At 36.9% G+C, this 70,364-nt stretch overlaps 8 protein-coding genes and 1 long non-coding RNA gene across 12 annotated transcripts in view; 4 read left to right on the forward strand and 5 right to left on the reverse strand.

The window, feature by feature from the left end:
- Window positions 1–8,245, reverse strand: part of RnrL (Ribonucleoside diphosphate reductase large subunit) — a 9,815-nt gene extending 1,570 nt beyond the window's left edge. The window contains exons 1-5 of the mRNA XM_028300481.1: window positions 8,031–8,245; window positions 7,662–7,750; window positions 6,898–7,075; window positions 6,542–6,741; window positions 1–499 (exon numbers count right to left, since the gene is read on the reverse strand). The exon at window positions 1–499 is cut by the window's left edge and continues 1,570 nt beyond it. Of these exons, the coding sequence (XP_028156282.1) occupies window positions 1–499; window positions 6,542–6,741; window positions 6,898–7,075; window positions 7,662–7,750; window positions 8,031–8,070 (1,006 nt within the window). The 5' untranslated portion in view covers window positions 8,071–8,245. The remainder of the gene's footprint in view (window positions 500–6,541; window positions 6,742–6,897; window positions 7,076–7,661; window positions 7,751–8,030) is intronic.
- A 3,460-nt stretch (window positions 8,246–11,705) lies between these two features.
- CCT4 (chaperonin containing TCP1 subunit 4) lies at window positions 11,706–18,248 on the forward strand. Its single transcript, XM_028300370.1, has 11 exons — window positions 11,706–11,932; window positions 12,176–12,228; window positions 12,557–12,646; window positions 12,756–12,923; window positions 13,201–13,342; window positions 13,559–13,767; window positions 13,868–14,007; window positions 14,194–14,398; window positions 15,065–15,347; window positions 17,175–17,386; window positions 17,953–18,248. The coding sequence occupies exons 1-11, from the start codon at window positions 11,827–11,829 to the stop codon at window positions 17,968–17,970; spliced, it is 1,626 nt and encodes a 541-aa protein (XP_028156171.1). The 5' UTR covers window positions 11,706–11,826; the 3' UTR covers window positions 17,971–18,248.
- A 357-nt stretch (window positions 18,249–18,605) lies between these two features.
- MED8 (mediator complex subunit 8) lies at window positions 18,606–20,464 on the reverse strand. Its single transcript, XM_028300369.1, has 4 exons — window positions 20,069–20,464; window positions 19,739–19,984; window positions 19,424–19,520; window positions 18,606–18,873 (listed from the first exon to the last, which is right to left on the reverse strand). Exons 1-4 carry the CDS (start codon window positions 20,252–20,254, stop codon window positions 18,632–18,634), a joined length of 771 nt encoding a protein of 256 aa, XP_028156170.1. The 5' UTR covers window positions 20,255–20,464; the 3' UTR covers window positions 18,606–18,631.
- Window positions 20,465–20,871: 407 nt separating this feature from the next.
- On the forward strand, window positions 20,872–30,252 carry Sec6 (Exocyst complex component Sec6). Its single transcript, XM_028300212.1, has 11 exons — window positions 20,872–21,075; window positions 21,487–21,635; window positions 22,029–22,224; window positions 22,432–22,686; window positions 22,934–23,215; window positions 23,420–23,602; window positions 23,682–23,840; window positions 24,024–24,131; window positions 24,217–24,396; window positions 27,429–27,821; window positions 28,299–30,252. Exons 1-11 carry the CDS (start codon window positions 20,992–20,994, stop codon window positions 28,551–28,553), a joined length of 2,244 nt encoding a protein of 747 aa, XP_028156013.1. The 5' UTR covers window positions 20,872–20,991; the 3' UTR covers window positions 28,554–30,252.
- LOC114349739 (uncharacterized) lies at window positions 29,344–32,680 on the reverse strand. The gene is made up of 2 exons (XR_003655654.1): window positions 32,006–32,680; window positions 29,344–29,731 (listed from the first exon to the last, which is right to left on the reverse strand). It is a non-coding gene; the product is annotated as an uncharacterized LOC114349739 (long non-coding RNA).
- Window positions 30,607–39,554, forward strand: LOC114349737 (V-set and immunoglobulin domain-containing protein 1). 4 transcript variants are annotated; one of them, XM_028300213.1, is made up of 7 exons: window positions 30,608–31,248; window positions 35,141–35,356; window positions 35,586–35,705; window positions 35,952–36,090; window positions 36,973–37,154; window positions 38,360–38,431; window positions 39,387–39,554. In XM_028300213.1, the coding sequence occupies exons 1-7, from the start codon at window positions 31,209–31,211 to the stop codon at window positions 39,467–39,469; spliced, it is 852 nt and encodes a 283-aa protein (XP_028156014.1). In that variant the 5' UTR covers window positions 30,608–31,208; the 3' UTR covers window positions 39,470–39,554. The 4 variants fall into 4 exon arrangements, with proteins under 4 accessions (XP_028156016.1, XP_028156014.1, XP_028156015.1 ...); XM_028300214.1 differs by lacking the exon at window positions 30,608–31,248 and adding an exon at window positions 33,438–33,689; XM_028300215.1 differs by lacking the exon at window positions 38,360–38,431 and having other exon boundaries at window positions 30,607–31,248.
- Window positions 39,555–39,713: 159 nt separating this feature from the next.
- On the reverse strand, window positions 39,714–43,722 carry LOC114349738 (uncharacterized). The gene is made up of 6 exons (XM_028300218.1): window positions 43,221–43,722; window positions 42,888–43,115; window positions 42,579–42,707; window positions 40,700–40,814; window positions 40,151–40,326; window positions 39,714–39,857 (listed from the first exon to the last, which is right to left on the reverse strand). Exons 1-6 carry the CDS (start codon window positions 43,294–43,296, stop codon window positions 39,766–39,768), a joined length of 816 nt encoding a protein of 271 aa, XP_028156019.1. The 5' UTR covers window positions 43,297–43,722; the 3' UTR covers window positions 39,714–39,765.
- Window positions 43,723–45,088: 1,366 nt separating this feature from the next.
- On the reverse strand, window positions 45,089–48,478 carry LOC114349845 (fibroblast growth factor receptor substrate 2). Its single transcript, XM_028300422.1, has 2 exons — window positions 48,063–48,478; window positions 45,089–47,910 (listed from the first exon to the last, which is right to left on the reverse strand). The coding sequence occupies exons 1-2, from the start codon at window positions 48,280–48,282 to the stop codon at window positions 46,583–46,585; spliced, it is 1,548 nt and encodes a 515-aa protein (XP_028156223.1). The 5' UTR covers window positions 48,283–48,478; the 3' UTR covers window positions 45,089–46,582.
- A 557-nt stretch (window positions 48,479–49,035) lies between these two features.
- Rab3-GAP (Rab3 GTPase activating protein) lies at window positions 49,036–58,044 on the forward strand. The gene is made up of 9 exons (XM_028300367.1): window positions 49,036–49,235; window positions 49,597–49,808; window positions 50,058–50,307; window positions 50,556–50,727; window positions 51,088–51,237; window positions 53,833–54,085; window positions 54,169–56,682; window positions 56,784–56,981; window positions 57,337–58,044. The coding sequence occupies exons 1-9, from the start codon at window positions 49,154–49,156 to the stop codon at window positions 57,511–57,513; spliced, it is 4,008 nt and encodes a 1,335-aa protein (XP_028156168.1). The 5' UTR covers window positions 49,036–49,153; the 3' UTR covers window positions 57,514–58,044.
- The last annotated feature ends 12,320 nt before the right edge of the window (window positions 58,045–70,364 follow it).

Below are 70,364 nucleotides of genomic sequence, written 5' to 3' on the forward strand. Positions count from 1 at the left end.
ATAGTTCCCTAGCACGTGTTTCTTCCTTTCCAGTATTCTTTTTCAAGTCTAAAAATTCGAATATGTCTGCGTGCCACGGTTCTAAGTACACAGCAAAAGCACCAGGACGTTTGTTACCACCCTGATCGACGTACCGAGCAGTGTTGTTGTAAACTCTAAGCATCGGAACAAGTCCGTTTGACACACCATTTGTTCCAGCAATATATGATCCTTTTGCCCTTATACAGTGAACATGAACTCCAATACCACCAGCAGATTTCGATATTAAAGCACACTGTTTCAAAGTATCATAGATTCCTTCAATGCTATCATCTCTCATGGCTACAAGGAAACAAGAAGACAACTGAGGACGAGGTGTCGCAGCAGCGAACAAAGTAGGGCTTGCATGGGTGAAATATTTTTCCGACAGTAAATTATAAGTGTTTATAGTGGCATCGATGTCTTCACCGTGAATACCAATAGCACATCTCATCAGCATATGTTGTGGTCGTTCAGCTACCTGAAAAAGAAATTCCAAAATAAATCAAGTTTTATGTCTAGGAAACTGGACTTAATTTGCTTAGCCCTAATTAGTAGGTAATTCAGCAAAAACTTGCAGATGCTGCTGTGATTACTTGCTCAGTGGATGCTGCGACGATTTTAATACAGTATGTTACTTAAATGTTTTGCATATTTCCTAATAAACTTGGGGGAATTATTGTCTTTCTATTTATCAGTATGATTATTTTTAGGAGCGACTCGGTAAATCGATTTACGTAAAGTATTTTTTTTTTCATATTTAATTATTTTCATCAGCTGCATGCGGTTTCAAAATCACTGCGTGTGCCATACATTTAGATTAAGCGCAGACCACCGATTTTTAGTTGGCCGATAGTTGGGCCCGATTTTAATTTGTACTAGCGGCCGCCCGGCCGGCCGGACTTCGTACGCGTGGATCCTGTTTTACCCCCTTTTCCCGAATTTTCTTTGCTATAAACCTCACGGAGCCCGAGACCTTACCAACGAATGCAAAACTGTGGAAACCGGTTCGTGCGTTCTGGAGTTATAGCGTCAGGGAGGAAACCCCGACTTATTTTTATACAGTGTGAGTCACGTTAAAGTGTACATATGAAAATAGATGAAACTAGACCTATTTTTATCGACAAAAAAGAGGTCAAAAAATTTTTGAGATTTTTTTTTAATTTTTTATTGATTTTTTTTTCTTCCAATTACTTATTGTAAAGAAAACATAATAACTTTTAAACTAAGCGGTATATCTTGATAAAATAAAAACAGTAATAATGCTAAATAACAGGCAATACTTAAAAAATACATAAAATACACAAAAAAGGCCAACAAATAATAAAAAAATTATAGTTTTTGAAAAAAATCCGCTTAAAAATTCGTGTTTTTTTTGGTTATTTGATAAATTTCTCCAAAAAATGCCCCTATAACCGGTAGTTTTTATTACTTTGTATTATTTTCTATCGTATTACCTTCGTAAAACGATAAATCGCATGTCTCTATCCCTATCACAACGTTTGCAATGATCGTTTGAACTAAGCTTCTCCGGGCGTGCCATTCAACGCTTCGTTAACAACAAAACTGAAAATGGCTCTAGATTTGTAATTTTGATAAAGACAAGTTAGATTTCAAATAAAAACAAAAGATTTCGAAGTAAAATAAGCATTTTAGTTAAAATTAAAATTGTCTCTACCTGTAGCGGAGAATAATGTTGTGGCAGGCCTTTGTTCAAACGATCATAGCAAATGTTGTGATAGGGATAGAGACATGCGATTTTTGGTTTTACAAAGATAATACGATAGAAAATAATACAAAGTAATAAAAACCACCGGTTATAGGGGCATTTTTTGGAAAAATTGATAAAATAACCAAAAAAACGCGAATTTTTAAGCAGATTTTTTTCAAAAAGTATCTATTTTTATTATTTGTTGGCATTTATGGTGTATTTTATGTATTTTTTTAGTATTGCCTGTTATTTAGCATTATTACTGTTTTTATTTTATCAGGATATACCGCTTAGTTTAAAAGTTATTACGTTTTCTTTACAATAGGTAATTTGAAGAAAAAAAATTCAATAAAAAATAAAAAAAAAATCTCAAAAATTTTTTGACCTCTTTTTTGTCGATAAAAATAGGTCTAGTTTCATCTATTTTCATATTTACACTTTAACGTGACTCACACTGTATNTCATGACGCTGTGAGTTTTAAAATCTCCAACCAACTCTCAACATGTTCACATTAGAAAAGGATCAAGAACTGCAACAGGTAAGTACACTTTTTTTACATTTCAACATCAGCACTAAAGTTTTCAGATTGGCATGCAACTAACTAACACAACCCATAGCCTTCTGTATCACTACTGATGTTCTTACCCGTCGCGTTTCTCAAGCGTATCTTTTTTTATTTTTAACCTTTCTTTTTGTTTCAGGTTTCTCGAAGGTCTGCACGTCGACCTTATTGCGGATCACATCTTCACTGCAGTTCCCGGTGATACCGTCAACTTTCCTTATTTCATCAGTTTTTCTTTTCAGCCCTTCTTCGTTTCCTTTCCGTTGACTTACTTTACCACCCTCTTTCGTTGTCTTTACCAAATCTTCATTGTTAGTAGTCAAATTTTGCAACACACATTCTTCTTTATCTAACATCATATTCATTTCTCTGTAAAGTTGACTCCCTTGATCGACAGTTCCGCAACCCATCATGAGATCGTCCACATTAAAGTCTGACAGTATCTTCTCAGCCGCCGTTGAAGAATCTTCACCGAGATCCAAATTCATGTCAACATATTCACTAACAACCTCTGTGTACTTCTGTTTCAGATCGCCATTTTTCAGTCTACGTGTTAATGAATACATTCTTTTTTCAGGTGTTTGCCGGGAATTCTTCTCTTCGGGATCTTCATTCTTCACCGGAAGACGACGCACAATGTATCGATCAGTGTCATCTGTACGAGAAGTTTTGGTAAAGTATTCTTCGCAAGTCTCTTCATTTTTTGTAGACGTTCTTTCTTTTGGCAACGGAACGTCATCTTCTAGCTTCCTAAAACTTTTTAGAAGCTGATTATCCTCCACGCTACAATGCATCACATTTATTGTTTCAGAGGGCTTCGTGGTCGTGGGCGTGTTAACGACACCAGACAGAATCCACCCCAATGACGAACACTGAGCGAGTGGTGAACCAAGTGGTCCCTTGATGACTCCGTTTTGAATTATCCGGCTATATACTTCTGACCCCAACAACAAATCTACACTGTTAGAAGTATAATAGCTCGGATCCGCGAGGACAATGCCCTCAAGCTCCTTCCATTCCTCCGCTCTTATTTTCCGGTTAGGTAAAAGCGTTGTGATGGACCCTAGTACGTAAGCTTTCACTGTTGCAATAAAGTTCGGATCGACCCGTGATGCTATTTTAATTTCCACCATAGACCTCGTCGTAAGCCCGTTCGTGCCACCTACTCCTATGATCTGCCCTTTAACTGGTATCTTTTTCAACCCCAACAATTGACTGGGCTCCGGGACTTCCTCCTTAGGGCTCCGAGCGTGTCTCCACCAGATGGCGCCACTTCAGCGCAGCACCACCATCATCATCTGATGTTCCTCAACCAGTTGGTTGCCCTGACAGCACCACAGCTGGTACTGTCAAACTGGTGTCAGCAGCTCCTAGCTGACCCAGCTTCTTCACCTGTCCTGTTTGCGACAGCAATCCACTGTCCAGGACGTCACCCCCCTCCAAAAATGCACAAAGTGTGATCGCGGCACCTGCACCGTTACCAGTGCCCAATGGACATCAGCTTCCTGATGATATCCGACTCGACAGGACCATGAATAAACCACGGATACTCTCGGCGCACTTAAGGGACTCTTATCTAAGTATAAATAAGACGTCAATATGTAGGTGACAATTTATTGCTTGACACAGGTTGTCAATGGTTCACCAAGGTTGTCAAAGGTTCTCAAAGGTTAACAGATGTCAAAATACTCCAGGTATATAAAGCCAGGGAAAAAAATCTGGACACCGCGGTACAACTTTTCGCATCTCAGAGTACAGTGACATCTCTCGGCAAATAATACAATCAAGTTTCATGGAAGGTTTATACAAAGTTTTCAGCGATTGCCATCGCGATCGCGCCATATTNTATAGTAGATGAAGAATCGGTCAAATGAAATCGGTGTAATGTGCGCACTTCCATACATGCCCATACTGATCAACTGCCCGACCCATGTGCCCGACTAAACTATCGGCCGACGAAAAATCGATGGTTTGCGCCTAGGCTAACTTTGTTAAAAATACGTCAGTTAACTGTAACTGCAAAGTTTATTAGACATTATGGTGCGCGAAAATAAGCCTTAAAGGCTTCCACAGACCAAACGCGGGTCAGAAGCAGTGCGGGTCAGTTGTAGCGCGGCTGAGGCACACTGAAAGCAGGCCAGTTTCAAAGCAGTTGCAACGCGGGCGGTTGTCAAAAATTTAAATATTCGAAAACCGCTTTCAACGCGCTGCTACCGCCCTGCGTCCGGTGTGTCATGCCAGTCATGCTAATATGGCCGCCATAGTACCACCTACAACAGCGCGGGTCCGCGCTCGCGCCGCTTCTGTCCCGCACCCGCGCCGCCTCGTTTGTCGTTCGGCAGTTGCAGTGCGGCGCAGTTGGAGCGCGGGCCCGCGTTCAAATTTGGTGTGACACACTTCAAAGAGTTTCTTGTATTACAACTTGCGCGGGCCCGCACTCAAACTGCGCTGCTACTGCCCCGCGTTTGGTCTGTGGAAGCCTTAAAACTTAAGATTCACCCGTGGCACCAGCACCTGCGACAGTATCTTAAAATTTTATTTTTTTCGAAAAATACTACATAAATTAAACATTTTGACATCACTAACTGTTTGCAAAATCACCCTATGAATGTTTCTTTAAGACTAGGTAATAGGTACTTAAAATAAAGATGATGAAGGTGGTCTCTTGAGTTACTGACTTTATCGCGAATTATTATCTTATTAAGTGTGAATATCTATGTATAGTATAATCATGAATTCTATTTGTCTATGGAAAAATCTTATCTATACAGTGAGAGTCACGTTAAAGTGTACATATGAAAATAGATGAAACTAGACCTATTTTTATCGACAAAAAAGAGGTCAAAAAATATTTGAGATTTTTTTTTAATTTTTAATAGATTTTTTTTTCTTCCAATTACTTATTGTAAAGAAAACGTAATAACTTTTAACCGCTTAGAGGTATATCCTTAAAAATAAAAACAGTAATAATGCTAAATAACAGGCAATACTAAAAAAATACATAAGATACACAAAAAAGCCCAACAAATAATAAAAAATGACACTTTTTGAAAAAAAATCTGCTTTTAAATTCGTGTTTTTTTGGTTATTTGATAAATTTCTCCAAAAAATGCCCCTATAACCAGTGGTTTTTATTACTTTGTATTATTCTCTATCGTATTACCTTCGTAAAACCAAAAATCGCATGTCTCTATCCCTATCACAATGTTTGCAATGATCGTTTGAATTAAGCCTCTCCGGGCGCGCTATTCAACCCTTCGATAACAACGAAACTAAAAATGGCTCTAGATTTGTAATTTTGATAAAGACAAGTTAGATTTCAAATAAAATCAAAAGATTTTGAAGTAAAATAAGCATTTTAGTTAAAATTAAAATTGTCTCTACCTGTAGCGGAGAATAATGTTGTGGAAGGCCTTTGTTCAAACGATCATAGCAAATGTTGTGGTAGGGATAGAGACATGCTATTTTTGGTTTTACAAAGATAATACTATAGAAAATAATACAAAGTAATAAAAACCACCTGTTATAGGGGCAATTTTTGGAGAAATTTATCAAATAACCAAAAAATCACGAATTTAAAAGCAGATTTTATTCAAAAAGTATCATTTTTTATTATTTGTTGGCATTTTTTGTGTAATTTATGTATTTTTTTAGTATCGCCTCTTATTTAACTTTATTACTGTTTTTATTTTATCAGGATATACCGCTTAGTTTAAAAGTTATTACGTTTTCTTTACAATAAATAATGGGAAGAAAAAAAATTGTATAAAAAAAAAAATTGACCTCTTTTTTGTCAATAGTTTCATCTATTTTCATATGTACACTTTAACGTGACTCACACTGTATACCAATGTGGAAAGGGAATATTTATAATTTCAGGGAATAAATGTGTAAAGAAAAGAAGGGAAAGTAAGGAAACTTTCGTAAACAAGTTACACTGCCAAGAATTTTGACATTGATATAATTAATTAGCTAGTTGAATAAGTTTATACAGCTGAGTTGCACCACCAAACTTTAACTGATATGTTATACACGGTAGCATAGCATCATAAATCATCAAGTAACAAAGAAAAATGTAGTCTGATGTGCTGTTGACTTACCTATATATTTTTTATTATTGTATGAAAATAAACTCTTACCAAAGCTTGGCATCATGAACTACTAAGGCAACTAAAACTTTACCTGTAAAATTTAAAATAGTTTCTTGCTGATAATAAAGTAACACCAGATTATTTTAGCTGTTAGTTACCTTATTATTTATCTTCAATAGATAAGACCGTTCTAAAGTTTTGAAGCCGAAGTAGTTGTATTTAAAATCTCTGTCATATACAATAGCCGAATCCAATCTTTCCTTGTTTTTCATAATGATGTCATAGTGAAAATCCGATATCATAGGAGCTCTTTTTTTTGTATGTGGATTTACAATGTTGTATAAATCTGTCATTACATCTACAAAAAAGAACATAAATGTTATACAGACCATCATGAGTATCAGATAAACATATACATATAAGGGCCCTTACACATTGTGATTTTTTGCAGCAATATTTAAAAGCATATTCTTTGCTGTCATAGGCTAACAATTTTCTAATGAATTAAACTAACCTGAAAAGTGTTTTTTTGTTTCTTTGTGCAAGTTAGATATAGCTAAACGTGCAGCTAACAGGGCATAATCTGGGTGATCCGTAGTCATTGTTGCTGCAGTTTCAGCAGCTAAGTTGTCTAATTCAACGGTGGTTACCCCGGAATATATTCCATTAATGACTTTTAATGTTATGGATACCTGTAAAACAAAAAGTTCATTTTGTTCAAGATAAAAACCTGGGAACTTTTAAGTAGAGAAACAAGGGTTAAAATCTTATAAAAAAACCTGGAAACTAGGCTGCTTTATGTTTGGAAAATCTTGAATCTGCAATCTTTTATAAGCATTTTAGATGTTTTATAAGCATTGTATAAAAAAGCAAGGGGAAAAACAAAAGGAAGCTAAGTACTGCCTGAATGATTGCAGCAGTTATAATTTCGCTATTTTATCTCACATTCAGGTATAACATGGGGATTCCCCAGCTCGTGGGGTTTATATGATGAATAGTAAAGGCTTTTGTTCCCATATCATAAATGTTGTATAGGTAGGTATTGCTATATTTTATGATACAACTAGCTGTGCCTGTGACTTTGTACCTGTCTAATCATCGTTATCTAATTAAGTCAGATTATAGGCTGACAAGAGTTCACAATTTTATGGTCATATACAAACTACTATGTGCCTTCATAATTAGGGAATATGCATCAGGAATAAAGTTTATAAAAGATTCTTATAAGTATTACTTTGCATTCAGTGAAATCAGACTTGATATAAAAGAAATACTCACAGGATCCACAAAATCCATATTTAATCCATAGCAAAGCTTTTTGATTCTTGATGTAATCTTGTCTATATGAACCTCCTCCATTCTACCTCCTGAAAATTAGATTTTACATTTTGTTGTTTCTAACCACTATTAATCTAAAACACTTCTTTAAACTCACTCAGAATTATATTATGTCCGGTTTCGGGCTATACAAAATACAAATAGAACCCACTTTTTATTTCTGGCCCCGTAGGTAATCATTAAAGTTATTATGCTTGTAACGGATTGAAGTCAAGTAAAAAGTGGTTTAGATAATATTTTAATGAAATTTTCTACAGATAGAAGTAGTAACAAAAAACTATTTCATTTGGTTACATCAGCTTTGCTTACCTCTCTTCAGAACGTAAAGTTTATTTGTCTTTCCCACCATAATTATAACGTGTCAATTACTTGAAGACTTTATAATTAAACTTAAATCAAATGCAAGCGTCTTTTTTCAGGAACAAAGCCTAGAAGACAAGATTTCAATCCAGTTCGTCGAGCACCTGCCTGCTGTTCTTCTTTGGTTCCGCCGTCGGATTGACATTAAAATAAGCGGGAAAAATTACCGAACTCAACCAATGGGAGCGTTTGGGCGAAAATAGAATTTGTTAAAAAAATGTTAGGAAAATGGCGATCGCCATGGCGCCACATAAAGGAATTAACGACAATTCCTCTATGCGACGCCATGGCAACCGCCGAAAACTTTAGCATGTTTTCGGCGAGGACATTGACGTTTTTCCTTTTTTTAGCAGTGATAGCACATAAAATATAGTTCCAAAATACTGGACTGTCCTGTCGATGACAGTGACAGCGGGGCGCCACCGTCAATACCGGATCGCTGGTTCAGATTTTTGCCATGTTGGAAACCATATAGTTGAACGATGGTAGCGCCCCCCTGTCATTGAGTTTGGTGGGACAGTTCAGCGTGGGTCATCTATACCACTAAAAGAACGCCATTTTGGTGGATTTTACTGCGACTGCGCGAAAGTTATCCAAGTCAAGTCAAAGAACAGTGGGGTTGTGGGGATGAAATAGGTATGAATGATTTTCATCCCCACTCCACTGTTTTTTTTGAAAATGTGCCCTTTCTCTTAATAGCGCTAACAATGCTATTTTCGGCCAAACGCCTCCAACCAATGAGATAGTAATACCAATAGACTGAACCAATGTGCTATAGTTTCATGGTTGTGCTTCTGAAGCTATAGATAAAAATGGAGACCACACTCCGAATACCTACTTGAAGCACAACCTTTGTATCACTATCTCGCTCTCTGTGGACAGACTCTCTCTTTCAAAATAAACAAAAAATAAAAATTTGCTAAAAGTCAATGAAACTCAATGTAAAATCTTTATTTCTGGACATAGGTTAGGTATCATTAAATGATAAGTGCAAATACTGGTAAAACGTTTTAGGAAGAAATTACTGTGAAAAATGTTTACAATGATCCAATGTCGGAAATCACGAAATTTACACTTACGCGTGGAATCTTAAGTCATTTCCAGGACACCACGTATGTTAAAAAAAATGTTGCAACATTTCTTGTGATAAAACAATGATGATGTCCTGTAAAAAATCTCAAACGAAATTAACTGCATAATAAACAAAATAGTAAACAACGCCATGATGGGCCGGATTGGGCCGATGTTGCCACATGGTACCGATTTCCCAGGAATTGGGATTGTAATTTCCTGATTCGCCAACTCATTAAGCCTAAACGGCCGACAATTTTGTGATTTTTAATTTAACTAGGTAATCGTAGTGCAAATATTTAATTATTTATTTGTTTAACTTCTGATTTGGTTAGTGAATTGGCTATTTCGAAGAATTTACTAGGTGATTTCAATAAGAAGATAGCAATACATTAAAAAGAGAGGTCGGCCCACAGAGAGCGAGATAGAGATAAGTAGGTATTTGACTCAAGTTGTTGTTCCAAGTGTGGCCTCCTTTTTATCTTTAGCTTCATGGCTTCAAGTAGGTATTCGGAGTGTGGCCTCCATTTTTGTAGCTTCATGTGTGCTTCGTTTATTACATTTTTTGCATTTTCCGTTCATTTTGATTAAGCGGTAGCCGTTGTGGGTAGAGATGNGGGAATAGAGCAACAAAGAACTGAGCGAGCGAGATGTCACTAGTAGCAACACTGTAAAACAGAACTTTTTGGAACTATTTGAAGTTTAATAACTTTACGGATATCATTGATTGTTTTACTGTCCAGTTTGTTTTTTGATTACATCTGTGCATAGAGTTTGTTTCATGTTCTCGAAAATTTCATAATCAGTTCACATTCAATGTTGCGACTTTGTTGCATATTTTTAGTATTTTGACGATCACCCGGCGATGATACGCAAGTATGTATTACAATAATTTCACTTCGCGATTAACGAGAGGTTTTTTCGCATCACTAGTTCACAGACAAAAAATATTTTTATGTCAGTTGGCCATGTTTGATGACATTTCTGCTGATTTCTAAAAAATTTAACGACAATTCCTCTATGCGGCGCCATGGCAACCGCCGAAAACTTTAGCATGTTTTCGGCGAGGACATTGACGTTTTCCCTTTTTTTAGCAGTGATAGCACATAAAATACCACTAAACGAACGCCATTTTGGTGGATTTTATTGCGACTGCGCGAAAGTTAACCAAGTCAAGTCAAAGAACAGTGGGGTTGTGGGGATGAAATAGGTATGAATGATTTTCATCCCCACTCCACTGTTTTTTTTGAAAATGTGCCCTTTCTCTTAATAGCGCTAACAATGCTATTTTCGGCCAAACGCCTCCAACCAATGAGATAGTAATACCAATATAGTTCCAAAATACTGAACTGTCCTATCGATGACATTGACAGCGGGGCGCCACCGTCAATACCGAATCGCTGGTTCCGATTTTTGCCATGTTGGAAACCATAAAGTTGAACGATGTCATTGAGTTTGGCGGGACAGTTCAGCGTGGGTCATCACCAATGTGCTATAGTTTCATGGTTGTGCTTCAAGCATGAAGCTATAGATAAAAATGGAGGCCACACTCCAAATACCTACTTGAAGCACAACCTTTGTATCACTATCTCGCTCTCTGTGGGCAGACTCTCTCTTTCAAAATAAACAAAAAATAAAAATTTTCAATGAAACTCAATGTAAAATCTTTATTTCTTGACATAGGTATCATTAAATGATAAGTGTAAATACTGGTAAAACGTTTTAGGAAGAAATTACTGTGAAAATTTTTTACAATGATCCAATGTCGGAAATCACGAAATTTACACTTACGCGTGGAATCTTAAGTCATTTCCAGGACACCACGTACTACCGCAACCACGCACTAAAAAATTTTGCAACATTTCTTGTGATAAAACAATGATGATGTCCTGTAAAAAATCTCAAACGAAATTAACTGCATAATAAACAAAATAGTAAACAACCGCCATGATGGGCTGGATTGGGCCGATGTTGCCACATGGTACCGATTTCCCAGGAATTGGGATTGTAATTTCCTGATTCGCCAACTCATTAAGCCTAAACGGCCGACAATTTTGTGATTTTTAATTTAACTAGGTAATCGTAGTGCAAATATTTAATTAAGTATTTATTTGTTTAACTTCTGATTTGGTTAGTGAATTGGCTATTTCGAAGAATTTACTAGGTGATTTAATTCAATAAGAAGATAGCAATACTACAGTCCACATTAAAAAGAGAGGTCGGCCCACAGAGAGCGAGATAGAGATAAGTAGGTATTTGACTCAAGTTGTTGTTCCAAGTGTGGCCTCCATTTTTGTAGCTTCATGTGTGCTTCGTTTATTTTACATTTTTTGCATTTTCCGTTCATTTTGATTAAGCGGTAGCCGTTGTGGGTTGCCATTTTTGCTAAAAAAATTTGTTATGCTATTTTCCGCCACACGCAGCCAAATACTTGAACAATATAAACTGAATACTTGGCTGTATACCATAATAACTTTGCCTTTTCCTAAAAACGAAAGAATCGAAAAAGAAACTCGTTCTGTTCTGTCAAAGTGACAATAGATGTCAACTTGTCAAGTGTCAACTGTCAAGTTAAAAAAATAGAAATTCGTCTATTTCTTTTGTGTCTGCCTGTGAATAATCCAATTTAATCCCCATTAATAAAAGCGGTTTCAAAAAATTTAAGATACAAAAAATGGCACCAAAAGCTGGTGGTGATTCTGCGAAGGTTAATTCTGCTGTCTACAAAGATAAAAGTAAACCGACAGATATACGCCAGAGTAATATCAATGCCGCTAAAGGTATCAAAACATCTGTTTCTTTTTATCGAAATTAATAATTGTATAGGCTCTTAAAAGTGTATACTAATTACCTATTCAATAGCATTCAATCTAAACTTTATTTTTCATAAAAATAAAACTAATATCATTTTTATAAACTTATCTTTTGTCGTATTACGATGACTAATAAACTTAACATCGATCTAGTTTTTCTTTACTAATTATCTGTTATATCATAAAATAACCCTGTAACCTTTTTTCCAGCCGTATCAGATGCCATTCGAACTAGTTTGGGACCCCGTGGTATGGATAAGATGGTTAGTATTTTGTCTAATTATTATGATAGTAATCTATATATATAAAAATGAAACCCGTTTCGCGTTGTCACGGCATCACGTGTGAACGGCTGAACCGATTTCGATAATTCTTTTTTTTAAATGTTTGTGGAAGTCCAAGGATGGTTCTTACGGAAAAAAATATTAAGAAAATCTCTACGCTAAGGCGGTACGAAGTTCGCCGGGTCAGCTAGTTTTCAATAAATAGTTAGGTATACAATCATGACTTACTGATGATTATCATGACTTTCTATTCAAAAATTAACAATATAAAGGTAATTGATAAAATTAATCCTCAATTCATTTACAGATCCAAGCAGCCAATGGGGAAGTGACTATTACTAATGATGGAGCTACTATCTTGAAGCAAATTAGTGTTGTCCATCCTGCAGCCAAAATGGTAATAAATTAATTAATTTAACAGCCATAATAGTTTTTGTTTTTTTATTTAATATTCTCATCAGATGTCCCATCTTTTCTCCATAATAATGTTTTGGTTTGTGTTCAAGCTGGTTGAGCTGTCCCGTGCACAAGACATAGAAGCTGGAGATGGGACTACATCAGTTGTTGTGATTGCTGGAGCTTTACTGGATGCTGCTGAGAAGTTACTGCAGAAGGGTATACACCCTACAGTGATATCTGATGGCTTCCAAAAAGCCTTGCAACTAGCTTTACAGGTAAACAATTCAGTTGTGACTGTGCATAATAATAATACTTAATAATTTTATATGAACTGCTTTCTATTTATTTATTATGGTAAAATAGCATAATAACTTTAATTTTTCTGATACATTTTCTTTTTAAATATTATTTTCATAAATTTTAATGCCACTTGTGGTCTAAACTGAATAAATATTTTTGATTTTGATTAGATTTTTTATTATTATATTTTATTATAACACAAGTTTTCTTAGAGATGTGTGAATTATTTCAATTTCATTAATGTTTATGTAGGTGGTGGAAGGCATGTCTACTCCTGTGGATCTGGCAAATGAAGATGCTTTACTAAAAGCTGCTGCAACATCCCTTAATTCAAAAGTTGTGTCACAACACTCAACTATTCTAGCACCAATAGCTGTACAAGCGATCCGTGCAGGTATGTACAGTTATTTAAGCCTTGTAAACATTTCATACATTCATAAGCCAGCATATTATGTCCAATATTGGACATAAGCTCATAATTGAATCAGTATCTTTGTATCAAGAAAAGTTACATTTGCTGATATAGTAACCATAAACGCAGGCAACAATTTGATGCATGTCCCTCATGAACGCCCTTTTTATTGTTTTTACATAAAACAATTATCAACAGTTATGGACCCTATACCTGGAGGTGTTGGTGCGCGAGTAGACTTGCGTGATGTGAAAGTTATTGAGCGGATTGGTGGAACCATAGAAGACACTGAACTGATCCAAGGGCTGGTCATCCCTCATCGTGCTTCTAATGTAAATGGTCCTCATCGCATAGAAAAGGCTAAAGTTGGACTTATCCAGTTTTGCATTTCACCGCCTAAAACTGACGTAAGTGTTTGTGTACACTTTTTTAAAAGCATATTTAATCATAGAAACCTGTTATCAAGTTATCAGAATACAAATTAAATAAAAATAATATACATTTCAGATGGATCACAATGTTATTGTATCAGACTATGCTGCAATGGACCGTGTGCTAAAAGAGGAACGTCAGTACATTTTAAATATTGTCAAGCAGATTAAAAAAGCTGGTTGTAATGTTCTGTTAGTGCAGAAATCAATCTTAAGGTAATTTCACCAATTAATATTAGAATAGTTTTCTTTCTGTATACCTTTATTTACGCCCAGTGAGCTCACTATCCAATACTTATACTTAGCACCCACCACCACCACCACAAGCACCTTGGCTAGATAATATTTGCTTTCCAATTTATTACTGCTTTTGTAATATTTTTGTTTGTTGTTTAATTTCAGAGATGCTCTTAGTGATTTGGCTATTCATTTCCTTGATAAGATAAAAACCATGGTCATCAAGGACATTGAACGTGAAGACATTGAGTTCGTTTGCAAGACTTTGGGATGTCGTCCGATAGCCTCACTTGACCACTTTACAGCAGAAAATTTGGTAAACGTGGACTTGGTTGAAGAAATCAATGAACCTGTTGGAAAGTACATCAAGGTAAACTTCTATAATCATTTGTTCATTCATGATTAAATAGAAAACATTTCATTTGCATCAGTAACATTAGAAGCCCCGAACATTATTTTCATATCCTTTGAAACACCACACCAACAGTCTAGTGTGTCATGAACCCACTGCAGTTCAACGGCAAGAGCATAGTATCAGTTAGGGCTTGCAATATCGGATAGTTTTCAACTCCGGAACTGATTTCCGATATTGGGCACTCAGCTCCGGAATTCCGGTTCTAGTTCCGGAGTTGGTTAAAAAAAGAAAGCGCTTCCCGACAAACACGTACACGTATGTGACCTCCACTTTAGAACCTTGCCCCATCGGCCGTCTCTGTTCTACGTACTATGTGCCCTGCCCATTGCCACTTTAGCTTGGTAATCCGATCGCTATAATAATATGTCAGGCAACTTTAGTTCGTTTACGAATCTCCTCATTTCTGGTTCGATCTCGAAAAAAAACACCGAGCATAGCACTCTCCATACCATGGTGTGCAACTTTGAGCTTATTATAAGGCCTTATAGTAAGAGGCCACGTTTCCGAACAGTGTGTCATCACTACTGGTAACACACACTGATTGTAGACTTTCGTCTTTAGGCACTGAAGTGTTTTGGTCGAAAAGATGTTATGTAGTTTCCCGAACGCTGCCCAGCCGAGTTGAATTCGACGTATTATTACATCTCCCTGCCTCACAGCTCGCTGCAGAGNTCCAGCGGCGCCGTGGTGGCGGAGGCGGCGCGCTCGCTGCACGACGCGCTGTGCGCCGTGCGCTGCGTGGCGCGCCGGCCCGCGCTGCTGCCCGGCGGCGGCGCGCCAGAGGCGGCGGCCGCGGCCAGCCTCGCGCGCGCCGCCATCGCCGCGCCCGGCGCCGACCACTACTGCCTGCGCGCCTACGCTGACGCGCTCGAGGTCGTGCCGTCGACCCTCGCCGAGAATGCTGGTGAGTGCTATTTTATTCAGTTTATAATATACTGGCCTTTGTAGCCAGTCTCTACTCCACTTTGTAGGTAGAGACACCAAGTTTTGCCAACATGTTTAAAAGACAATGCCGGAAATTGGCGTCTTTTTTTTTTCGCGCGGCCATCGACCAAACTTTGTTTTTTGATTACAAAATAGTGTAATAAACCAAACTTACTATGACATGTATACCTCTAAACTCAGTCTGAACTGAGTTACAAGCATTAGAAGTTTGATGATTTTCATACTAGATTTGCTTTTTGCGCGCAAAGTTTTGTAAGAAATGGCAATGCCAGATTTTGTATGGAAGGTGGCGTCTTTTTTTTTCGCGCGGCCATCGACCAAACTTTGTTTTTTGATTACAAAATAGTGTAATAAACCAAACTTACTATGACATGTATACCTCTAAACTTAGTCTGAACTGAGTTATGAGCGTTAGAAGTTTGATGATTTACATACTAGATTTGCTTTTTGCGCGCAAGTTTTGGTAAGAAATTGCAACAAAATATTCCGCTATTTTTTTATTGCGCTGATGCTACTCCACACTGACGTCTGGAGCTTTTAATGGATGGTATTGTTTGTTTACACATACAATGTCACTATTTTGTTGCAATGTCATACAAAACTTGCGCGTAAAAAGCCAATCTAGTATGTAAAATTATCAAACTTCTAATGCTCGTAACTCAGTTCAGACTGAGTTTAGAGGTATACATGTCATAGTAAGTTTGGTTTATTACACTATTTTGTAATAAAAAAATAAGGTTTGGTCGATGGCCGCGCGAAAAAAAAAAGACGCCATTTTCCGGCATTGTCTTTGCAACAAAATAGTGAGATTGTATGTGTAAACAAACAATACCATCCATTAAAGGCTCCAGACATCAATATGGAGCAGAATCAGCGCAATAAAAAAATAGCGCAATATTTTGTTGCAATTTCTTACAAAACTTGCGCACAAAAAGCAAATCTAAATCGCGCGAAAAAAAAAGACGCCACTTTCCATACTAAATCTGGCATTGCCATTTTATCCTTGCAAAGCTTTTGGCACGAGTCCCGACTGGGACAATTTGGAAACGAAAAATATGATACAAATGCGGATTACAACACCTATCGTGATAAGCCGTCTTCAGGTTTATCTGTGGCTGTAGTCAGTTCATTGATTGATTTGAGAGATAATCCTATTCGGACCGTTCGTTATCTGCCAGCACTATTGTCGCCACTGCATTCCACTCGTTGTTTCTATTATGATTTCAGAATTCTATTAACCTTTTGATGGAATAAGAACATGTAGTCTCATGAGTGGCGTAATTATGCCATCCGAGGCCCGTGGCAAATTCTGTGCATGGGGCCCTTGGCGTATGTAGGTCCAAGGACCTTGGGTTATTTTTCAGGGGGGGGGCCGGGATCATCGCCCTAAGCATCGCGGTTGGGTTTACGCTTAGGGTCTTGGGCCGGGGCCCCTTCGAGTCGGGGGCCCGTAGCATTTTGCCAGCCCTGCCACCCTATAGTTATGCCACTGAGTCTGATTGGCTACCTAAGTAAACTCCGACAAACGTTACTTCGACACTACTGAATATCGACATGACTGTACTTTGATACTACACTACTCGGACAAAGGATATTCGCCTTAATACTTAATCTTGAAAAAAAAAAAAATATATTCGCCTTTGTCTAGAGTAGTGTAGTGTCGAAGTAAAGTCATGTCGATATTCAGTTGTGTCAGAGTTCAGTTTATGAGCCAGTCTGATTAACTTATCTATCACCATTGAAATTCTCTTATTCATTAATCACACTCATGTTCATCGATGCACAGGGCTGAGCCCCATCGAGACGGTGACGGAGTTGCGCGCGGCGCACGCGGCGGGCGCGGAGAGCGGCGCGTGGTCGGGCGCGGGCGTCAACGTGCGGCGCGGCCGCGTCACCGACATGCGCCACGAGCACGTGCTGCAGCCGCTGCACGTCACCGCCTCCGCGCTCGCGCTCGCCACCGAGACCGTGCGCGCCATACTCAAGATCGATGACATCGTAAGTCACGGACTGCCACTTACACCTAACACCACTATAGTACTTTACTGCCTTTTTAGTGTAGGTTGCACGAGAAGGAAATGGATGAATTTTGAGTCATGCATGAGTGGACTTGCACTTGTCTGAATGTCAAATGTATTTCTTCTACATTTAACTATTGGAGATGATTATGTATTGTTTCTGTATTGTTTCATTCAAATATTTTCTAAAACGGCTTCCCTACATTTTTTTTACTGTGACGCCCCCACAAATCTTTTTGGGCTCAAGTTTGGAAATTTCGACACATCTCTCTCTGCATTTATTTTCGATCGCCTCCCAACGCCCGCGTCCTTGGGATAAGGTCGAGAAGCCCTGTTCTAATAATTTTATTATTAGCTAAGAAATAATAATTAATTTGTAGTGATTAACATTTCTTAGCATTTAGAGTTGCTACTCAAACTAATTAAAAATAACTTGAAAAAATCGAACTACCTAAGGCGAGAAATTATTATAGAATTATAATTAAAATTATAGAATATATAGAAATTATGATTGCAACATACTTATTGTTTTCTTTTTTGTTTCAGGTGAATACATTGAATTAACAACTTGATGACCATTATTCTTCTTTTAGCTGATAGAAATTTGAAACAGCATTTATTGTGTCTTAATGCTTCCGTCTAATACTATCAATGTAATATCTATAGATGGATAGGTGACTGTCTACCAAGGAACATTATTAATTTAATATATTAATGTCACAATGTAAGATAAATACATTAATTTTGTGCTTTTATTTGATTATATTTCGCACGTATATTATCTGCGGGCTTAAACCTTCACTAATTATTAGTTTGTTCGAAATAAAGTATTAATATCCAAATATTGTCACTTATTTTATTATCCTACTAATATTATAATTGCGAAAGTTTGGATATCTGGATGTTTGTTACTCTAACGCAAAAACTGCTGAACGGATTTTGATGAAACTTTACTGTATTATTGTTTGTAACCCAGAATCGTGGGTCTGAAGTGTAGTAGTTTAACGAGACCCACGTCACCAGGGGTATCATGGGTCTGCAGTACGAAAAAGCGTGCGGTGCGCCCGCGCAGGCCCTTTACCGGCGCTATACCTGTAGGTTCCTCTTCTTGACAGTTTGTTGTAGGTACATCAAACTATTAGAGATGAATTCTTATGGATATTTATTTCAAAATATATTTTGTGAAATAAAAAGCTATCTTTAACTACAAGTTGTACATATTTATTTATCGTTGATAAGGATGTATCTGGTTAGCAGATTTTATGTTGGTCTTGATGGCTGATGGTGCTTTAGGCAACGTCGGTGCTGCCGGTCCGGGTTGCGGGGTAGGCCCGCGCGATGGACCCATGCCCATAGGACCAACACCAGCCGGGACTATTGCAGGCATTCCAGGTCGCAGCCCTTTGCCAGTCCCTACAGCTGTCACCAATGCATGCGTGTCGGCGAGGATATGAGTAGGTTGCATACCTGTCAACAAGAACAAATCAAATAGATACTCAGGTGTAATAAATTAAAAATAATCTAACCCAAATATTATCTCAATAGAATTAGGTTATAGGACATCACAATGAAACAACCTTAAGCCAAATTGGGTAGGTCCCCCATAGGTGATAGTTTTAAAGAAAATTACAACATACCTACATTAAAATTTGAAGAATAACAACAAAAGAACAATAATTCCTTTCATTAGTCGGCCGTTTGGTGTAGTGGTTCAGAACGGACTACTATGCCGAGAGGTCCCGGGTTCGATTCCCGGCCGGGCAGAAATTGAAATGATGAATTTTAATTTCTGTGACAGGTCTGGGTGTGACTATGTATAATATGTATGTATTTAAAAAAAAAAAAGTATATAAGTAGTATATCCGTTAAGCTAGCACCCATAACAAGCATTAAGTTGCTTACTTTGGGGCTAGCTGGCGCTGTGTGAAATTGTCCAAAGATTTATTTATTAGGTAATAACTAGAAATTAGATTACTGAACTGTTTTTGTATGTGTATATCAATGTGTGCGCAATTACCTGCTGCTCTCATGGATTCTCCTTCCCAGTCCTCGCGACCCTTGGATATAATTTCCCATACATGACTAACCACTTTAGCAAATTGAGCCACTTGTTTCTGTAATTAAATAAAATTGACAAAAAAAATACATAATCATCTATAGACTCACATTATTTTTCATAAATTAAATGCTCAATCTATATTAGATAGGTGAATATTCCAACATTGACACATACATTTACAATTTGGTCAAAACAGTGTTTATGAAAGTGATAACCTGATGATTGTTTTATTTAAAAAATTGTTGTGGTTTTAATATCTTTTTGTAACTTTACCTGTGCTGTGTCATAGCTAAGTGTGCTAGCTTTATGATTAAATTGCTGAAGCCTTTGCTCAGCTTGTGGTTCAGGCTTTGTTCGTAGTAAATCTGGAACTAGATCATGGGTACATGCTGGCACCCTCCCTTCTGTCAGTCTAGCCAATGCCTCATCTCGTTCACAGCCCAGTTGAAGTGGTAAAACAATACGAGAACGCAAGGACATTGCTATTTCTGCTTGTAAAATTTTACTCAATCCAGTAAGCTAGAAATAAACAGTAGTAACTAGTTAACATAAAAATATATAGTTTTTATAAGAAAATAATAACAGAATCTTTTATTTACTTACATGTCCAGATAGAATAGCATAATTATCTAGGAAAGTAGGCCAGTTTATAGTTTCATATTCAGTTTCTAATTTTGTAATGAGAGCCTGTATTGCACCTTTCAAATCATTCACTCTATTTAATATAGCTTGTATAGTAGCCTCTAATTGTTTTTCTTCTCGTTGTTGCATATTCATGTTCATGTTCATTGTGGGAGCCTTAGGTGGGAGCAAACTAAATATAATTATTGTATATTTTATTTGTTAGTGTTAATGTGACATGAAATAACCAAAAGATATTATTTATCACAATCCAATCGAGAATATAGAATAATTTAATAACAATTCCATAAAATTCACAAAACTAAAATGCTGATGATAGTGCCTGCTGCCTGACGCTTTTTTTGATAATAAAAATGACAGACAGACAGACATGTTTTTTTTATTTGTCAGTTTGATAGTGATGTGCACACTAAAGTCTAATCAAATTAGATATCGATAATCGATTTTTAGATTATCAAGACAATTTTACATTGACATAGTAATGTAGAGAGAAAGCAAAACTGCAAAGTATATAGCTGTAAGTATGCAATCGGCTGACAAATATTTCGAGTAGTCAATCATTTTTCAGCTGATTGCCTTACGATTTGGGAAAGGAACATGGCGGCAATGCCTGTTGCGGCCATGTTCCTTTCCCAAATCGTATATGTACCAAACCAAGCACGTTTATTTTAAAGGTTTGCCCGGTCCATAGAGTATACGTCAATACTGTCGACTGTCAACCACAGCTGTCCTACTGTCCTGTCAATAGTGTCATTGTCAATCAATTTTAGGAGGAGGAAGGAAAGGAACTTTTCTCTATGAAAGGAACGAACTTGTAAAATTTTTGGAGTTCAAGTGGAAATAGTGATTAATAAATTGATTTAATTGAATTTATTACGAGCACCATGGACGAGATCGAAGAAGAGGCCAAGGCAGCTGCAGAAAAAATGGTTATGAATATGATGCAAAGGCCTGGACAACTTGAAAAAGTACGTTTAAAGTACTTCTAAACACAGATTTAATATTATTTAAACCTTATCAGTAATAAATAATTGCAGTGGAAACTATTATCACTTACATTCTTTTGAATTTTATAATTTTTTTGTGTAATTGGGGATGTACTGTAGGTAATTTGCGCCACTTTATACATGTACTTACTTTCTGACTGAAGTTTTAGAGTTGCTTTGAGTTTTCTTTAGTTGCCGCTCCACACATTGATTGCCTATTACGTACTTACTGTCCTATGGTCTTGAGACTAGTTGAGTTGAGTTCTATTTTGATCTATGTCATAATAATTCAATTGACCTTAAATAGGTATGTGAGATAATTAAAGCTGTCTCATCATGATTTGGGTTCACAAAACATGCACTCTCAATTATTATGCTGTTTGTTTGTTTTAGGTTGAGCACTATAAAAAGAGAATTACCCATAAAAAAGCTTCAATTGAAGCTCAGTTGAAGTCAGCAGTCCAAGGAAAGCTGGATGGCGTCAGTGTTGGTCTTAAACAGTTGCAGGAATGTCTGGACGATGTTCAGGAAATTAGTGTAAAGTAAGACTTCTCAGTAGTTAAGTTATTTTTTAGTCTTTATCATAATAATATTGTATCATTACCAACATTGATCTGGAATTCTTCTATCATCCTGAAAATAAAATGTTTTAGTCGAATTTGTTTAAAACATACAGATTATGGATCAACAATAATATTTATATTTTGTATAGGTAGTATAGGACCTTCCATTTTTTTTTTATGTTTGATATTGAGTATAATATAATATAGTAAACCCTGTAAATGTTTAATTTGATGTTTCTATAATAACTGTTACTCATAACAAAGATAAAAGTATAGAATACAGCTTAAAATGGTCACTTTGTAAATTAAAATAGTATTACATGACAACTACCGACTAATGAATTATTAATTTAGTAATCATTCATAATTTAGGATGGATGAATTAGAGGAGCTGTTAAAAGGAGTTCCTCCTCTTGTTGCGTCCCTGCAAGCTGTGAGGGAGGAGGACTCCCGGCACTCGCAGTACGTCACTGCCATGGACAGCTTGAAGCACATCTTCACAGTCCCTGAAAGTGTTGCCAAAACAAAGCAATGGATTGGAGAAGGAAAACTGTTACATGCCCACCAGGTAATAAAGTTGCATGTGACTCAATGTAAATGTTTTGTTTCAGAGCCATTCTTTGATCCATAAATTGGTTTTCAAAATATTAATTTGTTCAAGGTGTTCAAAGCATCCATCCAAGAATAATGTGTTTATATCTTCATGTTCACCTATAAGTATACTTTATTTACTTTATACATAGACATTAGTTTTATTAAAAGTTTTTATTTTTAGTGCTTGAATGATTTGGAGAACTCTAGAGATGATTTGTTATATGAATTACATAGATTGCCAAACCAGTCATCACATGACAAAATTATGTTGAAAGCATACTTTGAAGATGTAGAAATGGTTTCAAATCTACTTGAAAAACAAATAAAGCTTATTTTGGCAAGAACTTTGAATACTGTTCGTAAAGAGCCCACTGTTATTGTGACTGCATTAAGAATTATTGAGAGGGAGGAGAAAAGAGATCAAATGGCTTTACAGGTTTGTATCATTTTAAAACTAAGTCTATTAGTTATGTGCATTGCTTTCTTCAATAAAAATAAACAAAAAAGTAGGACTACATGGTTTTTTATGCACATTTTATCCATTGTGTGTATTTTTGTAATGGCATATTGTTTTTCAACTCTGTAGTTTATTTGTCATCCTTTACCCCAAATAATTACTGATTATTGTGCAGTTTCAATAATGTTGTATGTTTTTGTATTTTATAATGATTTTGTATTTACAGCAACAGTCTCAAACTGGTTTTATGCCGCCTGGTCGCCCTAAGAACTGGCGCACCAAGGCTTTTGAGGTGTTAGAATGTGCCGTCGCCCAACGTATAGAGGGAACCCGGGTGGACGAGCGAGAGGACAATAAGCTGTGGCTGGTTCGCTACCTCGAGTTGACGAGACAACTCATTTTAGAAGACTTGAGAGTCGTTAAAACGCTCTGTGTACCGTGCTTCCCGCCGCACTATGACATAGTCAATAAATATGTAAACATGTACCACACATGTCTGTCGTCCAGTGTAAGTGTTTAGTAATTTAAAAAATAATTTAAAATAGGGAATTAACTAGACAGTTTGGCCATCACGCGTCGTCGCGTTGCGCCCTTTCTCCAGTAGAGTCTTTCTCCTTTATCAAAACTACTCTACTACTATAAAACGAAACAGTTAGTATTAAGATTATGGCGTAACATAATAATATGTTAAATTATACATTTTCGTTTGCAGCTACAAGATGTAGTTCAGACTGGTATAGAGGGCAATGAATATGTTACTTTGCTATCTTGGATTCTGAACACATATCCTGGGCACGAGTTGATGGGAAGCTTGCAACTTAACATTGATGTTTCCAAACTGCCTCCTTTGCTCAGTGAAGAAATTATGCAAAAACTACAAGATGAATACTTGCAGGTACTTATTGTATGATGTGATGATTGTAATAAAATTGTAAGTTAACTTAAAAACTTATTGTTATGCAATATGTGTACAGAAAATGGAATCAAACTACATGGAATGGATGGAGAAAACTCTCGAGTCGGAGCGAGCAGAATGGAGCGGACAAAGGGCCCCCGAAGTGGAGCCGCACTCTAACGCCTACCACACGCATGCACCCGTCATTATTTTCCAAATGATTGATCAAAACTTGCAGGTAAATATGGAATCAAAAATAGCTTTTTTGTTATGAAAAAAATTATAGTTACATACTCATGTTATGTTAGACAGGGACAGACAGAATCTAATAGGTACTACGTCGTTTCTTTGAATTTTCAAATATCAAGGGAAATTCAATAGCCTCAAAAGACTGGCAATATTTACGAATTATTATTTTCAGGTGACAGAAACAATAAGCAAAGAAATAACATTTAAAGCACTGCTGCTAAGTATAGATCAAGTTACTCGATATGGAAATATGTATAGGGAAGGCGTTATACAATTTAAGGTTAGTAATTTTTGCTATTGCATAATATAGTGTTTATAATGCCAACTTACAGGGGTGAATTTTTACAAGTATTTTTAATTTTTAGAACAGCCATTTCGCTGATCGTTCCCGCGTGGCGTACTTCACGCATCACATGATCACGATCGTGAACAACAGCGAGCAGATGGCGCGCCTGGCGCAGCAGACGCAGGCGCGCCACTGGCCGCCCGGCCGCCACGACCCGCCCGCCGAGGCCAAGTTCGACAAGATGCTCGGCACCTTCCAGGTACGGACTATGTGACTAGTGCTGCGTGTACACGTGATCACTACAGTGAACAACAGCGAGCAGATGGCGCCACTGGCCGCCCGGCCGCCACGACCCGCCCGCCGAGGCCAAGTTCGACAAGATGCTCGGCACCTTCCAGGTACGGACTATGCCGTGACTAGTGCTGCGTGTACCACGTGATCACTACAGTGAACAATAGCGAGCAGATGGGGTGTGTAATGTATGATATAACTACATATCATATAATACTTAGAGGNCGCCACTAGCCGCCCGCCGAGGCCAAGTTTAACAAGATGCTCATCACCTTCTAAGTACGGACTGACTGAGCTAGCTGACTGTGGCGTGACAAATACTGCATGTATCACGTAATCTCCACAGAACAAGCGCGAGAGGCTTGGCCAAGTTTAGTAATGTTAGTAAGAGAAGTAAAAACTGTAGTAACGTAATGTACAAAACCAGTTGCATTGCACAACAGTCGGTAGATGGCGCCACCGGCCACCTGACAACTACGACCCGTCTGCTGAGACCAAGTTCGACAAGATGTTCAGCATTTTCCAGGTAAGAAAGCTGCGGCGCGATGAGTACTGCACGCACCACGTGACTATTAGAGTAATCAACAGGCACAGCGAGCAGATGTCGCCACTACTAGTCGCCCGGCCGCCATGATCCGCGCGACAATAATATAATATTATACTCAGCAGTTCTATGTATGGACCACGTGACCACTATATTTTAGAAACGGAAAGCCTAAGCCAAGTTTGGTACAATGAAGATAAGTAAAAACTACTTAATAAAAGTAGAAATGCACTAACGGAACCACTACATTGAACAAAAGCTAGTAGATGGCGCCACTGCCTACCTGGTTTCAATAACCGGTCGAACCGGGGCTAAGTTTTGAAAGATACAACACAATCCAGGTATCAACAAATACACAATAGTCAAATATTAGCACGAAGGTTTTATGTGTATGGGTTATGTGATTTTAATGAACAGTGAAAGAAATACCCTCTAACTTTATTTTATATCTTAAGCAAAATAATTAATCATATCGGAACCAGGCTCATAATAATCTCATAAAAGTATATGAAGTGGCGCTGCCATTTAGTATTCTACAGACTTTTGCAGAATATTGAGGGGTGGGATTTATGACAATATATTTTCATTCTTGCGCATTTCATCCCACGCACTGTGCTGAATTTTGATGAGATGAACGTCGCCGCTAAACGTATATGCCATTCAGCATCTGGCTATTACCGAAATTAATTTTGTCTAGAATATTCCGAATGAAAATAATTGTAGAATAAGTATAGGATAGATATTTAATTAATTATTTTATTTCAGAATTTACGGGACGAAGCTGCAAGATTCCTTCTCGAAGAAGCATTCTTAGACTTAGAAGTACACTTCGATTCGCTATTCACGTCGAAGTGGCTACCTTCTAGCATCCCAGTTGATACCATTTGCATTACCCTCGATGACTATTTTCAAGATTACAACCATTTGAGAGATAAAAACTTCGAATATGTTATAAATGAGGCGCAAAATCTTGTTTACAAGAAATATATTACAGCGATGTTATCAAAGAAAGTAGTTTTCAAGACTGTCGAAGAAGCTCAGCAAGCAGCCACGAAAATTGTGAAAGAGGCGAACCAAATTAGATCGTTCTTCAAAAAGATCGCGCCTGAAGTTGTGAACGTAGACTGGCCGTTCGAAGTCATCAGCATGTTAGCTGAGGTAAGCTGTTTATTATATTCTGAATCATGAATTGTTGTATTCTGTGCATAAATTGGGATTGCAAGCATTACTTGAAATATTCATGTTCAATGAAATGCTAGATTAACTTTCAAAAACTACATCAATTATTTTATCTTACAGTTTTATGAATTATTGTGAAAAAAATGTTAATGTGCATTAACGGTTTTGACCGGCAATGTNAGTCGGTTTTACCGCGATTCGAATTTGTCACTAAAGTCATTTATAAGTCAAGCTAAAAAAGAACATACTTAAAGTTATATCTATCAGAAATTATATCGATTAAAGAGTATAACAAATAATATTTATTACAAGTAATGGTTATGTGAAATAATATTTATATTAAACAAAATTACATCAAATGAGTCTTAGATTAAGTAAGGTTTATATCAAATGTCTTTATGCGTTGTGAATGGTATCTGAAATGATATTATTAGAAATTATTTATTATATGAAGTAAACATTATATGTTAAAAAATTATATCAAGTGTTATTATAAAATACGTTTATTATACAATATGAACGTTATTGAAATGAATTTATATCATATAAACTTATATAAACTGTCACGCACCCGAGCACATGGCGCCACTAGCCGCCCGGTGAGGCCAAGTTTAACAAGATGCTCAGTACCTTCTAAGTACCGACTGACTGAGCTAGCTGACTGTGGCGTGACAAATACTGCATGTATCACGTAATCAGTGGCGGCGTAGCATGGGTTGGCACCCGGGGCGATCATAAGCCCTGAAGCACCCCCTGGTACCCCCAGGATTTTGGGGGTTACCTACCGATTCGAAGATTGAAAGAACCGGGGCTAAGTTCTGAAAGATACAACACAATCCAGGTATCAACAAATACACAATATGTAGTCAAATATAGCACGAAGGTTTTATGTGTATGGGTTATGTGATTTTAATGAACAGTGAAAGAAATACCCTCTAACTTTATTTTATATCTTAAGCAAAATAATTAATCATATCGGAAAACACGCGAGCGGAACCAGGCTCATAATAATCTCATAAAAGTATATGAAGTGGCGCTGCCATTTAGTATTCTACAGACTTTTGCAGAATATTGGGGGGTGGGATTTATGACAATATATTTTCATTCTTGCGCATTTCATCCCACGCACTGTGCTGAATTTTGATGAGATGAACGTCGCCGCTAAACGTATGACATTCAGCATCTGCCTATTACCGAAATTAATTTTGTCTAGAATATTCCAAATGAAAATAATTGTAGAATATAGGATAGATATTTAATTAATTATTTTATTTCAGAATTTACGGGACGAAGCCGCAAGATTCCTTCTCGAAGAAGCATTCTTAGACTTAGAAGTACACTTCGATTCACTATTCACGTCGAAGTGGCTACCTTCTAGCATCCCAGTTGATACCATTTGCATTACCCTCGATGACTATTTTCAAGATTACAACCATTTGAGAGATAAAAACTTCGAATATGTTATAAATGAGGCGCAAAATCTTGTTTACAAGAAATATATTACAGCAATGTTATCAAAGAAAGTAGTTTTCAAGACTGTCGAAGAAGCTCAGCAAGCAGCCACAAAAATTGTGAAAGAGGCGAACCAAATTAGATCGTTCTTCAAAAAGATCGCGCCTGAAGTTGTGAACGTAGACTGGCCGTTCGAAGTCATCAGCATGTTAGCTGAGGTAAGCTGTTTATTATATTTTAAATCATGAATTGTTGATTCTGTGCATAAATTGGGATTGCAAGCATTACTTGAAATATTCATGTTCAATGAAATGCTAGATTAACTTTCAAAAACTACATCAATTATTTTATCTTACAGTTTTATGAATTATTGTGAAAAAAATGTTAATGTGCATTAACGGTTTTGACCGGCAATGTAGTATCGACGGCACATCTGACTGTAACACACATTTCTATTGCAAAATAGCTCTCATTACAACTACATAAAGTCTCCAGACCTTATATCTCTTGGCATCCGACCTACCAATGTGTCTTTCCCCATTAAACCCTGGCTGGCAATAGTGACTGAGTTTCTTGCGTTGCTTCTCAGCACTGGCCCATTTATTGTCCTGAAGCAGTGGTAGGGTTAATACTGGGACGTGTAAAAGTGCTTTTTAAAAGCCTACTTGCATAAATAAATGAGTTTTTTTCGGCAGGTGCTCCGCTGCCAAGACATCGAGATGCTGTCCCTGGACCTGCACGGCGTGGTGGCCAAGTGCCCCGACATGTCGGAGGAGCAGCTGGCGCGCCTGCTCAGCCTGCGCGGCGACGTGCCGCGCGCGCACGTGCGCGACACCGTGGCCATCGCGCTCGCCACGCGCCCGCCCGCCCACACCAGGGCCCCGTCGCACCCGTCGCTGTTCAAGAACATCACCTTCAGCGATAAACTACTGTCACACTTTGCCTTGTGAAGCGCTCGCGGGACAAAATGGATAGAAGTCGCTACCGCGTTCGGTATTTCACCTGTCGTGCTTCAAAAATCCATTCAATGACAAGTTACTCTAGCATTCCGGCTTGTAGATCACACTCTGCTCCTGCGAGGTGACGTACTGCGCGCGCGGTGAGTACTGAGCCAATACTAGAGTTCCTTCGCACCCGTCGCTGTTAAAAACATCACTTTCAGCGATAAGCTACTGTCACACTTTGCCTTGTGAAGCGCTCGCGGGACAAAATGGATAGAAGTCGCAAGCGCGTCGTATTTCACATGTCGTGCTTCAAAAATCCATTCAAAGACAAGTTACTCTAGCATTCCGGCTTGTAGATCACACTCTGCTCCTGCGAGGTGACGCGATGACGTACTGCGCGCGCGGTGAGTACTGAGTCAATACTAGAGTTCCTTCGCACCCGTCGCTGTTAAAAACATCACTTTCAGCGACAAACTACTGTCACACTTTGCCTTGTGAAGCGCTCGCGGGACAAAATGGATAGAAGTCGCAAGCGCGTCGTATTTCACATGTCGTGCTTCAAAAATCCATTCAAAGACAAGTTACTCTAGCATTCCGGCTTGTAGATCACACTCTGCTCCTGCGAGGTGACGCGATGACGTACTGCGCGCGCGGTGAGTACTGAGTCAATACTAGAGTTCCTTCGCACCCGTCGCTGTTAAAAACATCACTTTCAGCGACAAACTACTGTCACACTTTGCCTTGTGAAGCGCTCGCGGGACAAAATGGATAGAAGTCGCAAGCGCGTCGTATTTCACATGTCGTGCTTCAAAAATCCATTCAATGACAAGTTACTCTAGCATTCCGGCTTGTAGATCACACTCTGCTCCTGCGAGGTGACGTACTGCGCGCGCGGTGAGTACTAAGCCAATACTAGAGTTCCTTTGCACCCGTCGCTGTTAAAAACATCACTTTCAGCGATAAGCTACTCTCGCATTTTGCGTTGTGAAGCATCGAGATGGGGTGTAGGAAGTTGGTCCCTTCCCTGGACTGAAAGCTGCGAACGCCCATGGTAGGAAGCATAAAGCGCGTCTGTTATCTCATCTGTCGTGCTTCAAAAAAATCATTCAACGACAAGCTACTCTGTTTTCCTTGTAACGCACTCCCGGAATGGTGATGGATAGAAGCGGATACCCCGCTCTCACCTGTTGCGTTTCTTATTAACTAAATATTGCCGCATCGCGCTTTGCAGGCGTCTGCAATAAATGATTGAGAATTAGGTGCTTAATAGATGGCGCTGTGTCGTCTACGTGCGTATTTACACCGCGCCAAACCGAAACGATGAAATATTTTAAGAAATTATTGAACTAAATATTGTAAGTAATTATTTTAATAATTTGTATATTGGGATTGCAAACAAATAGTATAAGGTCAAAATTAATTAAATATAGCTTTATACTCAATGTATGTACCTATAATTATTCAGCTTAATCAACCTTTTTTTATTATATGTTATAAGTAATTATTAGATAGATTATTTTCATATACAACATATTGTACACTCACTCAATAAATTATCCATGATTTAACATCACATTTTAATTTTCCAAAACCTAGTCTAAAAACAAAAAGTTCTTACCACACATCATACACAAAGTTCTTATCAAAGTGCATATTAATTCACTCCAAACAACAAAATTTACATTCTATACATAACGAATTACGTGATTTATAAAAGAAACTGCAGTTAGGTAATATCACAATCATCACTCATACCTATTTAATTTTATTACGGGTTTGTATCTAAATGCAATTTACTCCCTTACTCACCCATAATTTGATACATGAATGACTGACTACTTGTATTGTAACTGTATGTAACCATAACGTGTCCCTCTGCAGAGGTTTGTCACATATCAATCTACCTGATGCAATGCACGCTGCAACGAAGCAAGGTTAATTGATAAGAAATTGCTCTTCCGGTACATTAAACCAGGATGTTATTTTTCTAATGCTCTCAAAGTGCGTAACCTATAGGTACTCTATTTATTTTATTTATTTAACAATGTTGTAAGTACATCTTACCTACTCAGTATAAAAATTCTTGCAAATACGAACAATCATTTTAGTGTTTTGAAAGAAAAACGAACAAAAAATAAGTGTTGCTTAAGCTTTGTTATAAATCGCCGCAATAAAATCTGTCACCATCACCACTGTCTGCCCGTTAAATAGTGGGATTTGGAAATTAAACCCAGTACACGCGAATCGAGAGTTCCAACTCTTAACCACGGAGCAGTAGGTACTCGGAAATGCTATGAAGTAAAAAATATACCTATCACGTGCTTGGAAATAACTCTGTGAAAAAAAAGATCTTTAAAAAAGCCCGCACCTCGCAGTATAATGTTTTAGCGATAGAATTTAATTTTACATGTTTTAAGAACTTATTTACTTGCTAGAATAAATTATAATTTGTAACCTAATTCAAATAGGCAAACAGGAGGCATTTCCTAGCATTGCATTGCAATACAATAGGATCATTTGGTGCCGTATAGAGTAATAATCGCGCGCGAAATCAAGGCCAATTTATGGTTCGAAGGGCGGGCGGGCGTATCACGAACCCACGGGCAGTCAGTCGCTCCGCTCGCGTCCCGTGCCGCTGCCCGCGCCCCACGCCTGGCTGCGATGCTGCGAACGTGCTGCTTGCTGCTGCTCTGTATAGCAGGTGAGCGTCGACAGTGAGTGTTTATAAACACAGTGTATCCTTGACATTGAACTGCATAGCTAATGAACAACTTCCTACTTTCTTAAGAGTGAAGAAAAATCTTTATAGAGTTTTTTAACATCTTAGCCAAATCTCAGTCTCGTATGTAGTGTGACATTTATTTGTTTAATGTTTGCCTAAAGTTTACTTTATTACCGTGTTATTTATTTGTGTAAGAGCGAAGAGAAAAGCCGTAAGAGAGTTTGGGCGGTACATTGTCTTTGCGAAAATAAGAAAATTTAAATAAAATGAATCGCGGTTTAAATCTGCGCGTTAACGATAGGCCGCGCGGTATTTTTAACATTCCCGGACCGCCTCAAGGTTGACCAAGATAGTCGCTTATTCATTGAGATATGACCTAATTTTCTACTACGGCTTATAAATANCTTGTCGTGCTTCAAAAATCCATTCAAAGACAATGTTACTCTAGTATTCCGGCTTGTAGATCGCACTCTGCTCCTGCGAGGTGACGTACTGCGCGCGCGGTGAGTACTGAGCCAATACTAGAGTTCCTTCGCACCCGTCGCTGTTAAAAACGTCACTTTCAGCGATAAGCTACTCTCGCATTTTGCGTTGTGAAGCATCGAGAGGGGGGGGTAGTGAGTTAGTCCCTTCCTTGGGCTAAAAGCTGCGAATGCCCATGCTAAAAAGCGTAAAGCGCGTCTGTTATCTCATCTCCCGGAATGGTGATGGATAGAAGCTGATAGCCCGCTCTCACCTGTTGCGTTTCTTATTAACTAAATATTGCCGCATCGCGCTTTGCAGGCGTCTACAATGAATGATTGAGAATGAGGTGCTTAATAGATGGCGCTGTGTTGTTTACGTACGTATTTACACCGCGCCATAAACACAATGAAACGTTGTAAGAAATTATTTAAATAATTGTAAGTAAAAGTATTATTTTATTTTAATCATTTGTATATTGGGATTGCAAACAAAATTAGTTTATGGTCAAAAATTATTTATGATTACAATTAATTAAATCTAGCTTTATATTCAATGTGTACTTTTTAATTATTCAGTATATCCAAAAACTTTTTTTATTATAATATGTTATAAGATAGATTATTTTCATATACAACATATTGTATACCTACCTACTCACTCAATAAAATTGTCCATGGTTTAACATTACATTTTAATTTTCCAAAACCTAGTTTATAAAAGTTCTTACAAATTTCTTTCACATTAGTTCTTATCAAAGTGCATAATATTCACTTCAAACAACAAACCAAAAATTTAATACATAACGAATTACGTAATTTATAAACGGAACAACGGTTAGGTAATATCACAATCACTCATATTTGTTTGTTATTGTTAGATATAAACACGGGTGTTTGTATCTAAGGGTGGATTCGTCCAAACAAGAGTAAATATTAATCTCACAATAAATTCGACATTTTGACATAATTATTTCCCATACTAAAACTGTCAATGTGCCAGTTATACCAGGAGTTATTCTCGGATCAAAGTTTGGTCGAATCGGGCCTAAATGTACTTAATTTACTCTCACACATCCATATTTGATACATGAATGAATGGGTGCTTGTGTTGTAACTGTATGCAACCATACCGTGTCCCTCTGCAGAGATTTGTCGTATATCAATCTACCTGATGCAATGCACGCTGCAACGAAGCAAGGTCAATTGATAAGAAATTGCTCTTCCGGTATGTCACACCAAACCAGGATGTTATTTTTCTAATGCTCTAAAAGTGCGTAACATATACTCTAATTGTAAGTACATCCTGTACATCTTACCTACTCCTCAGTATACAAATTCTTGCAAATGCGAACAATAATTTTAGTGCTTTGAAAGAGAAACGAACAAAAAATAAGTGTTGCTTAAGCTTTGTTATAAATCGCCGCAACAAACTGTGTCACCATCACCACTGTCTGCCGGTTAAATAGTGGGATTTGGAAATTAAACCCAGTACACGCGAATCGAGAGTTCCAACTCTTAACCACGGAGCAGTAGGAACTCGGAAATGCCATGAAGTAAAAAATATATCACGTGCTTGGAAATAACTCTGTGAAAAAAAAAAAGATCTTTAAAAATCCCGCACCTCGCAGTATAATGTTTTAGCGATAGAATTTAATTTTACATGTTTTTAGAACTTATTTACTTGTGCTAGTATAAATTATAATTTGTAACCTAATTCAAATAGGCAAACAGGAGGCATTTCCTAGCATTGCATTGCAATACAATAGGATCATTTGGTGCCGTATAGAGTAATAATCGCGCGCGAAATCAAGGCCAATTTATGGTTCGAAGGGCGGGCGGGCGTATCACGAACCCACGGGCAGTCAGTCGCTCCGCTCGCGTCCCGTGCCGCTGCCCGCGCCCCACGCCTGGCTGCGATGCTGCGAACGTGCTGCTTGCTGCTGCTCTGTATAGCAGGTGAGCGTCGACAGTGAGTGTTTATAAACACAGTGTATCCGTGACATTGAACTGCATAGCTAATGAACAACTTCCTACTTTCTTAAGAGTGAAGAAAAATCTTTATAGAGTTTGAGTTTTTTAACATCTTAGCCAAACCTCAGTCATGTAGTGTGACATTTATTTGTTTAATGTTTGCCTAAAGTTTACTTTATTACCATGTTATTTATTTGTGTAAGAGCGAAGAGAAAAGCCGCAAGAGAGTTTGGGCGGTACATTGTCTTTGCGAAAATAAGAAAATTTAAATAAAATGAATCGCGGTTTAAATCTGCGCGTTAACGATAGGCCGCGCGGTATTTTTAACATTCCCGGACCGCCTCAAGGTTGACCAAGATAGTCGCTTATTCATTGAGATATGACCTAATTTTCTACTACGGCTTATAAATAGATCCTTCAGTAGGTAAGAATGCAATCCGATTTTAGATTTACGACCGAACTCGGATTTGCCGCGTTCGCTGTAATTATGAAGTTCATTATCGTTGTGTCGTAATAGAAATTTTGTTCATTTAATTTTATTATTATATTTACTATAAGAGTACAAGTCGGATAGATTAATCAGTTCACTTTTTGTATAAAATCTAGACTAAGATTCTAGACTACGCATCTTGACCATAAAATTTATTTGTGCATGGCTGTACGAGTACGTAAGACGTTTAAAAAGGGATATGACGTGGATATTACAATATTTCTGTTTACACTGGCCAGGTGCTGTAGCACATGGTGGGGTATGATCACCACTAAGCACACAGTACAAAATAAATCAGTTTTATAGACAGACAGCATCACCGCACCTCCTACTGACATGTTCCGGCCTTAGATTTCTTTTAATTAAAAAATTGCTATCGTGGGTGGACTTGAGATCCTGGGAGAACAAACATCGTATGAGGTGTTCGAATTCATCCGTTTTAGTAAATGATGAATTGCTTATTTTGTACGGCTTAGACGTTAGTTATATCATAATGTCTGTAAAACAGGTATTAGTATTTTTATGGATATTTATGTTCCCCGTATTCATAGAATGGCTTAGCATTAGCATGGGTTGGATGAAATTCCATTAAACACCTAAAAATCGCGCAGATGCGATTTTTTGTAATTAATTTTATTACTAAATATCCACCTTTTCAAGTAAAAAAGTATGAACAATTTAATTTGGATATAATATGCAGTAATATTTATTATCTTGTGCATACGCGTACATTCGACAGCAACTGCTCCAATAGTGATGTTACATAGGTACTTACTAACACTAACGTTTCGCAAAAACATTATAAAAATGTCAACATTTCCATTACGTGTAAGGGATACATATCCAAGACAGTTTATTTTGTATGTGGTAAGTTCAAGGTAAATATTTCGTTTTTGTAAGCTACTTTAAAAGTTTTAAATTCATAAATTGGTTACGTATTTTCCAGGCAGCCGACAACTGTCTATTACGGAGTTTGCCGTGCCAAGTGCCGTCGAGGCCGGGAAGAATGCCGAGTTCCAGTGCCGGTACACCGAAACGGAACCGATCGACTACATCAAGTGGTGGTGGACGCCGCTCTACGTGCCCAGCGATGACAGGAACCGAGTCCTTCTGTACCAACGTCTGCAGGGCCAGCCTGCCGAGCTAGCACGGAAGAACATTGGTGAGTTCAAAATACATAATACATCGGTGTCATTACAAGTAGGTAATCTGAAAAAGTAATTATGAAATCGTCTTTCTAATAACTTATTGGAACTGTGTGTATCTCTACAAAATTACGAAGGTTCGTCTGTCTCAATAATTCTTGAATCTGAATTTGATAAATCTGTTATTGAGCGAAAGGATATTTAGCATTAGACCACTCTAACTCCATCTATTTTCTTTATCTTCAGAGGGGAAAGACAATGACGCTATCCTGTTAATGGACCTGGAACCAACCGACTCCGGGATCTACGAATGCGAAGTATCTGGTGTAGCGGAGGTTCGCAAGCATCAAGATTTGATTGTCTTTTGTAAGTATTGTTTGGGGCCAATTTAAACCGATGGTTTTACTTTATTTTGTGAAATGGTCGATTTATGTAAAAATAGTCTGACTAATGAAAGATTTCACAAAAAAAAGTGGCAATTTCAATTTACTTAATTTTATGGAAAATAGCTTATTTGTGAGACGCGGGTGGCAAAAACTTTCCCATGAAAGTTTTTTTTAAAATTCATAATCGCCAAGTGCAATAACTGTAATAAGTAATTGTAAATTCCAGCAAATGCCACCGACATGCATTTGAATACAACGACGCTGGTTGACGAGATGTACCCCGACCGGTCGGAAGAGGAGGTGCTGGTGGAGTGCGCGGCGGCCGGCGCCTCGCCGCAGCCGGAGCTCGCGATCTATGTCAACGGGTCAGTGATGCTAAACTTATAAGGGCGCTTTCAATTTAGGCCGGGTTCCCACTATGCCGGACCGGCATTTCTGCCGGAAACCGGACACCGGACAAGGGTGTTCACATTACACCGGATCACCGGATCCGAAATCCGAGCCGAATGAAGTGCGGGGAGCACGCGCGGGGCGGGGCGGGAAGCACGGGCGCGGCGGGGTGGGCCGCAACTCGTCCACATTACTCCGGTCCGGTGATTTTGCCGGCATTTTGTAGCGACAAAACGCTCGGTAAAAATGCCGGGCTCGGCGAAAAAGCCGGATCCGGGATAATGTGAACAGCTTCATACAATTTGTACCGCCGCTAGGCCTTCCGGCGATTTTACCGGACCGGGAGATCTGCCGGTCCGGCATAGTGGGAACCCGGCCTTAGACGTTTGCCGTGCGTTTGCAAGACCGCACAAAAACTATTGGTAGTTGTCAATTTTATTCCGACGCAGTTGTCATACAATTTACCGTGTGCGGTCCTGCAAACGCACGGCAAACGGCCGACACGAAACGTCTTAATTAAAAGCGCCTTGTTCATTTTACACGATCTGATTATACCAAGTATTAGCGTTGGGCTTCTTCCCACGGGTTATTGGTTTTTGATGAGTATCAACACCTCATTCAGTCGATTTATGACCATGAGGGAGGCCTTTGTCCAACAGTGGACGTCATAGACGACCTAAAACGCTCGCGCCTGCGCTGTGACACACTTCTAAACAGTTTCTCTAATTTTTTACTAAAGAGATCCTGTATTCCTGTTCTCCCCATGATTTTTGTGCCCATGATAGGGCACTGGACCATAAGAACTGGAAACCGTTACATACCTACAAATTACTTAACAATAGTTTGTTCATTCACAGGGAAGAAATCGTCAATTTAACGCAGCTTGTTTCTGGCGGCGAGGCCGGATTCTACAGCGTGTACGCCAACGCAACCGTCAGCAAGGAGGAACTTGAAGACTCCGAGATTCACTGCGAACTGTTCTTCGAGAACAGGAACATAACTCATCCTCCCTACGTCGTCAAACTACTGTATTCGTCAGGTATGGGACCGTTTGTTTAATCATTCCAAAGAATTGGTAAAACAAATGTTTAAAAAATACGAACATAGCTGTTTTTAAATTTGGTTTGCTTTCATTTAGTTTATATGTGAAATATTAGCTAAAATTAGGAAAAAGGTTTTAAGGATAAATCATTAAATTTAGCACATTATGTAGATTATACAAAGATGGAAACCGGTTGTATTTAAATTGATAACATTAATAAGCTTTGCCATATGCAAAACCATTCAATAACTATTTTCCTTTTAGATTACATTACCCTATTTATCAACCATGTAAACAATAGACGTTGATAAACAGCGTTGTAAATATTTCTATTGCACATTTCAGTTAGTTATAAAAGGTCAGGGTATGATTAGAAGCCATATCCATTGCCACAGCATCATTGGCCGTTTGAGGATGATCTGACTGATCTAAGACAGAAGAGTTTATGTAAATGTAGAGGAACTTTAAGAAATCTAAAAATAAGACTTGTTAAGTACAAACATTACAAACAAAGGGTTTCTTAACCTGGGGTATTCTAAACGTAATTAGGGTGTCCAAGTGTTGCAAAATAAGCACTGAGCATCTTGCGTGCAGTGTACCTAATTACCCACCGCACTACATTACTCTCCCAAGCAGGAGCACTGGATACACAATTTTCGACATTTCTTTATAAAAAAGTTAATTAATGAGCCCAAATAGTGTTTAACACCACGTAACTTACAAGAGTTCTACTAGGACCGAATCGAATCGCGTCTTGCTTGACCATTTGTAATTTTAAACTTTATAAGCGCGTACTCGGGCTTTTATGCGTTTACTGTATAGTACTGTATAACACTTTTACGGTGCTATCAGATAATTTTCGAACATAAAAAAACCGTGATAAAAAATCGGCACAAATAAAATTGAATGTTTATGAAAAGGTTAAGAAACTCTTCTGTAAAGGTGTTACGAAGGATCAGTAAATGATTTTTAAGCCCTAATCTATAATTTAAACAAATAATTCTTCAAAATCGTGTGCACGTCATGCACCCGACAGTAGCAAAGCATTAGATGTAACGTGTTCACTTACCCCGCTTCGATCACTTAGTGCAATGCAGTGCAAGCTATAAACGTTTGGCGTATGTTGTGGGAGCGGCGATGTTGCATGCGCTGCGGCCGCGTGTTGTATGTGCACTAACGTTGTTGGTTGTTGCGCGGGCCAGGCGCTGGCTGGTCTACGACGGAGGCGGCCGAGGACACGACCCTCTCAGAAATGGCATCCGAATTGCAAAACAGTAAGTTCAGACCCCCTCAACATTCGACACATTATACCTTCCGAACACTTTACAGTTTTTATTGGATGTCTTATTATATTTATTTACTACTTACTACTGGAATTTAATTTGATAATAAGACCTATTACATCTACATAATACAAATATGTACTCAAGTTTACCATTGAGTACTTTATCAATATTTATGTGTAATACAAAACTACATATAAAATAACTGAAAAAGCACCAAAAATATTATCTGTTTTGTGTATATTCATAACTGAATGTTATAAATAGTTTGATGTAATAAAAAAATCCGTATACTTATTTGGCTTGTATTTTATTTAGCTTTTGTGTATGTTTCTGGTAACACATGGGACTTGCATGGCTGCACCAGTACCCACACAATAAAACAATTGAAGCAATGGTGACGCCAGCAGATTTTCAATCCCATGTGCTGTAACTCCGCATCTTGTACTAACAAAATAATAAAGTTTTTAGAAATCTCTGGCCAGTATTTTCACAAAATATTTATTGTATTTGTAGACACGTAACGTGTGAACTTACTAATAACTATTTAAGTGATTTAAGTTACCTTCATACGTAGCATTTTATTTTTCGTAATTTACTAATAGTCGAACTACTTATTACACTTAGATATTAATTTCAATATAATGTATTACGTAATTTCAATTTTAATTTTTAACGAGGCGGGTTTAAATAATTACGCTCACCAGTTTGCGCCACTAGTGATAGGACCTTAATATTTGACAGTGCAGCGATAGCAAATGCGATAGTTCACCTGCCGCTTCACCAGTTGGCGCCACTGGCGAGTGCAATTAAGGAAACCGCCTTTTTGGTTGTAGAAGGAACCCAATTTATAGGTACTCCCCTAATAGAATATGGCTATATTGGCTATATTGCGAAACAAATGAAAATAATATGCTCAGTCTAACTTAACTTTTTGTTATTTCAGACGGCGTCAGTGGTCTTCACGCATGCTTATGGATCGTAAATGTGGCAGTCATATTACAATTGTATTTTCATGTTATTTATTGAACTCATGATGTGATACTAATATAATAATTTACCATGTTATGGTTATTCAGTATTAATTCTAATAAACTTTTGATTACTTATCTAATACGATTTTGTATTTATTTAAAGTTTTTCATATTCGTTACTACGAGTAGGAACGTATTATACACGTGTATTGAGCATCTTTTACATTCGAACAGATTGCTTTATAATTTTACATTCTACTCACAGAGAATTTATCGGCTACCATATCAGTCAGTACCTAACAGACAGTAGGTAAACGCGCGCTGAGCAGGTACACAATATTATATGCCAATCTAAAATACAATTGGAACAAACAAAATTAGTAACGAAAATCCGATGTTAGATGGATTACCTTTCCAGCCAAGATTGCATGGAACTAGTGTACCTGGAAAACAAAAACATGATTGTATAGGATTTACTATTAACGCGTAAATATTGACGCCCCATCTCGCGGGAGGAACTTCTTTCTATATATTCTAAAGAGAAGCATTGGAGATCCGAGCTAAGTTCTCTGGGTTTGTGGTGACTCCACGATAGACCCGCTGGGTAAGAACGGAATAGCTTTATACTTAGTTACGAATATGATAGATATGGTAAAATATGTTAAGAAGAGAAATGAAAAGGGATTCACTTGACCTAAAAGATAAAGTTTACCACAGATTTGGCATGTTTACCTACCGATGTGTAGGAGTCTTCTTTTTATAGCTGTGTAGTCGGCTTGAGGTAAGTGTAAGCGACACGTCACTTCCAGCCTGTCGCCACACTCGGGGACCATCAACTGTGCTGTACTCTCAACATCATACAGCAAATTTTGTCTACGCCATACACGTTGCGTTTGCTGTGATATCGGCTCTCTGTGATTTATTTATTATAATTTTATTCTTAGTTTCTATCCTATCTTACTAATATTATAAATGCGGATGTCTGGATGTTTGTTACTCTTTCACGCAATAACTACTGAACGGATTTTGATGAAATTTTACAGTAATAATGTTTATAACCCAGAATTAGGCTATAATTTATAAGGATCTGTGACAAACTAAATTTCACGCGGATGAAGCCGCAGGCAAAAGCTAGCATTACATACGTTCATTCAATGTATGTGAAGCTATAGTAGTTATTCGAATTTTCTTACCAATCAGAGAAATGCAATGAAGTCCTGTGCATATTATCTATTATAAATGTGATAAAGTGTGGTTTGTAAAGGGTTTATCCCTAATTACCTACCTGTTATATTCAACTGTTAAATCTGGCTGAGGATGAACAGATTGGGCATAGCACGTGACTTCCACTAGGCGATTGAACTTGAGTTCAAATAGTAATTCAAACTCCTTTTCTGGTGCTGAAATTAGGAATACTTGGTTAATTTTTAATTTTAGTAGGTAGTTACTCGTAGGTACTAAGCTTTTTTATCGTGAACTATTCTTCTATTTAAGAAATCCAGCGAGACGAGTTAGTGGAGTGCTAGAGAACTGTAAACGATCCGAGACTACTTAAGTAATTGATAACTAAGACTCTACATAATGTCTGATCTTGTGCGTAAATCCTCATACTACGTATTCGGCTATGGATACTTCAAATGTAAGTTTTTGAGTTCTCGTGGTCAGTTGTCAGTCTCAAAGATGGCACGGAGTCTAAGACTGCTAAGACAGTAGGGAAGCAGAAGCAGCAATCCATAACCATAGTAATTACACGGTCTTACCTAACACTTGCATACTTTTTGTTTCCTGCGACTTTACTCCATTATAGTTTACCACACATGTGTATTCTCCACTCAACTGGGGGTCCACTTGGAATATTCTCATTGCGCGATATTCTTCTGTAGCCNGAGTATTTCTCAAAAAAAATGTACGTAACGAAACGGTAGTAACGAAATGGTAAGACCATAAGGCTTGTTATACATTGGCGAAATATTGTGAATGCTCTTCATTTATTCAATTCGAAATATTTGTAAGTATGCACCCAAATACGGGGTAATTTAGAAATAAAATAAGGGAGTAATCATTCATACTATTTTAATAAAATTATTTTTGTTCCATCATGTTTATCCATTTTGAGTCGTTCTCTGTAAGCTTTTTGCCTTTCGGCATTGGTTTTTGGCGGCATTCCTAAAAAAAACAAAAGAAGTAATCACATAAAAACGTAATCTAAATGATTTGATTATTTTTTGCCGGTGGCACTTCTGTAAAGCAGATAGTATCCAATCCTCTTGTTATTGACGCTCTATATTTTTTGAAATAAATTAAGTAGTGAATATTACTATGCTTAGTCAGGTAATAACAGTATACACTCAGCATTATGTTGTACTTTTTCGTAACGTAACGAAATTCGTAAAAAACGTAACGAAATATTAGACAAATGAGATCAGAAACAAGTATTTTTTTTTTATAAAAGCTGTTACAGCAAATATAAAACCTTACTAAATGTTCGTACCACACGTATTACAAAAAATGGTTAAATGAAGACTTACCGTTCTATATAAAATCGCTGATTTTACTTCCTGTTACGAAAAAGTAATCCCACAAAACACACACGTTTTCACTGATTTTCGCGATAGATGTATGGCGGAGACGTCAGGCCAACAGCCATTCAGAGTGCAGCTATTGTTGTCCGTGTAAAATAAAATATGGAACTGTTCAGAAACCATGGGAAAGTAGAAATAAACGTAACTAAAGAGTAAATAACGAAATAGTAAATGAGAGCGACTCATTTTGTTTTTTTGCTTTAAATTGCTAATTATTATATCACCCCATAGAAAATCAATTTGATACAGAAACTGCGATTACTGTAGAACGATAATACAAAGAAATTTACAATAATTTAGTTACGTATCGCATTTTATGAAACAAAAACACATGAAAAAGCTAGGGTGGCAAACAGGTTTTTGTATGAAAGGTAAAAAAGCACTATTTTTTAAATATCTAAATATTTGGTAATAAGTAGGATTATAACTATAATTCTTCGTTATCTTAAAGATTAATATTCATCCTTCAAAATTGTGTGTGTGTGTTTTTTTGTGTGATGATTTATAAATATAAAACTTTTGAACTGTTTCAAAGCACACTTTTTTTTTTCAAAATGTTCATTTTTTTTTAGAAATACTCACCTAACACTTGCATACTTTTTGTTTCCTGCGACTTTACTCCATTATAGTTTACCACACATGTGTATTCTCCACTCAACTGGGGGTCCACTTGGAATATTCTCATTGCGCGATATTCTTCTGTAGCCAATGCTGAAAATCATAACATTAAATAATTACCTATGTCTATTTTAAATATTGCCTAAGCCTAAGGGCCTTACTGCAACTTTTAATACAAAACTTGGGAACAGAAACAAATTCAAAATTAGATTACATACCTAAACATTTTTATTGCATTTAAACAACTTAGAAGTCCTCTTAAATTTATCTTACGTGAAACTTTATATGATAAATCAAGTCGTCCTTTTAATATCCCGGTCACTCGGGGTGCAAGGGGCGGCGTCCACTCGTACACAGGGGCGTCGCCGCCGCTGAACCACCACTGCAGTGTGAAGTGATGGTCCGGCACGGAATATTGACAGTCTAGCACCACGTTCGTCGAACCGCTCTGCACTATTGCTGGTACCACAAGTTTATCTATTTTTGCTGAATTCAAAACATCTGCAATTAAGTTGTGAACTCAATTCCTTTTACGTTTTAAAAATTAACTCTATGCATGAAATTCGTAGCGCTTGAGTTGTAAATAAATATGTAATAGGTACTTACTAGCTAGAAACAAATATCCTTTTAAAAAAGACTTGGGAGATTCACCAACCGACATATTTACAAAAATAGTGTTCATAGAAGATCTTGCTCTTGCTGGCAAATACCAGTGTACTGATTGTGAATCTGAGAGCAAGTAGGTAACATCATGGAATTTGTGATCTCACTTACATCGACTTCGACACGCAACCGCTAGTCATTACCACATGCTCTACCTAAGTGTATTAATCTTTATTATCATATCTCTGTCGTCAGCGACATTTTAGTTTTAAGAAGGAAGCTAGAATAAAACTCAGAATTCACTTAATATTCTTAATGGAAAGAAAAAAATACAAAATGTAATATAGGTATCTATTTAATTGTAATAATACAATAACGACAACTTCGATAACTGCTTTATGGTAGCGAGTTCGAATCCCGCACGTATAGGTATGTTTTGATTATGAGGACTGATAAAATTTAGGTTAATCATCAAAATAGAGAAGTAGATAGATAAACTACGCATGGATGTGGGTGGGACAGAATGTGCGTGCACGCACGGCTTATGTAGGTAGGTACACAATACGAAGTGTACATAATGGTGAGCACCTCAAACCAGTGGCGGCGTAGCATGGGTTGGCACCCGGGGCGGTCACCCCCCTTCCCCGCGTCATAAGTCCTAAGGCACCCCCTGGTACCCCCCAGGATTTTGGGGTTACTTATCGATTCAAAGATTGAAAGACAATCGCCCCCCCCCATATCCATGGACATAGACCGCAGATTTGCCATGCAGATGCGCCAGTGAGTACTAATCTGCGCGACTTGTGTCACCCCCTGATGCTTGGCACCCGTGGCGGACCGCCCCCACCGCCCCCCCCTTACGCCGCTACTGCCTGAAACATTACTTTTTTATAGAGGCGGGCCAAGAACACGTACTTAATACAAAATAGTAAGTTCCTATTTAGTACTTTGTCGTAGTTCTTAAGTAGTCTAAGCTCATAATATATTTACGTGACTGGTCACCACTGCAAGCCGAAATCAAAGGAGCTAACGCGGGTCCGTCTTTACCGTGGCGTGGGACCATTGGATTTTTTTGGATATGGGCGCGTAGTCAGGACAATTCCACTCTCTCTACTCAATAAATCACGACGTAGGTTCTATGATTACAGAATAGTAAAAAAACTCGATTTTCTACTCCAAATAATTTATTTACTTTCTTCTACACACAAAGTCATGACAACTTAAAGCTTGCAAGTATTTATTTGGTGTCCTTTTCACTTAGGTTCTTACCTATGTAACAAAAGTAATAAATATTTCTTAAATTGACAATATTGGCGATTGTATAAAAGCTTGTGATATCTTATATTATGTAAATATTAACGAACGTTCTATAGCAATAAAAATAAACAATGGCAACCTCAGGCAAAATGTATTACATATTATACATTGCACTTTAACTACTACAAACTTAATAATAACATACATTAACAACAAGTATGTTTACGTAAAATGCACAAGTCGCACATAGGGCCTAGTGTGAGTTTACATCAAACGCGCTCACTAGAAAAAATTACATTCATTGTATGACGGATTGTACAGCGCCCCTAGTGGAAACGTTCAAGAACTAAAATTTTCATACATTTTTTTAACACGCTCACTAGTGAGGACGTTTGATGTAAACTCACACTCAGCCCACAGAGATGTAGGTACTTATTACGTAAACGACACGTACACACGGCCACACTTAACTATCCATTTCCGTTTTTGCTCTTACTCTCATCAAATAGTGATTCTTTGCGATAGAACGAGATGACATGACTGGCAATGGGCAGTTAACACTGTTGTTGCCGATAGTACTTAAATAATTAGTATTTAATATTTATTTTCCTACAATCTGGTCATTCAATTTAGTTTCGTTTTTACCATACAAAATTAGTAGACCATAATATTAAATAATTTATCGTGGAAATTAATAAGATTTATTTTTTTATACAGGGTGTAAAAAGTAGATACCTTTACAGAGGTACCAACCTAATTAAATATTATTGATTTTAGGTAGAACACAGGCCTTTTTCATTAAAAAATCTACATTGTTAATAAACCTAATTGTAAGTTTAAAAAAAATCTAATAACTGCCTAAACTAGATAGTGGATTGCTGTATACCTATGTGCTCTTTTGTCATGTCACTAATCATTGCTTAAGCCCCACACTTTATTACACCCTGTATATCTATGCATATGTATTCTATGTAGAATATGATGAATAATTGTAGATTATTTATATTCATTCATAATATGTACTTAGTTATCCATTTACCTAATGTATTTAGCTTTGGATTCAACTTTTAAAATATAATTAATTAATTATTAAAAACATCAATCAATTATTGTAAATTAACTCACTACAAAGAACGAGTTTAATTAATTTTGTAAGAAATAATAATATCTGTTACATCGATCGACGCGTTATAGCTCTATTGACTATTCAAATTGAGGCGAGGTACATAAAGCATACCCGCTTATTTAGGTATAGATTGTTTCATCCAGGAAGACACTACAATAATGACGCTCGGATTGCTCGGATCTAACTCCCCGCACCCCGCGCTTCCCTCGACCAAAAAGTGGTGGGGCGCGTCTTCAAGGATAATACGATCTATGCTGCTATCTAACGATAGTTTCGTTTTGAACATTTGCCTCAGTTTGAAAAATCATGTAGATATTTGACTGATAGGAAAACATTAATTAAGGTATAAAAATATTTAATTATTTTTGGAAAATTCTTGATCTTGATTATTATGAATTATGCTAAAATCCTGATATTGTCTATAATTATTATAATTATGTTTTAATCTTTGTTGATTTAATTAAAATCTAAATTCTAGGTACTCAATTTTACTTATTTTTTCTTTGGCACCATCAATTAACTCTAAATTATTTACAATTTATCCCTTAAACTTATGGTATTGATTAAGTATGTATGTTATTAGATATAATATTACTGTTTCTTTTATGCCTCTGCCCAATGTTCATCCTACATTTTATTAAATCTTAATTATTATATGGTTTCGATTATAATAAATAATGTACCATAATTATTACTGACTATCATTATCAATATTCATAGCTCACTCTGCTAATGGATATTTTCTAACTTTCTTGTCATTCTGTCTGTCTAGATGGCTTACATTTACATGTTAAGTATTTCTTCCTATATAAAATATAAAGGTATGTAAATGAGGGGTCTACATCATCCCTATTTGTTATGGATAGCAACTGGCACATAATAAAAATCTGCTAACTTCAATCTCACATGAACCTTTCAATAGTTTTAGACAAAAATGTGAAAGGGAATCAAATACAATAATATTATATACCCTTTTAAATGATTATTTACCTTGAACACTACTTGGACTTCCACACATAATACTACAAGAATTATGCCTGGTTTTACGAGGACCATCTAAATCGATGTCTGTTCCCGCAGCAACAGAAGTCAAAGCAACTGTCTTATCGAAATCAATTGTAGTGTATCCAATAGTAGCCGATGGTACAGGCCCGACAACACTTGCCGTGCCAGTTTTTTCTACACTAGTTTGTGAAATTAGACGACCACGTGGATTTGATGAGCAAGATGCAGTACTTTCATTTCGTGAACTATTGTAAGACTGATTTTCTGGAGAAATTATATCTCTAGTATTTTTTACAATTTCCTTGCTAGAATCAATGTCCAGTATGGCATAATTGACTTCTAGTTCTTCCACAGGTGACATAGAAGTGAAGGTATCTGATTCTGAATATTTTTGGTTATGTTCTGACATAGAATTGAAGTTTAAAATTTGTTTTACATTCTTTACACTTTCTCCCATTTCTCCTAGTGTAATATTAGCATATGAGTTAACTATTTCTGGTTTATATCCAACAGTCAGATTACAGTATTCAACTTGTTTCGGAGTAAGTGGTGTGGTAGGTGCTGCATCATTTTTATTCACTTCTGATGCATTTTGCTCAGTGGGGACAAGATTTACATATAATCTAGCTGCTTCTTGTTGTTCTATACTGAGCTGAGCATAATGCTCACTGCTGTTGCTCAATGTTGGAGACAAAGGATTAGGATTAGCTTCTCTATTTGGTATACTTTCATTAATATATCGGCTTTCTAGAAAACGGGTTTCATCTTCTATATCTCTCATTGTATTTAATACAGTTTCCTGTCGCAAAGTATTCCGTAAAATAGCCAAGTCTCTGTTAATATCATTACTATAAACATGTCGTGGATCAGGTACTGTTTCTGCTTGGTTATTATTATGTTCTCTCTTGAAGTCTCTCAGTTGATAAACATTTGTTACTTGATTTCCATTTGCTTGAGCGCGTGGATATAATGGCATGACTTCTAATATGTCTGCACTAGATGGTGATCTTGGTGACTGAGTAACTGGCCTTGGCACAACTGGATGTGGTGTTATATTTGGCATGTTAGTATTAGGAACTGGTCTGACAGTGTCAGTTTGACCATTGTCTATTGAGGATCGATGGATAACACTAGCTTGTAAAGTTTGTCTGCCTTGAGGAGATGGAGTCAGACGTGCAACAGGATATGGAACTGAATCATGTATGGCATTTCTCAGCTGAATTTGTTGTTGCAATGTGTGAAAAAGAAGTGCGGCTCTTCTGCATCTAAATGCATATATGCCCTCTCCAGTCTCACATCTTCTTCCTGAAATTAAAATAAATCACATAAAATCTTTGTTTACATAATTTTCTTAACTTTTTTCTAGGCACTTAAATGAAGATGATGACAGAAAACCAAGGTTCATGTATCTCAGACAAAAATGTAAGATGATTTCAATAGAATCATTATCAATTTACCTGATTCAAAACTAAATAGTTCTCCTTCAAATCCATATCTTCTGAGGGAATGTAGAGGCCATACAGTTGAATCTCGACCCTCACGGTACAATATTATATCTGATTCAGTTATCTCAAGCTGACCCGAGCAGAGCTCTGCTCCATTTTCATCTATATTCACTACTCGAAATACGTTGGGATGCAGATCTGAGGACTCCTTTTTACTGTGTAAGCACCCCATTCCGTACAACCCCGATGGCTTTGTTACTAATATTTACATTAATAAAATTTGCAAGAAATGTTTACTATCGAAAAATCAGTAATGCATATTGCATTTAACTTATTAAATATGCATGAACAATCAAAATTTATTTTGCTTTAAGCATATTTTTTATCACAAGCTCCCACCACCACACACAACAATATTTTCATTCTTGTGTCAATGTCATGAACGTCATTATAAACGTCACTCAAAAAAGACCACACGCATTATCTAGGTGCTGTGTCGTGTCGTATAATCATACATAAATCGTAAAGCAAAGTTGGCCGCATTAAGTTATTGCGGCCATATTTCTCTCAATCTTTCCATTTTTGCCATTATGCCTATCTGCCCCTATAGACAAGTTTCACTTTTTGATGGAATCAAAAATTGAATCCGTCATAAATAACATTGAGTTTCATTGAATTTGAGCAAATTTATATTTTTTGTTTATTTAGAAAGAGAGAGTCTGCCCACAGAGAGCGAGATAGTGATACATAGTTTGTGCTTCAAGTAGGTATTCAGAGTGTGGCCTCCATTTTTATCTGTAGCTTCATGGTCTAGACCCACTGATTGCTATTGCGGCCATGTTCCTTTCCTAAATCATGCATGTCTTGTATGTAATAAGCGCGTTTATTTTATAGGTATGCCCGGTCCATAGTTTTTATACATTGTAGTATACATGCATTATCTGTGACTGTCAATTAGTGTCAATTTTTTTGACATTGACTGACATTTGACAGTTTTTCGTGACTTTACCAAAAGACCAAAAGAAACTTTGATAAATTTACTGATACTGTTCAAATAAAAAATATTGTATGAAATATAAAATTATATCTAAATACCTTATACAATGTCTTGTGAAGTTGAGCAAATAGCAGATTGCGGAGATATATCAAATTTAGGACGGGCTCTATTCGTTACGGAACGTGAAGGTAGTATTATAAATTTCTTTGTCCTTTCTTAAAATATGTGGTTTTCAGTCATTGAACACTAGACTAAATTAAACATTAATATCACTATAGAACTTTCACGAGCAATTGTGATTTCTTTCCTAAAATTATTAATTAAAGCTGATCATTACCTACATTAATTTTATAAGCATGAATATTAGGTACTCAAGAGGTACAATATTGCTTCACGATTCTCGATTTATAGTGGGAATTTAGGACTATTCTCATCTGTCGGGAACTTGATCTAAATATTATTTTGTAAAAAGTTTTGGATAAGAATCAGAACCATCTTTTATTTGCTTAATGTGGATTATACTTTTGCAAGATGTTAAATATATTACAGATCCAAATTGGCTGACTCAGTGTTCTCTCTCGTTGTCATCGTGTGGTAGTCTACTGGCTGTGGGGCACAAGACCCGCCTGTGCTTGCTCACCTCCCAGTGGATCAGTTCTACAGACAGCAACACATACTTGGTCTCATGGAGTGGAACATTACCATCTGATATTACAACATTACTAGCATTACCAATATGCCCATCACAACAGTCATCACAGGTTCATATTTATATTCTAGTAATAATAGCCAAGTATTTCCTTCATTTAAAACATTCTTGAAGAATTGTATACTTTAATTATAACTAGATAAATGGATTTATTTACATTTAGTGTCAATACTATGAAGGTAGAAGTTACATTGTAGATAATATTGTTAAATTATTTGTTAAGATAAATGACATATTTTTGTAACATAATGTACTAGTATTATGTTATCTGTAGTAAATTATAATATTGTATTGTTCACAGAATGGCCCAGACTGGTTTTGCATTATAGTTGGCTTCAAAAATGGCAGTGTGGGATTTTATACCAATACTGGACATCTATTACTCCTGGAAAAACTTGATGAGAAACCAGTAATGAAGATATCTTGTCATACTGGAACATATGGAACTTTACCAGATGACATCCACATCTTATTTCCAACATGTGAATGTATTGTATCTGGAACCAGTTTATTTCAAACATTAAGAAATGCAAAGTCGCAACTAGCTCGAGGTAAATATGACAACAAAAACTGTATAGAAATTCAAAATGTTGCTATTGCCCACCTAGTAGATTAAATTGTAGAAGTGTGTAACTTCAATGCATTGTAAAATGTTATGCTGCAACTTTACTTATTGTGTGTGTTAAATGGTTTTGCAAATAAATGATTTTATCTTAGATCTGAAAATTTCATCTGATTCTGTTCTTAGTGTATTGAAAATCTCCTTGTTAAATCTTACTTTAACAGATATCTTTTTTAGTTCAAGCTGGTATTCAAGGTGCGTATGCTGTTGACAGCAGAAATATTAATATTAGAAAATGGGTATTTACTGATCATGAGCCCATCAATGATGCTGAAGTAGTGGGTCTTGAATTAAAAAATGCATATGATCACTTATTAGCTGCCTCAACTTATGGTGGTTATGATACATGGTAAGTAATATTTTTTCTTAACTTCCTATGACTGATTAATTAAATCCAGTAGTGGGTTTACCAGCAGGCTGAAGCCTAGGGCGGCAAATGTTAATGGGTGGTAGATAAAAAAAAATATAGGTCTGATAAGTATATCTGTATGAATATCCGAAATTGGAGAGAAATTGCCACACCAACCGCTATCTTGGTTTGAATTACATAACAACAACAATAAAATGTATAACTTGAAATAAAAAAACGTATATAATATTTTCCATNATGGAAACAACTTCATGTAAGTGATTCCATACTTTTGCTCGCGAGTGTATTTTCCATGTGATTTCATTGCACAAAATGTAAACTATAATTATTTTTGTTAAGGTATCGCTCAGTGCCTCCCGTCAACTCCTTGATACTCGGAGTTGGTGCGAAACCATATGTCGGATTCCATTACGCACTTGAAGGCGGAACCACACCGCCGCTTCACGATGTCGCAAGAGCGGTGGCTAACAAAATCAAATCCGCATTACCGTAAGTATGTGTCGGAAGACACAATAGACTATTTGATAACATTCAATAATTTGAAAATTATAAATAACTTGAAAAAATCGAACTGCCTAAGGCGGGAAATGAACCCACGACCTTCCGCTTGCCGGGCGACTGCTCTTCCAACTGATTTTTTCAAGTTATTTATAATTTTCAAATTAGTTTGAGATGCGACTCTTAACGCTAAAAATTAAATAAACATTCAATAATTCGAAATCACAACTTTTATTAATATAACTGCCAAAGTTAACACGATTCAAAGCGGCGTGGCGTCGGGCGACGGCCGATCTTCCGGAAGGTCCGCGCCGCTCGAGCGATTGAGTTGACAAAATTCAAAATAGTGACGTCACTTGCATGTATTGCCATACAAAATCTATGGGAGAGTCTCGTTTTGTCAGTTTAAAAATGTATCAATCAATTGATTGGTGGTGTCAATGTCAACACGTCTATTTACAACTCGACATTGTCACGGTTGTATCGTGTGCAGCCCCCCTAGACAAAACGCACTTTTTGATCGAATCGAAAATCGAATCCGTCAAAACTCCATACAAAAAAGGGGCTTTTCGACCACTTTTCGACTGCTTTGCGATTATAATTTGCACTTTGTCTAGACCCACAGTTTCGAGACAAACGCGTCAATCGTCTTTCGCTGCGCTCCCCGCTCACTCGCTTACTCAATCGTATTACCTATGTTTATCATGGTATGTTGCCCTAATTACATCGAATAATAAACCATCAGTATCTGGTGCTCTCATTTACCACCACCGCATATTCTATCAATGCGTCAACACCTAGGACATATTGACTTAGATATCAGTTAATGTTTAGTTTATGCTAGAGGAACCACCCAAATTCCCAATTTTCAATACTGAGTGTGACTATAATGTGCGATAGTTGAGGAGTGTCTATTCAAAAGGGGATATTTACATTTTTATTATTTATTAAACTGAGTATGCAGTCTTGTTCTTAGTGCTGAATACTCACTTTCGTCACTTGAATCTTAATCAAAACGGGATATTCTCCCAAGTAAAGCAGCTTCAAATATGAGTGTTCATTTCAGAACAGGATATCGATACCTCTGGGCTCAAAGGTCGTAAAGGACAAAATACCGAAAATGAGTTATTTATACAGTTTTACTCAGAATTTAATTCTCTATCGATCTGTATATTTAGTTTGCCGAAATTCCCAAAAAAAGTGCCTTTACGACCCATCATATTTGATAAGCTAAACAGAATTCATCGTGAAAATTGGGATGTAAATACCATTTGATTTTTTAGTACAGTTACCATGGTAGTAAAGAACAAGTAAACACTAATTTTTGGGCGTATAATGTACATGTAGTATATCTATTGTCCTATACAACCTTACATTTTCATACCCAAGTCTAAATAATTTGTCCTTTACGCCCTTAGATTATTTAAACAAATATTTTAAAAATCTACACAGTGAGGATATTAAAATAACTGTGAAGGTAAATTTTATAGACGTTTCTTATAGTATTTAGGTATGTGCGTTTGGAACAAATGAAGGAACCTAAAAAATCATCAAAAATATATAATAAAACTATTTTAGAGTGTAACATTTATGTGATTTGTACATATAAAATGATGACATCGGGTAATGTTGCTTTTTATTATTTCTCATATTTGAAGAAACTAGGTATTTGTCAGGTATAAGATAATTATTAAAAGATGATTTAAGAAAATAAAAACATGCTATAAAATAACGTATTACCTAATTAAGTTAGGATAGTCATCATAAAAATTGAAAAAAAAAGCTAGATTTGTTAAAAATATTATGAAAAAAAAGTCACCTTACTGTAGTACCTTAGGTGTCATTATTTTGTATGCACAAATCACACAAATACTACAATTTACAATTATTTTTAATGATTTCCTAGTAATTTTGACTAACGCCCTTGGTCAAAACCACTTTTGAGTTTTGACTGTTACAATTATAATAAATTAGTATAGTTTCTAAAGTTATTTGGTGATCCAAATAACTAGTAGGAAAAATATTTACACAACATGGGAAAATATAATGTTGAGACTTAATCTACTAAAAAGCGTGAATGAAGTTTTTTTCGAAGTTATATATTTATATTAAAAATAATTAGCTTTTAAAAACGGTATTATGTAGGAGTAAAGTAAGTGGATGTACTTTACTGGTATGAAAATCTTCCTACTTGTAATCTTACTTACCTAACTTTTCTACTTTTATACCACAAGTACAATGACATAATTTTAAGCTACTATTAATTATTAATGTTTAATTTATTTAGAATTTAGAATAATAATGATTCTAAATTGTTATTAAATAATTTACTAAATAATTNGTCAATGTGTCAACACCTAGGACATATTGACTTAGATATCAGTTAATGTTTAGTTTATGCTATAGGAACCACCCTAATTCCCAATTTCTCCATCTCGTTCTAATTTCTCAATCTAGTAGGTATACTATACTATATAGATTGTGCTATACTGAGTGTGACTATAATGTGCGATAGTTATGTCATAACATGTTAAAGACATCTTTCGAGGAGTGGCCTGTGTGTGAAGTTACAAACTAATTTTCCAGGGGTTGGCTTGGCGGCAGTAACTCGGAACAAACAGCACAAACTTCAGAGCCGCTTGTTAAGTCCGAGGCACTCACATTACGCAGTGGGCTGTACGACACTCAAAGACAAGGCTCGTCAGTAGTGATATCGCCTGACCGCCGCCTCGCGGCCATTTCGGACGTCTTCGGGCGCGTCGCCGTGTTAGACGTAAAGAGAGGGCATTTAATTAGGCTGTTTAAGGGATATAGAGATGCTCAGTGTGCATTTGTTCAGGTAATACTTAGTTTTTACTTGTTATGTTATTATTATAAACTGCCTTTTAGCTGTGTATAATATTGTTTTACTGTATTTTACAGATTTTTGATGTAGACCACAAAAAACCCCAAATGTCTGTAGTAAAAGAAATTAAAAGGGCAATATTTTTAATAATCTATAACCCGAAGAAAGGTTTGATAGACATAAGATTAATGCAAAGAGGCAATCGAGTAGCGGTATTCACAGCGACAAAAAATGGCCAACTCATTTATAATACTTGCGGTTTAGTTGGAGCGGAGAAAAATTATACCCATAAAAGGTTAAACGTGCCCGAGTTTCAGTGCGTCTTAATTGATCCTGATGGCAAGTTGAAAAGGTTCTGTATACCGTTTTTCTACGCTTTGGACGGCGAGCATTCGGAAAGGTCTAAGGACTTGCATACTCTGCGCGAATTACGTGATAGTATAAAGAAAACTTCAACTGTCACTGCTGACTTTGGAGAAGACATAATCGCCAGGGCCGCAGAGCTGAAAACGTTACAACTCAAAAAACACTGTTTGGAAATGTTAATCAGAAACTATGGCATACCATTGAACATTGTAATGTCTTGCTTGAAAATATTTTGGGACAGCATTCAACACGATAACATGAATTCACAGGAAGAAGAAATTAAAAACTACTTTGTCAATCTGGGTTTATTAACTCTGTTTTACCGCAATATAAACAGTGATAATACTAATGACATGGAAGAATTGCTTTCGGAAATCTGCAGTTGCTTTGATTCACAAGAAAATGTTGATCCTAAAATTGCCAATATAGATCATACGTGCGGTTTCCACCTCTTAGAAGATGACAATTGTATTTTAGAAAGACTTTTGCACTTAGCACAAGAGAGTGATTACAAGGAACAACAGCATGCCAGAGTTAAATTTGCTGATTCTAGTACTAATAGCTACAAAGAATTTATTTCATGCTTTACCTTGGACCGAAATGCCAGTTGCATCGTTTTAAAGTCGGACGTGCCTGCAGAAAAGCTTAACAGTCTGGCATCAGACACATTCAAAGCCATTTTCAAAATGAAAGAACTAAAAATGCTTACTGACTATGTAAAAAAAAGTAACATTGACCCAAAAGACATTGTACAACTCCTGATTATGCATTTAACTAATATGCCTTTAGAAGAAATAACAATTGAATTGATTGAAAAATTCATAGAGACGTTGTATTATTTGTGTTGTGCTACAGAGCAGGCAATGTATATAACATACAATGAAGTGTCGCCGTGGTGGCAAAGTCTACGTGATATTTTGGTTGAGATGTCTTGTCCACTAAGAAGTATGATAGTAGCAATGGCCTGTAAAGCGGTAGGTAGAATATTCGAAAGCAAAGAAGAAGCTTGGGAATCAGTTACAAAAGAAAACGCTAAATGGGGAATATTAATTGGCAAATTAGAGGACATTTCAATTTTAAGCATAATTTTGATGTTTAAAGATGAATTCAAGGGCAAAAAATTTCCGAAACTACAATTTGATGATTTCAATATAAATTTGAAATACGTCTATACTAGAGGTAAAGGTTCTATAACTGAATTAATAGCAAAATGGCTTTGTGGTATGGGCGTCCCTCCTGAGGCTGTAGTGGCAAATGAGTTACTGGAGATTGAAACAGCTTCTAATTTTGATGAGCATAAAATTGTTGATGAGTCCGATGTTGATGCAGACGCACCCGAAAATCTCTTCCTAGAAAATCATCGTAAACTAGTTGACGATAATCCCAAAATTTTTAAATGGTTGTCTTTATTGCGTCGTCAATTTCCGCTTAGTACTGTAGCAAACTATATCATTGCTAATATGTGTTGGGAGAATGCGATCGCCTGGCAAAAGAACATGCACAATACTAGTGAATTACAAGCGGTCGTTTCGTGCTTGACCAATATAAGCGACTTACATATACGATTGGGATTATTTTCTATTATCTGGTCAACGTACGTAAAACACGCATTTGAAGTTATTTGCAGACTCGTTAACAAAGTTGGTCGACTCCCAAAAGATCCTTTATGTTTGCAAGATGTCGGCCTTAGTAATACGAACATGATAGCATTTCTAGAAGTTGTAACAAATTATTTGAATAGTTTTTCTGAATGTTCGTCTACTTCAATAAGCGAGGAGAAAAATAATATAAGATATGAAAAAATGTGGGATGAAAGTACACCTTCTTTGGTAGAAGTTGCTCAAGGTGCAAAAACTGTCAATTGTGATATACTGAACCTAAATTACCAAATCGCTTGTACCATATACTATCAATGTCATTTCAATATAAAATGTTCGAAGCCTCTTGATACATTGTACGACATAGACTATCAATATATCATAGAAGCCCTGGCAGGGAATACTGTGCACAGAGAAATAAGTTTAAAAGCATCTGAGAAAATCAGAAACCCCCGATTGAAATTTATTACTAAACTTATTCGTGCGGCGATTGAGACAATAACAGTTAACGAAAATGGTGAAACGCATATCGGGTATAACAATCAGGAGTGTACTGTATGGATTGAGAAAATTCTCGTACTGGCTGACCTGTGGAACATAGACAATGATTTTATAAACCGGCAACAGGTTGGTATTAGATACGATCATTTATTTTAAGAATTGTTAATTTTATGAACTGTGTTATTTAAAAATAATAAATAAAATAAATAAACCTAAAAATTATCCAGGTTATTGGCTTGTACCACATGGGCTACGACATGCTAGCAGAGAGTATACTGACCTACGTCAAGGACCCAGAACTGTTGATGCCGCCGCTGCTAGCCATATCCATACAAAGACTAAAACGGAGCCTTGAACATTCTTCAAACCAACCAGAATGGATCGTCACTATCTCACCAAATCTGTATAAGCGACTTCAAAACACGGTATTGTANGTATGTTTAGAAGATGGTTAGCTTTACTATCTACCATGCTGTTCAAATATGCTACTATCGTCCTAACCAGTCGATAGACTCCGACAATTTCGTAATCATTAAAATTCGAACACTATCTTTAACTTTTTTGTCTATCTTATAGTATAGACAAAAAAGTATGGTGTCTTTTTTGTTTGAGTAATTGCCAGTTTCTGTTGCAATGTACATTTATGAACCTCCCTCTTGAATCATTCCATCTATTGATGTAAACCGCATTAAAATCCGTTGCGAAGCATATAAGATCTAAGTGTGTAGACAGCAGGAGCGACATGTTTTATACTATGTAAAGATTACACTTATGTTGCAGGTACTGGATACATCGGTACCGGCCCATCCATCGTTGTCAACAACAGTGATCGTACTCCAAAAATTACTATACCAAATCCATAAAAGAGTAAGCGATTCACCCTCTAATTTACAAAATATCAAATTAACAGAACTTATAATTGAAAATTGCGAAGTTCTGACTAAAAGAAAGTTGTAAAATAGCTATTATTTTATGTAACGACGACAGCACATCAAGCTAAACACAGTGGCGTATTATCTCGTTGTAATACAGGCTATGTTGCTACAAAAATGTATAGGTTGATGTGATGTCGATTGTACATAAATATTATATTTAAGAAAATTTAAATATTATGTTGATCTATAAATGATTTATAACATTGATTATTTTAGTCATATTTGATAAAATGCTGAGAGGATTTTCTCATTGTGCAATTCTAGCTAGTAACAACGGTTAAGGCTAATTTAATTAACTAGCAGTAAAAGTACTTTAGTCGATCTACTATCTTCATCCGTGTGGTTTAAATTCGTGTTTGCAATTGAAATTAACGAAATCATTATTATACTTGACTAATTTACTTTAGTTTCGAGATGAATTTATCGGATGCGTCGTAACATTTAACATTTTTATAGATATCCCTTACTATCTCATCTCACGTCACGTTTAGCGTTTTCCTGTAATGTCTTCAGCCATATCAATATTAACAATTAAATAAACCACTGAGATGAATCACTTAGTTTTATTTGTTTTTTTTAACCAACTTCAAGAAGGAGGAGGTTCTCATTAATTAATTGAAAGGATTTTTTCGTTTGCTCTATTTTGAATCATTATTTTGAATCATTAAACTACATCAAAAAAGATTATCTAAGCTTATATGTTTAAAGAAATAATAAGGCATTACTATTCAATTCAACATTGGATTCCTGTCTAAGGGCCCTCGCCCACGGTGACTTTCGCCACTAACGCGCATTAGTCGCATTTGCAACGCACTACAGAACTCGGAAGTGATGCCAACGCGCTACTAACGCGCTAAACAGCGCGACGGCATCGCTACAAAAAGTCGCCGTGGGCGAGGGCTAAGAAGTTTCATACAGGATGATTTTGTTATCGGTATCCAAATTAAAATCCCGGGGCGATCACCCCCATCATAAGTCCTAAGGCACCCCTGATACCCTCCTAGTAGGGAATTTAGTGCAAGAACCCCTCCACTTTGGTATAGAAGGCTCATTTTTGCACCAGTTGTTCTTTAATAANTTTGGATGCTCCTGAGTAGATTTCCGTCGGTAGACATCGGGAGCCCCCCCTGTGGTAGCAGGGGGAAGGGGGGCAAGTTTCCTTCTGCCGCGCTACACTTTAAGGCCCATATCTTCAAAACTATGGGTATTAGGGCAAGTGTGGTGTCATTTTCGGATAATTAAAGGATGGCGAATTCATTTCTAGAACAAACTTTTTGCCTTTTCATACAAAAAAATAGAAATATTGAGTAAAATTCACAAAAACCAAAAAGTATTTTTTTAAATAAACGTCGTTTACTTTTAAACCACTGGAGATAATCTAATAAAAAAAAATATGTCCTGAAAGCTTGTATGGTACTTTTTTCGAAAAAAGTAGGTGAAAAAAAATTTTTCTTCAGGACACAGCGGGCGAATTTTAATGCGCGTCGGAAAAAAATATTTATTTTATCCATGAATTCATACTATTTGGTTCATGCAAGTAAAGATTATTATTTTAGAATTTATTTAGAGTTCCTGGCACATCATGCTGCCATGATTTGTATTTTTTCTTCAATTAATTTTGAACTCTATGTGTTAGACATAAGGTTTAAAATAGTTTAAATACATTTTATTATTTAAAATATCATATGAAGAAAGCATTAAATAAAGAACTAGAATTTGACTAAACGTGTAACATCTCACCTTTTCCAGGCAAGCTTCTGATTCTGCGATACGATTGGTCAAAACAGCTGACGTACGCCAGCGTAAACAGCGTACGTCAGCTGTTTTGACCAATCATATCGCAGAATCGATGAAGCGCGTCTGGATCGTAGACGTTAAAAGTTACCTTAATCGGGGCTCAGAGCCCCGATTACGGTAACTTTTAACGTCTACAATCCAGACACGCTTCATCGACGCTGCGATACGATTGGTCGAAACAGCTGACGTACGCTGTTTTGACCAATCGTATCGCAGAATTAGAAACGCGTCTGGATTGTAGACGTTATAAAAGTTACCGTAATCGGGGCTCAGAGCGCTGAACAGAGCCCCGATTACGGTAATATTTAACGTCTACAATCCAGACACGCTTCTTCGATTCTGCGATACGATTGGTCAAAACAGCTGACGTTGACTGACAGCTGACTGTTTTGACCAATCGCATCGCAGAATCGAAGAAGCGTGTCTGCCCCCTTAGACAAAACGCACTTTTTGATCGAATCGAAAATCGAATCCGTCAAAACTCCATACAAAAAAGGGGCTTTTCGACCACTTTTCGACTGGTTTGCGATTATAATTTGCACTTTGTCTAGACCCACTGGATTGTAGACGTTAAATNTTATGGCCGAAAAGGAGGCGGCTGAAAGGGACAGGGAGGATGATCCCTTCTCTGATCCCATACGCCGAAGAAGAGTCGGTCGAAGGCGGCGGGCTTTTGCTCGCCAGCCTTGATGCTAGTCATTGTTTCTGGTCATAGAGTAGGTTAGATGGTCGCCGGCGGATAGGCTTTCTACACCTGGTCGCCGGCTTCACTTGTATATAGAGTAGGATAGTTGGTCGTCGGCGGACAGGCATTCTACACCTGGTCGCTGGCCTCAATTGTATAAAGAGTAGGTTAGTTGTTCGTCGGCGGACAGGCTTTCTACACCTGGTCGCCGGCCTCAATTGTATATATTATGGTATGTAAATAGTTTCTGTACAGTCTGTACATATGTTCCTAATGTACATAATGACACTGTACATACTGTAAATATAGTCTCCGGGTCTAGAGGTGAAACCACCCATTCACCTCTACAGAGTAGGCAGTGGTCATGTGTTGGGTCTGCATTTGCGGACAAACTGTGTTGGTAGGGGCAAGCGGGAAAGGCTTGGCTACACCGTCATCCCCCACCACACAGAGAGATGGAGACTGGTGGATTTTTAGTGGGTAGGCCCCGCCCTTCTGGCGGGGAGAGCCCCACATAACCCGTCGCCTGACCCAGCGGCGGGTATGCAGTTTTATGCATTTTTACCACCTTAAAAAAAAAAAAAAAAAAAAGGATGCACCCGACTTTAGAATATGCTAAGAAAATAGAGTAAGGTAGGTACAATGATGTAATTGAGCATTGTAAAAATATTTATTTGTCAGTCATTTGGTGTAGTGGTTTCGAAACGGACTACTATGCCGAGAGGTCCCGGGTTCGATCCCCGGCCGGGCAGAAATTGAATTGATACATTTTAATTTCTGTGATGGGTCTAGGTGTTACTATGTATAATATGTACTTATGTATATAAAAACGTTGGAAACTTCCAAGATAATGGAAGATGCAAGAAAAGTTGGTGCGATTGTGAATTTGATGTATGACCAGTTAGCCAGTTGGTACCGCTACCGCAATTTGACAAATACTATTGTAAGGGGTACTACACATCTACGTTTATGGTTGCATAAAATATGCATAGTACATAATACATATAATCAAGTGTGTATGTATACTATACCATAAATGATAAAAACAAAAAAATGATAGGTACCTACAAATATAGCAAACCCTAATTTTTTTATTAAATACACAGTGGTTTTAATTGCAAACTCAGTTGCCAAAACGAAAAAGATTTCTTTTAAAGATATTCTCGTGATTCTATTAAAACATTTGCAACAAACGCTGAGCTGATTGCCGCTTAGAGCCGTTGAAAGGGTGTTTGCTCTCGGTAAAAAAATATTTTTCTCTCTCCAACTAGAAATCTCGTTTGTAAAGTGATTTCATAAAATACAATCATCTCTAGACTTACCTAAACAGCTGCTTGTTAGTGCTGCAAAAGTTTTTCAACAGAGAACAAAACTTCTTTCAGAACAACGGTAAAAATTGTGTTTGTTGAAGAAATACAGTTTGGTAACGATGAAGTCGAGTGCAGTTTTTGTCGTCCATTAATAAAGTTGCCTAACTAAAACGCTTTTTAAAATAGTGATGAGTTACACAAGAATGGGTAAGGACATTTATTTTTTTGTTAAGTTTGCTGCAATATCTTATCGTAGTAGGAAGAGGTTTCTATTTGATATTGACATGAATAATAAACAGTTATTGTTGATAACCCCATCTGCATATAAATTAAAAGGTGCTTAAACTCACATGCTTTGAGGAATACTGTCTTAAGTCTAGGATATCCAATGAAAATGTAAATGGGCTCCCCAGCTAACGATGAGTGCATTTTTATCCCATAATTAATCAGGACGACGGCGGAATTCAGGTCGATTCATTAAAACATCAAATTAATCCGCTTTAGTTTCCAACTAAATCCCTTTATAATTGCTTGGTAAAAAATATATGCGGGATCGAATCAGAAATGGAAAGTTAATAACGAATTTCGCCGATAGAGTAGCGGATTATCGAAATGAAGTGAGCGTGGTTCTCTTTCCCAGTTAAAAAGAAAACTCTGAAGGTACTTTCTAATTAATAATGTAGGTAATATTTTTGGTTTGGTAGATCTGGTTTTCTTTTTAATATTTGCATAAGCCTGCTCAGTGGCGTAAAAACCAAACAGCATAGCTTTTGACTAAGATTAAGTTAAACATTTGGTTCATTATTCACAGTTTCCAATTAGCAGACGACCAGTTTTTGATGCAAAATTGCACCTATTTTAAATACAATAAAATGTTATGCTTGATGTGCACCATCTTTTCGTCTAAAGTAGATTAGCAGGTCGCTTTTGTTGGAAGTCATAATGTTTAAAAAAACTATTTAAATATTTTCGGAATAACAGTAAACGAATAATGATTACAGTAAGCAAACAGATAGTCGATGTAATGGTTACTTTCGTTTTCCCAACACGCGGGCTCACTAGTCACTACCTTGATATTCTCACCTTTTTTGCTTGAGCGCTCTGATTACCTGGGTCTCACTTGTAATTACATTCCTAATGCCTACGACGTACTAATTATCAGAAATAAGGGTAAAGTGGTATCATTTATTTGTCTAAATAAGAGTAACTTGGTAGGAAGTTAGTCTTCAAATTAATATGTTTTTAGCTGGAACTAGATTAAACGTCAAACTCGAAGTGAAATAGTCAAAAGAAGAGAATTAAAATCCTCGAGGACTCAGTTGCGTCCATTTCAGATGAACATTGCAGTGCCATTAACGTAAAGCGGTTTTAGCCCAAGTTTATCTCGACATTGTGTTCTAAAACCAAACGTGACGGTCCTCTAAGGACGATTAAATAGCGCTCGCTTCATCCATGGTAGTTCTAATACGCATTTAAATATAATATCTTGAAACATGATAATATATTATAATCGTGTGTATACTCGTAGTATAAGTGGGTTAAAACATCAAGGAAACTAGGTATGTAAGTTTAACCAACTGTGCATAATTTGTATGTGATACTTTACACCAAATAAGGCATTCAATGCCACTACGGCAGAATTCAAAAAGAAGTAGTAGATAGATTTTTTCCATACCTAATGCAATTCAATGCAACTTTCTGTTCATGATAGATAAGATTTATTGAATAAAAACTTAGCCTAAATACAAGTAACTGAAATGGGACTATGAAATTATTTGGTTAGTAACAATACAGTGTGAGTCACGTTAAAGTGTACATATGAAAATAGATGAAATTAGACCTATTTTTATCGACAAAAAAGAGGTCAAAAATTTTTGAGATTTTTTTTTAATTTTTTATAGAATTTTTTTCTTCCAATTACTTATTGTAAAGAAAACGTAATAACTTTTAAACTAAGCGGTATATCCTGATAAAATAAAAACAGTAATAATGCTAAATAACAGGCAATACTAAAAAAATACATAAAATACACAAAAAAGGCCAACAAATATTAAAAAATGATACTTTTTGAAAAAAATCTGCTTTTAAATTCGTGTTTTTTTGGTTATTTGATAAATTTCTTCAAAAAATGTCCCTATAACAGGTGGTTTTTATTACTTTGTATTATTCTCCATCGTATTATCTTTGTAAAACCAAAAATCGCATGTCTCTATCCCTATCAGAACATTTGCTATGAGCGTTTGAACAAAGGCCTGCCACAACATTATTCTCCGCCTGCAGGTAGAGAAAAGTTTAATTTTAACTAAAATGCTTATTTTACTTCGAAATCTTTTGTTTTTATTTAAATTTAACTTGTCTTTATCTAAATTACAAATCTAGAGCCATTTTCAGTTTCGTAGTTAACGAAGCGTTGAATAGCGCGCCCGGAGAGGCTTAGTTCAAACGATCATTGCAAATGTTGTGATAGGGATAGAGACCTGCGATTTTTTGTTTTACAAAGGTAATACGATAGAAAATAATACAAAGTAGTAAAAACTACCGGTTATAGGGGCATTTTTTGGAGAAATTTATCAAATAACCAAAAAAACACGAATTTTAAAGCAGATTTTTTTCAAAAAGTATCATTTTTTATTATTTGTTGGCCTTTTTTGTGTATTTTATGTATTTTTTTAGTATCGCCTGTTATTTAGCATTATTACTGTTTTTATTTTATCAGGATATACCGCTTAGTTTAAAAGTTATTACGTTTTCTTTACAATAAGTAATTGGAAGAAAAAAAATTCTATAAAAAATTAAAAAAAAATCTCAAAAAATTTTTGACCTCTTTTTTGTCGATAAAAATAGGTCTAGTTTCATCTATTTTCATATGTACACTTTAACGTGACTCACACTGTATATTAATTAAGGTAGTATACCTAAACTAAGCAAAAATGTTTGCCTGTGTTTTCATGAAAGGGCCTTCATATTTGTAAAACAATACAAAACACTGTGCACTCTATTTCCACAACTAGCCCTATCAAACCTCATACGAATGTCACACATAAACAACTCTGACTAGCGATGCCGCGATGCTAGAGCCGTACTACTACAACGATCTGCACCGCAGTATATCCCCAACATTATGTAAATGTTGCGTGGAACACATTATTTATCACGACCCTGCATCTGTCAGCTTATTAATATTGCTCTTGCGATGCAAGCCGCTCCACAGTGCGGGCTTCTGAGCAGCTATCGCTACATTTATTAGTTTTAGGATTACACGTTTGTTTTCCTAACGATATGTTTTGAGATGAGGAGTTTTAATTGGCTGTTGATCAGACACAACTCTCTTTTGAATTCAATTCAAATGCTACATACTTGTACGAAGTAATTGCAAGTGCATAAGACTGCATGACACCCCATAAAAGTACACAATACATAAAACTCCTTTGTTTTTTATGTCTCTATGTTTTAAGACCATAGAGTTATGTTAGAGCTCCATTATGTGCACTGTACATTATTTCACATAGATATGAACTACTTACGTAATTAACTTTATGAAGACAGTCAGTGAAACAATCAAATAACATTTTTAACAGAATTAAAACAATACAGGGTTGTTTGAAAATCATCATGGACCAGGCACATCCAACAAAATCCCGTAAGATTAGCGTCCGAGTGAAACTGCAGATGCGTCACATGTCCGAAATATTAAGTACTCGTAATAACAGCACGAGCTGTGATACAAAGTGAGCTTAATGTGTCACTGCTCTGAATCCAAACGGACGCCACACGTAACAAACAAGTTTTAATGTTACTTGTAACAGCTGGAGCCAGTTGTAGGGCTACCACTCATTCGATTCGTCCAAAATACACAGCTCTTCGATCACCGTCCGAATGTTGTCCGGATTTCAATTTATCGGGCTTTGTAAAAAACAAACCTGTGCACGTCTATCTAAAATAAAACAAAGGCTGCGTTTATTTAGTGTCGTGGCTAAAATTTGAATAGATTTTCCTTAAATGTTCGAAATTTTATTTTTTTAAGTCACAACGAGGAAGTTTTACGCGGCTAATCTAGGCGGACTTAAGCAAGCCCTTCCACCAACCAAACTTGAATATAAACTTATGATAATTATATTATTCTTGTTATTCTTTTGTTTGAACTTTTACCAGATGGGAGCCCTAGCTGTAGCAATTGCGGTCTTAATATCTCAATTCGCAAACCACCGTCCGGCAAACTTTTAATTTAATTGCGAACTATTTGCTTGCCCCTGGGAGCAGTCGATGGCCATTCACGAGGGTTTTCATTAAATTCGTCAGCTTGATTTACCGTTGGCGTGTTTCCTGCCCGACTAAAATAGGTTCCAATTTGTGAAGACTTTGAGAAAATTCCAGAATAGGTTTTCATGACTTTAAAACGCGTTTATACAAGAAAAGTAAATTAATATGAGAATAAACATTCTTTACTTGTAAATTCGTCACAAGATCCGTTTTACATACAGACGTTTGACTTTACATAAAATTCAGTTAGTCAAACGATATTAATCGATATGATTGGGTTACTAATAAATCTTCTGCAATAAATAGAAGTGTTAATAATATGTGACTCAATGTGTCATTGATCTGTTTTTCTAAGACCCCGAAATAACAAAGGCCTTGTTTATAGTAGCCGTTATTAAATAAATAAGCCGAAAACAAAATAACGTGATAGCTTGAGAGCCAAGCCTTCAGTCACGTTCAGCTGCCAGCGACAGGCAGGCGCACNAGGCGTGGGCTCTCCCAACATCTTGTTCATTGAAACGGTTAATACGGGTTAAATCATCAGCGGATGGATTGTATTTTTAAATCATAAAAAGGCCTTAACCTTGAACGATAAAAGCACCGATTTACCCACTTGTTCAACATAATAAACCAAAGTCATGTACACCGTAGTGCCAAATTTAAATTAGCCAAAACTAGTTTGCATTATCCAGTGGACGTGCCGAATTAATTTTCGTGCTCCCTCCGTGGAAAATGTAATATACTAAGGCACACACTTTGAGAGGCTTAAACTTATATGGTATGACCTGCCGGGGTTTATTTTCTTTTACCGTAATGTAGACACAACGCAGGGCACGATAATGTGACCGTGTTTTTTCCCGAACTCCGTGGCAGCGCGATTTCGTGACGAACCCTTTCGACTTCACTATTTAGAGAGGCCCTTTTAAGAAAAGAACGTGCTTTTACTCTCAACGCTCGCTCGGTACACATAATACATTTTCTTTATCACTACATTTGCCCCTTGACCCTCGGTTTACAGCTCATTGTGTTTACTGGTCGCAGCAGGTAATGTTATAGCTACTAAAAACATTTTGCCTTTATTTGCTTTTAACTGTTTTCTGTGATAGAATCGTGTATTTTTATACCATTCTAATCCACCTGACATACATATTACGTACTACTAAAATGTGTATGATGTTTTACAAAGATATTTATAAAATATGCGGTTTAGGTTTGCGGTTATAACCGCAAATTCTGAGCATAGGTATCTATCTACACAAATGAACACGGAATTAGTAAAGGGCGTTGAAACAAGGATCAGAATCTTAAGTTAAAGCTGTTCGGTAAATAAACTGTGTCCCGGCATGGAAACCGTATCTATGGCCCTGGATTTATGCGGGATTTAACCAACACCCAATTAGAACGGCACGGTACACATGCGACCGAATCTCAAATTATGTTACAAATGGTGCTACGAAATGTTTTGTTCTGAGAACTTATAGCGCCTGTTTTCATTTCCCAACTATCTCAAAGTAACCTATGAACATCTTTATTCAAACATAGGTATACTTAAGATCTGTAAGTTTTGTTGAAAGGTTTTTAAAAATCTGAATTCTTAACATCACTCATGTACTTAAATACCAATCTGTCTGTAACAACTCATTATCTAAGAAAAGATAACACGCATAGTACCAGAGCATGTATGAGTTTGAAGTAATTTCTGGAACAACTAACTCCAGCCAGCTACTACTAACCTACCAGCAGAAACAAACATAATGTAAGCCGCGGGCAAAAGCTATGTATAGTATGGAATAAATGGAGGTCCGATCGCGCCGTCTGCTGTTTTCCATCTGAGTGCGCTGACGGGTATCGCGGTACATTTCTATCGCACGGCGGAAACTGGAATGAACACGTAATAATCAATGAGCACCCACTTAGAAATCAATCTTGACACATATCATAGATCGCATCTATTCGATGCCTCTTACATTGTAATCAGAAGCAAACCAGTAGGCAAAAATCTAAACCCAAATAGATTCCTCAAAGCTGTCGAATACAATCAACATAGATTGTACAACAATACACGTCTTAGATGTACCTATTTGTTCAATAAATGGGTGTTTTATGTAAATGTCTCAATGGCGATAACGTTACTCGTTATATTAACTTAAGCAGTTAATTCAGTAATTCAAGAACTGTCTAATTATTTAATTTTAGTTATATTGTACATCATCCCGTATGAGCCGGTTTCTTATTGGCCATTATGAACACACAGGGTTACGAGTATGTCTCTTGAGTTTCTTCATTGCAGGACCAGAAAAAGAGTTATTTATTCGACTGTATCGCCCGTATTCACAAACATTACACGAACCAATCACAGAGCTGTGCGTTCGATTTGCTGCTTCACTTAAGCAAGCATCGACGGGCGTATATTTCTGCGATTAAGTTACTGCATCGAAATAATATAAAGCTAAAATCGACACAGTTTCAAGGCATCCAATGAAGTACACAGCTTTAACTCTGATTGAACTGGTACGAGGCATTGTTGTGCCGTGCACAGGTGTAGCGCTCAATATATTGTGTTAGTGACGGGTCGCGGCGCCCGCTTCTATCACTTCGCTCTGATTATTGCCAGTTGAACTCCGCCACTTCCCACACAAGTTTTGTAACACTGATAGAGTAGTTTGTTTTATGTTTCACACGATTCAACTGTATTTTCTTTAGGTATACATAATACTTAAACACTACGATTTTCATGATGTTTTCTCGGATACCGCCTACATTTTTCGTTGGACTCGCCAGGCGAGTCTCCGGCACTGGAATAAGATTTATGTGAACTCTCTGGGCGAGTCGGTGGCACTCAACGTGTTAAGTAAAGCGACTATACTACTACAATTGTAGTGTTTGACACGTAGGTTTTGTGTTATTGACGGATTGTGGCGTAGAACTACGGTTTCGTTGAATATAAATTAAAAATAATATCCTCCTTCTCTTTTTGGAATAACTTAAGGCTTGGTATTNTACTTATAGCGCCTGTTTTCATTTCCCAACTATCTCAAAGTAACCTATGAACATCTTTATTCAAACATAGGTATACTTAAGCTCTGTAAGTTTTGTTGAAAGGTTTTTAAAAAATCTGAATTCTTAACATCACTCATGTAAATACCAATCTGTCTGTAACAACTCATTATCTAAGAAACTTAATAGATAACACGCATAGTACCAGAGCATGTATGAGTTTGAAGTAATTTCTGGAACAACTAACTCCAGCCAGCTACTACTAACCTACCAGCAGAAACAAACATAATGTAAGCCGCGGGCAAAAGCTATGTATAGTATGGAATAAATGGAGGTCCGATCGCGCCGTCTGCTGTTTTCCTTCTGAGTGCGCTGACGGGTATCGCGGCACATTTCTATCGCACGGCGGAAACTGGAATGAACACGTAATAATCAATGAGCACCCACTTAGAAATCAATCTTGACACATATCATAGATCGCATCTATTCGATGCCTCTTACATTGTAATCAGAAGCAAACCAGTAGGCAGAAATCTAAGCCCAAATAGATTCCTCAAAGCTGTCGAACAGTCGAATACAATAAACATAGATCGTACAACAATACACATCTTAGGTAGGTGTATTATGTAAATGTCTCAATGAAGATAAAGTGATTCGTTATCTTAAGCAGTTAATTCGGTGATTCAAGAACTGTCTAATAAATTAATTTAAGTGATATTAAACAACATCCCGTACAAGCCGGTTTCATATGGGTCATTATAATCACACAGGATTGTCTCTTGAGTTCCTGCCATGCAGCACCAGAAAAAGAGTTATTTATTCGACTGTATCGCCCGTATTCACAAACATTACACGAACCAATCACAGAGCTGTGCGTTCGATTTGCTGCTTCACTTAAGCAAGCATCGTTTGAGAATACGGGTGTATATTTCTGCGATTAAGTTACTGCATCGAAATAATAGAAAGCTGAAATCGACAGTTTCAAGGCATCCAATGAAGTACAGCTTTAACTCTGATTGAACTGGTGCGAGGCATTGTTGTGCCGTGCACAGGTGTTGTAGTGCTCAATATATTGTGTTAGTGATGGGTCGCGGCACCCGCTTCTATCACTTCGCTCTGATTATTGCCAGTTGAACTCCGCCACTTCCCACACAAGTTTTGTAACACTGATAGAGTAGTTTGTTTTATGTTTCATATGACTCAAACGTATGTATAACATAGGTTACATTTAAGCATTAAGTATAGCAAATATATTAGTACCTACTGTTTAGTCGACAATTTAATTGAACTACCTACCACGACTGGCACAAGGAATTGTTGTTACAGTGTAGCGTTTGTAGCTCTTTTGTTTTGTGTTATTGACGGATTGTGGCGAAGCACTGAGGTATCGTTGAATAAAAATAAAAATATATCCTCCTTCTCTTTTTTGGAATTAGTTAATAACAAACCGTAAGCATCGTAAGCACCGTAACCGTACTCACAGAAACCAATTGTAAGTCAATATCAAATACATTCAAAGTGAAGTTCCAGCAGCGTTACAGGAAAGCCTGAAGTTACGGACTTTACAGCATAGTTGTCAAGCTCGACTGGACTCCTGCAATCCGACTGTTTCATGCACAGGAAATGCAAAACGGCTCGTTAACGTATTTACATTTCAATGGCGACATGCCTCCGCCAATTAGGCACAAAGATGTTGGGAATCCACTTAGTTGACATTGTCAGTTGACGGCTATCCTCTATCATAGTTCTGTTAAGAAATTGGAGTATGTAGGAGTAAGATAACAATGGGTGAAATACAAACGACAAACCATAACAAAAACCATG

This window comes from Ostrinia furnacalis, unplaced genomic scaffold (genome assembly GCF_004193835.3).
Source record: "Ostrinia furnacalis isolate ACB-3 unplaced genomic scaffold, ASM419383v2 OfSCF0710, whole genome shotgun sequence".
Classification (NCBI taxonomy): Eukaryota; Metazoa; Arthropoda; class Insecta; order Lepidoptera; family Crambidae; genus Ostrinia; species Ostrinia furnacalis.

What these genes read in the sequence shown, in the direction of transcription:
- MED8 (XM_028300369.1), bottom strand. Translation starts at nt 20,254, where the DNA reads ATGAACATGAACATGAATATGCAACAACGAGAAGAAAAACAATTAGAG. An exon ending in TTAGCTATGACACAGCACAG is followed by an intron (nt 19,521 to 19,738) that starts GTAAAGTTACAA and finishes ATTTAATTACAG; the next exon opens with AAACAAGTGGCTCAATTTGC. An exon ending in AGAATCCATGAGAGCAGCAG is followed by an intron (nt 18,874 to 19,423) that starts GTAATTGCGCAC and finishes TCTTGTTGACAG; the next exon opens with GTATGCAACCTACTCATATC.
- Sec6 (XM_028300212.1), top strand. Translation starts at nt 20,992, where the DNA reads ATGGACGAGATCGAAGAAGAGGCCAAGGCAGCTGCAGAAAAAATGGTT. An exon ending in GTTCAGGAAATTAGTGTAAA is followed by an intron (nt 21,636 to 22,028) that starts GTAAGACTTCTC and finishes TTCATAATTTAG; the next exon opens with GATGGATGAATTAGAGGAGC. An exon ending in TCATCAGCATGTTAGCTGAG is followed by an intron (nt 27,822 to 28,298) that starts GTAAGCTGTTTA and finishes TTTTTTCGGCAG; the next exon opens with GTGCTCCGCTGCCAAGACAT.
- LOC114349737 (XM_028300213.1), top strand. Translation starts at nt 31,209, where the DNA reads ATGCTGCGAACGTGCTGCTTGCTGCTGCTCTGTATAGCAG. An exon ending in TCAAGATTTGATTGTCTTTT is followed by an intron (nt 35,706 to 35,951) that starts GTAAGTATTGTT and finishes TGTAAATTCCAG; the next exon opens with CAAATGCCACCGACATGCAT. An exon ending in GGCATCCGAATTGCAAAACA is followed by an intron (nt 38,432 to 39,386) that starts GTAAGTTCAGAC and finishes TTGTTATTTCAG; the next exon opens with ACGGCGTCAGTGGTCTTCAC.
- LOC114349738 (XM_028300218.1), bottom strand. Translation starts at nt 43,296, where the DNA reads ATGAACACTATTTTTGTAAATATGTCGGTTGGTGAATCTCCCAAGTCT. An exon ending in TTTATCATATAAAGTTTCAC is followed by an intron (nt 42,708 to 42,887) that starts GTAAGATAAATT and finishes TATGATTTTCAG; the next exon opens with CATTGGCTACAGAAGAATAT. An exon ending in TTAACAGTTGAATATAACAG is followed by an intron (nt 40,327 to 40,699) that starts GTAGGTAATTAG and finishes AATAAATCACAG; the next exon opens with AGAGCCGATATCACAGCAAA.
- LOC114349845 (XM_028300422.1), bottom strand. Translation starts at nt 48,282, where the DNA reads ATGGGGTGCTTACACAGTAAAAAGGAGTCCTCAGATCTGCATCCCAAC. An exon ending in ACTATTTAGTTTTGAATCAG is followed by an intron (nt 47,911 to 48,062) that starts GTAAATTGATAA and finishes TTTTAATTTCAG; the next exon opens with GAAGAAGATGTGAGACTGGA.
- Rab3-GAP (XM_028300367.1), top strand. Translation starts at nt 49,154, where the DNA reads ATGTCTTGTGAAGTTGAGCAAATAGCAGATTGCGGAGATATATCAAAT. An exon ending in AAAGTCGCAACTAGCTCGAG is followed by an intron (nt 50,308 to 50,555) that starts GTAAATATGACA and finishes TATCTTTTTTAG; the next exon opens with TTCAAGCTGGTATTCAAGGT. An exon ending in ATTTTATAAACCGGCAACAG is followed by an intron (nt 56,683 to 56,783) that starts GTTGGTATTAGA and finishes AAAATTATCCAG; the next exon opens with GTTATTGGCTTGTACCACAT.